Source organism: Pelecanus crispus, chromosome 5 (assembly GCF_030463565.1).
Source record: "Pelecanus crispus isolate bPelCri1 chromosome 5, bPelCri1.pri, whole genome shotgun sequence".
Taxonomy (NCBI): domain Eukaryota; kingdom Metazoa; phylum Chordata; class Aves; order Pelecaniformes; family Pelecanidae; genus Pelecanus; species Pelecanus crispus.
The window spans coordinates 733,032-803,785 of NC_134647.1; the positions used below are offsets into that span (position 1 = coordinate 733,032).

Here is a 70,754-nt window from a genome sequence, read left to right on the forward strand (position 1 = left end):
CATAAGAGCAGAGGTACGTCTTTACTTTGTGGTTATGATGAAGGTTAAATCATTTGAATATTGGCTGTCCTCCAAGATCTTTGCATAATTTGAACCTTTCTCTGTCCAGAAAGAAACATGCAAGTTATTTCAAGTCACTGGGATAGAAGAAAAAGCTCCACCTAAAAGATTGCAAAGAAACTTGGGATATGTTGCCCCTACCTGCGAATTCCCGCGTCGTGCACGTGCAGCACTGGTAAAGGTGCAGCTTGGAGTGTGGCTGGTGGCTTCCGATTTTTCCGATGTGTCATAACTTGGTCTTTCCTCTATGTCTGTTCTCATGGAACCTGCCCCTTGGCTTTCATTGTTGGGTCTGTGCACTTCTTAAAAATGCTTGAACAACTCCTTGGCTTTGCTTTTGCCATCTCTCTTAACCTCACATTAGTTGATTGTCAATTAGGCCTTTACAAATGTGCCAGAAATGCCACGTAGACACTTTTGTGCCTGTTTGTGGACCCAGCATGTTTGCATCAGCCTTTAGTAGAGAATAATCTAAATGAGTAACGTGTTCCAACTTGCCTAAACAATAGGGTGTTTTTTCTGTCTTTGTGTAGGCATTTTACACATTTCTAAGACTCATGTCTGTACCTCTGAAGCAAACTTGTGCATAATTGTTCTGCAAAACCTGTTCTAAAATCTGAAGCTATTTAGACCCTTCCCTCCATACATGTTCCTTATGACACAAATAATATTTTGAAGAGTGAGTGCATCAATATGGCTGTTCCTAAATTATGGAAATAAAAACCTAAGCACCATTAAAATACCATTTTAAAGAAATACGGTATTTCCACGCCTTGTGCAAAAGTGGCATTTTTTTAATGAGTGGAAAAGTCTTTGACTTCATCTTTTTGGTTGGGATATGATCCTGGATGTTGGTTAGACATTCAAATAAAACATTTATTGGACTCTAATGTACAACAACGTCCAGGATTTTGACGGAACTTTATCTTGTTTCTCCATTAGGAAGGCCAAAATGACATGCAGTTATGAGCCACGTTACCTAACTCGCTTTTAGAAGCTGTCAGTTTTCTTATACTGGAGTCTCTGGTGAGAAATCAGTGTTTCTGAGTCTGCAGTGCAGTTTTATGCCTTCCTTAACAAAGAGTCTGCTAGGAGTAAAACTTGCTTTATTCCCAGTTTGGGGGTTTTGTAAAACTTTGACATGGAGACCAATTATAATTATGTTGGTTTAGTTCCCAAAGTGGATGCTCTTTATTCTAAAAGAGGCCCTACTGCATGCAAACAAGAGTATTGAAGGCCCTGAAATGTTAGCATTTGAATGGTTTTGGCTTAGCTTTAAAATAAATATCTGCTGGATATAGAGCTCTGGGGAGTGGACTGAAGCAAATGGAAAAGGTGACTTAACTTGAAGTCGCTCAGCAAGGCTGGGTTAATAGAGCCACAGCTCATCAACGCAGTGGCAGATGAACACAAAAGAAAGGGATTTTGAGAGCTTGTTTATATTTTGAGGCTATTCAGAAGTGAAGTAGATGCAATTCAGAGGCCACTGTTGCCCTGCACAGAGTCCTCTTGTCATTCTTACTCTGCAGCGTCAGTCCTTGTATGGCTGAAGTGAGTTTCCTGCGAGCACCTGTGCTATTCCCTCAAGGAATAGTGAGGAACATTCCTGGCCATTTTCTGATGTAGGGAAGCCTTTAACTTGCAGCTTTTGAAAGACTGTGGTGTTTGTCTCGTGGTACTTGATGGTTCTTTTGAGACCTGGTTGAAGAAATCAACAGGTTCCCTCTTTGAAGAGGGAGATTTACAGTTTTTTCCATCTGTGATGGAAAATTTTGAAAGAGAAGCAAGTGTGCTTCTTCAGGCATGTGTATGCCACAAGATGACCGAAAGCAAAACAGACTGGCAAACCCCCCTTTTTTGGGGAGGGAAGGAGCTTAACTCATAGCTTTTGACTGCCTTCTGGTAGGAATGCTGGGGTTTGATAGTTCAGGGTGAGTGGAGAAGGCTCTTTTTTCTTGATGCTGCCTAGTTAAGAGTAGCACATGGTCCTTTCCATAAAGAGTACTCTCTGTGCTCTTTTTGCTCCTGAAAGATTCGTAACAGCATGGACTTCTTTGTAGGATTATGAGACTGTGGGTCTTCTCCAATTTCCCCAGCTGCTGTGGACTTTGTGGAGAATCTGGGAGAGCAAAGGAGCCTCCTTCAACAAGCTTTGGAGGAGACCTGAGGGAGAGTTAGGCAAAGAGGACCACAGAATTTGGGTGTAGGTAACAGTCTGTAGAAGTGAGACCTGAACCAGCTTGGAACTTGGAGAGCCAAAGTGACCTGCTTTGTGTAGGGTCTTCAGCTTGGAATTGTAATGCCTGCGAACTGGAAATGGCCCTGGCACTTCTGAAGGTTTACAGGGTGAAGAACCCATGTAGCGGGAGTGAAGGTCTTACCTTCTGTCAGGCCTCTGAAGGGAGAGTTCTGGAGAACTGAGATGGACTTTGGCTCTCTTTGCAGGTACAAGTAATTGGTGGAGGTACAGGTGAGAGAGGGACGCTCAGGCAGGCTTCATGGGACTCTTATGTGTCACCGTGAGTGGGGTTAATGGCAAAAAGCCAGGCATGTGGCTGAGTATCCATAACAAAATAAGTTATTGCTTATCGGCTGTTAATTGGTGCTGTTCAGCTTTGAGCGTACACGTAGTGTTTTGTGAGTATGGGTAAAACAGTAGCTGAAGATATTCCATTGAGGTTTCAGGTGGTGTGTCTCGGTGTTCACCCTGCACTTTGTGTCCGAGTTGATGCACTAACTGGTACACCGTAGTACCATGGTAAGGCTCTTGGTGGCAGGTCAGAAGAAATGTGATGGCATTGGATTGCATGTTTGACTCGGGGTTGTCTGACCTGAACGGTTCCGAGTATCACATGTAACGTCTCACAGGGTGAGGACTGTGGTTTTTCACAGCTTTTTGTCAGTGGGAGGTGTGAGGGAACTGCTCTGCACAGTGCGAAGGCTGGAGGCCTTGCAGTCTCCCTTGTGTGGATTGCGCTTGCAGTGACCCTCTGCAGGTTGAACTTCAAGGTCCTTCAGAGGCATGGGCCTTGGTGAGCATCCGCTACATTCCTGTGTGGTGGTGAAGTGTGCATAGAAAAGGTTTCTTTCTAAAATGCTGACCAATGTGAACATGAAGGCAACCCCCCCCCCCCCCCCCAACCCACAAACAGATTTGACTAATTAGCTGTAAAATGAAATCTGTGAGGGTTTGGTGTGCCAATAGTGTAAAAGGGTGTACTTTTTTCCTCAAAGTTCTGAAATACTCTTCCAAAAATGTTAAGGCTTTTTTGACACGATTGATCTTGTTTCAGTCTCACAGGTGTGTTTGGTTGTATGTGAAGTGAGGGATTCTTCTGAAAATGAACACGTTGCAGTTGTAAAAGTTGGTGCATAAACATGCAGTGTACTGAAAATGTGCCTGCATATCCTGAGCTCTTGAAGGTGCTTTGAGAACAGTTCTTCCAGTTTCTCTGTAGCTCATCTTTTGGAGTTACAGCCTTCCTGTAACAAGTGTATAAGTAACAGTTCATCATTTTTTAGTTTAATGTTTGTCTTAGCTTTGTATTGAAGGTTTGTTTGCACTTGTGTTGTGCTCCGGGTGGCTCTGCACAGAGATGTGCAAGTGCCGTCGGGTGGCTTGTGCGCTCTGTCGGCACTGCTGAGCATCCCGGGAGGATGAAGAGTGTCCTAGATTCAGTTTGTAATGGCATATTAATTAAAAAATGAATGTTGGACAAGCCAAAAATGGCTGATTTAACACTCTCAATTTACAAATCGCGGTTGTATGAAAAAGATGCCTGTTAAATGAGTTTATGGACAAGTTGATGCAGCTTATATTTTTTATCCAAATTGTTCTTAGGATTACAGCTGATATGCAATCATCCTTGGTTCTAACAACTGAAGAAAAGCTATGCTGAATATGTTATCTTCTTTTTGGGTAATAGTTACTGGTCAAGAAGGCTACAGTAGCTACTGTGTCAAGAAGCAAACCAACACCAAAGGAAAGAAATTAGGCTTGTATGGCTAACCATGAGTTATAGCTTAGTATTAAGGTGGATTTTCTCACATAATAAGAAAAAAGTACAGTGGGTTTTCTGATACAGCATTCGATCAATTTCTTGAGACGCTGAGGAAATATTTAAGTATCTAAATGTTAAAAGGAGATTCTGTTAATTCTCTGATCTTGAAAGGCCACTTTCCTTACAAACAAACCTACCTGCAAAAACATGTCTTCTCTGTTGCAAGTAATTTAAAATGTTAAAATAAAAGAACATAGTAAAGATTTTCCATGTAAAAAATGCAAAAAAAAAAAAAAATTAGCATTTGATTTTACTTTGAGTTTAAAAACTAGAAAGCTAAAATTTAGACCTCTGTGGAAGAACTTGAAGAAATAATGAGGTAATAATCCATGAGCTGACCCACCCTTGAAGCCATACCAAGGCTGAGGTCCTGAAGAAATAGACTTCACCTTTGCTGTTGTGTGTTTAAAGTATAAAAGTTAAAATTAACCTAAATGGTTAAATTGTTTTGGGTTTAATTTAATTTGTATTTTTGTTTGTGTGTTGTTTTTCATAAAAGAACACAGTAAATTCTAAATGAAGTTTATTAAACGCTCCCCCCAGCTGTGTAATGAGGATGATTTAAAGGTGATTAAACTCCCTCCCAGTCTAAAACATTTCAGAGATTCCCAAGAAGTTCTTCAAATCTTTCCCTTCAAGACGGTGCGCAGGCTGCCGGGCGCTGGCTGCCGAAGGGGGTCGGGGCGGGCAGGCGGCCGAGCGCCCGCAGCCCGGTACGGCGGCAGGCCGGCTGCGCGGTGCTGGTCCCGCTGCCTGTGCTCCGCTGGTCGGTGGATTGGGAGCTGGGAAGTAAGCTGGGACTCCTGAAAGCAGAAGAGGGTGCTTCCATCTGAGCTGTGAACGGAGGAGCAGGGTGCTCTTATTTCCCCCCACACACCCCCAGGTCACCCAGCCAACAAGATCAACTGGCTGCTTTTGGTTAATTTAGTTCAGTAAGTGCAGGTGCGGTGTCCTTGTCTAATGAGCGGGCTTTAATAGCAAAAGGTTTTGATAATTTTTCTTGCATAATTGGCACAGTCAAGCTGTTGTAAGTCTGTCTTCCAATTAAAAGTAGACTTTTGAAGTACACTATTTGTAAGAGTGAATAATCAAAATAAATGTATTGCTTTCTATTACAGTAAAACGTGAACTATAACAACTAGGAACCTGGGTTCCTGGATGTTAAGGTAGAGGCATGGAGCTGCTTTGGCTAAGGCTTGGTGAATGAAATATGCCAAATGCGGTGTAAAGCAGACCTTCCCAAACAGCTGTGACTTACACTGCCCGTCCTTGCGAGCTGCCCTTGGAGTCCCCTCCTTCCCGTGCTGTGTGCTTCCCTCGCAGCGTGCTTGCTCTGCGTGGAGTAATAGCAAGAGAGAGAAACACTCTTTGCATCTCTTTTGCCTGCATTCTTGGTTGGGGTAAGCAAAGATTTGCAGCGGTAACTTTGGGGGCTGTCCCTCCCCGTTACTGCCAGCCAGCACGGCATGCTCTCAGTAACAGTCAAAAGTCATCTTCTTCCCTTCCGTCCCCTGTTAGTCTTAACAAGACTGCCTTTTTCCATGGGAAATGGTCTTTAAAGTCCATACTTAGTTAGTCTTAACACTATGTTCGTTTGTGTTGGACAATAATTAACCTTTCTTTAGAACAGAACAAAAAATAAGTGCAAAATCAGATGTAAAATTGGTTATCTAAATTGTGACTCAGCTTGGTGATTTAAATCACCTTGATCAACTTGGTACTTATTTAAATAAGTACCAAACCCTGAAATGAATATTGCACCTGTGCAAATGTAAAATGCTGTTTTGAAAATTTCAGAAAACGAGGTAAAATTCCAAATGGTGTGGAGTTTTTTTTGTGGGTTTTGTTTGTTTTTTAAACCTTGAATTTTGCTTAGCTTTTCTTTGAATCATTACGCTCACGCAATTACTCAGTAGGGTTTATTTTGCATTTTGTAGCTATTTTGGTTTTTTTTCCTGGTAGTAGTCCAAAGAAACTTCCATCCCGTGCATCCATCCCGAGTACAGAATTCCCTGTTCAAGTAAAGCGGCTGCAGCAGAAAGGGGAGCGTGGCTGTATTCAGGGGTGTTGGATATTCATTCTGTGGATTTATTCAGTGTGAGCTGAGAAGGGTTGGGGGTGTGAAGTGCTTTGAAATAATGTCACTGCCATTTTATGCATTTTGAAAAATAAGGTCTTGAATTTGAGGGAGGAGTCAGGAGGAAGGGGATGGAGTGAAGTCTTAGAGCAGCATGGAAGGTCCAAAGAAACCTGTACCCTTCTATAAGAAAATTTCTCTGATGCGGCAGTGTGGCGTAACACAGCCCCTAGAGCTGTGGTGCAGGGAGCTGGAGCAGTCCAGGCAGGATGGAAATGCTCTCTATAGTGCTAAAATAATTCTGTGCGGTGTTACTTGCCTGAAGCAGCTTGTGCAGACTGGCTGGATTTTCAGGTGGCCAGGGATTGTTTTCTCCTGGGGAGCAGTGCAGACCTGCAAAGATCCCCAGCTTGTACAGCCCTCCCCAGAATTGCTAGTTTGGCAACTCTGCCCCTAGGAAGTTTACCACAAAATTATTTTGAAGCTGTTTGGTTTGGGTGGTTTTTTTTTTCTTTTTTTTTGTCCTGCTTGTGGGAACCTCAGTGTTTTTGGGCTCTGTACCGTGGCTCAGTCTGCCTGCACGGAGCTGGCGTTGCCGCCGGTGCATTGCTGCTGGTGCCTGTTGTAGTGTGATGGCAGCGCAGGCTTTTGCACGGGCGATGACGGAGCTGTTCAGACATCTCTTACCCTTTCCTCCCCAGCTGGTGACAGGCGAGCTAAGGCTGCGTTGATACGGTCAAATACAGACCATTGAGCAGAGCCTTTGCTCAGAATTCATGGTCCCAGCAGTTTGCAGGCAAGAACTGCCTTATGGTTTCTGGTTTGCCTGTGGTACTAATGTGAGATTGTCTACCTCTGGTCATACAGAGATATAACAGTTGCAGGACTTCAAAGAAAGAGAGCAGACTGATGAGTGCAGCAGTGAGGCGTATAGTTTAATCGCTGCTTGAGTAGAACTGGAAGGTACTGTACAGTTGCAGGTCCAGAAATACATGGCCCTCTAAACAGCTGCAGGTAAGAAGTCATCTCTTACAAGGGCTGTTATTTAAAGACCTGTTGTTAGTAGTTACGTTTCTTGCAGCAGCATTTCTGTATCTGTGGATCAATGTTAACTAGTGTCCAGCAACATTTGGCTTCACCCAAACCTGGATGCTGCGTTGTTGAACGTTCGGTGTTGTTGCTGAATATCCCAGCTGACGGTCACCCTGGCTGCACCCTTCAGAACCTGATAGGAAAAAAGGGGACAAAATAGGTGTTGATTGCAGCTAGAAAAAAGTTGTTTGAGATCATGCACTGCATTCAGTTGTAAAAGCTACTGTTTAAAAAAAAAAAAAAAGTGTGAAGGTGGAAGAGGCAGTCAGTCACCTCTCTCTTCTTAGCCTTCTGCTGCTGAGGTGCCCTGAATGAGATCCACCCCACGCGCCACATTCTGCCAGCTACACAGCTGAAGGAGGAAGTATTTCAAGCACCATTCATTATTGCCTCCTATAACTTCTTTCTTTGACATTAGCACAAGTTCAGTCTAATCCTTCCGTAAGCAAGGTGACAATGTTTGAAAATTGTCTACTATGTAGTATATGTGAAGTTCTTCTAGTGCAGGGATAGCTGGAAGAGAAGGTGGCCAAAAGGAGACTGCATGGACTGGAAGGCAGATGTGAAGGATAGGGGATGTTCTAGAAAATGGAGTGAAAATGATCGCTTTGAAGGACTTGGAGTGAGTGAAAATGGGGATGGTGTTAGTAAGGGAACAGAAAAAGAGAAGTCAAAGTGCTTTTCTTAGTTAAAATGATTTATGCCATGTAACTTTTGTAGGTAGCTTAATTTCAGTTTAATGCATTGTCGTGAACTAGGTATTAAGAAAATGCTGCAAAGCTCTTCTAATTCAGGAAAATTCTAGGCAGCAAGAAGTTTTTGTTTGATTGTATAAATGGCTCTTCATGAAAAACAAACCTGACCGACAACTTCATGCAGTAGCTGTTCACTGGTTTGTTATTTTCAAACTGTGCTAGCCCCAGTCTTGATTATCTTTGCTCTGGGAATCCATGAGGAATATTAGATGATCTTTTCTGAAAATTGCAAGCGGGGTGAAAAGGATGTCCCTTCCATCAGGCAACAGTAAGACGGTTCAAGCCCAAAGCTGTAGTACAAACGAATGCAGTCTTACCCATGTCCATGGTGAATATTACACAAACAGAAGGCAAATGACTGTTGCACAAATCGGTAGGGATGACTTTTATTTTTACTTACGATCCCAAATTGTCAAGTAAGTTCATATATTATTCAGTCAATTCTGGGAGTTTTGGAGATGTTTTAGTAATTTCTGTGTTTAATCTGCTTGTTTGCTTGCTGGTGCTTGGCTTTATTTGGAGTGCCAGGCTGCCTGCGATGTGGACTGGAGACCTGCAGTGGTGGGGGGCACTGGGTGATGGCACAGTGCTGCTGTTAGCTTCCCTGCTTGCCCAGCTCTGCCGTGGCGATGTCAGTGCTTCCGAGTACTATTGCTTTTAGTTAAGCCTTCTTTTCAAAAAGAAAATAGCTAATCAGTTAGTAGATGCCTTGGGAATAGGCAACAGCTGGGTATAAAGCAAAAATCTGCTAAAACAGTAGTAATTTCTGCAGTGTTGCGTAGAGGGTTTTTGTATGTGTTCAGTAGCAAATTACCGTTTGAGCGTACGCTGTTGTTGCTTCCCTGAAGTTGGCATGAGACATCTATTTGAAGCTGATCGTCATTGCTACGAGACTTTGTTAAAAGGGTTGTACAATGTAGTGGTTGGCACTCTGTCCTTCCACTTGCAACACAGTGGATTCTCTTCAACAGGAACTATTTTAATTGGTTTCCACTCTGTGTTATGTTAAAACTCTGCTGCTAGATGTAGAAACCCATGGCATATGTTTTGTTTGTTCCTGAAAACATACACTTTATTCTGCTTTGGTCATTCAAATTCATTTTAGGTGATTGTCAGCTGAAAAAGAATACTGCATTTGGCAGCACTTCAGCAGCAAGGCAGCTTCCTGTGGCCCAGACTATAAACTGTATAATTTGTCCGGGGGGGAGCTGTGCGTTACAGAAATGAAAATTCTTTCTCTGACAGCATTCATCGCTTAGCGCGCAGCAGCGTGGCTGTCGGAAGCAGCTGGCACGGTGTGCAGGGGCGGGAGGCAGCGCGGGCTTGACGCACCCGCTGCTGCGAGGAGCCAGGACGGGTGCTGCAGCTGGTGCGCGGCAGCGCGCAGCACCGCGCTCCGGGAGCCCCGGGCTCGGGCGGTGGGCGCCGCTGGTGAGCGGCAGGTGGAAAACGTCTCTGCCACCATCGCCCGGCTCCGCTTTCCCGGAGTGCCTGGTTATGCTGGGCGCCCGCCCGTGGCGGGGAGCTGTGTGTTGGGCTGGAAGCCAGGTCTTGGTCAAGGTTAGGTGTGCTGCCCGTCAGGGGCAGCAGGCAGGCAAACAAGCGGGAGAGTATTTCTTTGGTGGTAAGCCTTAAGTTTGTAATTCTCTTTGGTGTGATAGCTGGTTAGAAAATAACCAGTAGTCATGACTTCTGTTAATTAACTACTAAGAGTTAAATAAATGTTGTTGGAAAAACTAGTCTGTGTTTATTTGGCATGTCTCTCCAGAAAAGGCTGGTGCTAGCTGGTACATGCTCGATTTCTGTGCATGTCTACAGCGTGGTTTTATGTTTTTTCTCTGTATTGATTTTCATGATTCATTGAACATGATCTAAGCAAAAAGCATGCTTAAATGACACTGGAGACAGCTGTCTGTTAAAGTGGGACATCTATGTATGCTGAAATGGCGCCAGGTTTTTTTCCATTACTTTATCAATTAACACACACCAGTAATATTTCTTTGTTTAATTTCCTTTTCTAGGTCACTGGTATGTCACCTTTCTTTTCTTTAAAGAGCTATGGTAAATTCTTACTCTAAACTTTCATTTCAATTCTGTTCCTGTTATTTTTCTGATAATCCTTTTTGAGGTTATTCTGAAGTGGAAAGGGCTTTACATTGTGTTTGTGAGTCTGTCTGAGGGACTCCTTTTTTTTTTTTCCCCTTTTTTCTTTTTTTTTTTTTTTTCCTCCCAGTAGAGCTGTTTTGGAAGGTACATGTGGGAGATTTGGATAAAAGCAGAAATGTATAAAGCTCTGGAAGCTGATGTGTAGCTTTTTCCAGTTTTAATCTGTCTCTCTTCTTTGTATGGCAAGCTGAAGTTCCAGATGTTGTTTTGGCTTGGAGATAGTGAATAGGGGAAAAATAAGCATTCTTAATGTTAACAGAGTCAGACTGGCTGGTTCTCTACTGACAGGAAAATGGAGAGATAAAACCTCCATTAATGGTGCATGCGCTGCCTAAGTAGCCAATAAAACAATGCAGTCTTCACTGGAAATAAGTCCCAGATTGGCAATGATCAGTGCCAACTGTGAGTGGAGACAGCTGCAGAGGCTGAGAAGTATTAAAGTAAAACTAAACATTAACTTACTTGGATAGCAGTGGGGTTTTGTTCGGGTGTGCAAATCTTCCCCCCCTTTTTTCAGTTAAAAGTTAATTCTTAGCCCCCTTTCTTCTCCCCCCCATCTTGGAGTCCTGCTTGCTTACCTGCAGCAGCCGACTGTGGAAGCTGGGTGGGGGTGCAGAGCCGGGGTGGAGGGGTGTCAGTAAAACATGCTTTGGGTCAGATGGCTTTATGGCTCTCGGCCACATCAGGGGTTTGTCTTGGAGCACCAGTGTCTTGGTTTTTTGAAGCTCATCCCCCTGACGAGCTCCGTTTATTGCAAGCTGCAGAGCGGTTTGGGCATGCATGTGCTGGATTCCTTCTGGAGGAAACTGAGCTGCAAGCTCTGTGCCTGGTGTGTACCAAACGTGCTCCATCCCAAAACGTGGATGTAAGGGTCTCAGCCTCTTCTGGACAGCTTTGAGCCACATGTGGTAGCGGCAATCTCCTGTAAAGGGACCAGGCTAAATCCACTCTGAAGTAAAACTGCTGAAATGCTTGTTAGGAGTATATATGGTGGCCAGGAATGCAATTTCCTGTGCTAGTCTGTAGGTTATATGTATAATAGTATCTCCATTTTCCATGTTATATTGTATTAAATACATAAATGCGCTGTGTCCTGTGTCTCTTCCTGACCTGTTCCTCCTGTCAGGCTTATTTCTAAAATGTATGAGCAGTTTATTTTTAAACGATTGCTGCAGTTCTGCTTATTTCTTCCTTAATCTTTTTTCTTTTTTTTTTTTTTTTTTTCTTTTTTCCTCCCCCCGTTGTTGAGACTGGGAAATAGCAGTTTCCGGTCAGTGGCCTGCTTCCCCCATCCCCTGTCCCTTCCAGTGTGGCATAGTTGTCCTTCAGGGTTTTTTGACCTCGCCGAGCAGTTCTTGTAAGAACGCTCAGTTCACTTGCCTTGTTTAATACTATAAAGCTCAAAGTTAATAGTGCTGACACTGACTCATCTAAGTTACAGAGGAGCCGAGCTGTTACAGCTCTTCTGATATCTGAAGTCCTGTCTGTTTGCTGCTGTGAATTGGGATAACTTGTCCACATCACAGTTTGTATAACTTACTGAAACGAGGGTTTGGCTTGGTGTTTTGGGTGGGTGGGAGGGAACTGGTGCGTGTTGGTGCAACGGAGTAAGAGATACTTGGAGCGTGTACGGTCTGAGCCAGTTACACATGCATGTTAACATAGGCTAGGGTTGTAATGATTTAACCCTTTTTGCCTTGTTTGTGCCGCAGAGGTGGGAGTACGTGCCTGGAGCCAGCTGGCTGAGCAGCTGTGGTTGTGTAAGCATTGCCTGACACCCCAGAAACACCATCCTTAGAAATCCTCCAGGACTGGGCTGTAGGAAGAGCTTCAGAATAAATGAGCTGTTGCATATGTTTGCTGGAGGAAGATACAGAAAGAAAATCTGGGTGTAGGAGACTCCTGCTGCCTACCTTTGTGCTGTTCTGCATTCCTTTGCTCGGCTGCCCGGAGGCAGCCGTGAGGTGTCTTGCTCATGTGGTTCATGATTCAAGCCAAGCCCAGATGTTTTCATGCCCAGTCTGGCCTATTTTCTGAGAATAATTTTGCATGCCTCAGTCCATTTTATTGTGGTTTCCTTAGCGTCTAGTCCAGCTGAAGCTAAGATGATTCCTGGCCTAATTGAATGCTCATAAGCAGACATGGCAGCTACTGCTTTATCTGTGCAACCGTGTTCCTCCTAACTTCAGAGCGCTCAGAATTAGATCCACACTGGTGAGAACCTGAGGTTGGTTTTTGTTGCTGTTTTTCTTTGAGTAGAAAGTTTTGCAGCACGAAACTCAGAAGAATCTATCTTGTGGCCAGGAGATAGGTGAAAAGTCAACAGATTGCTGTGGAGGTAGATCTGGCCTTGCTGACCAGTCTGGCTTTCCATTTCCACTGAGCAGCAATAAGGACGTGGAAACCTTTTCATACTGACTGTTGGACTTCATCAGTATTATCACCTGTGCTGACAGGTTGGTGACAATAACTACCCAGGGCACACAAAATTCAGTTCCTTGTGCCTTTGACAATGTTCTCTGTCCTTCGTAGGAAAAATTTCCAAAAAGGTTATTTCTGGGAAGTATATTCACTCCTTTAACTTGTGTATTCTCATCTCAGAGGAAAATGGCTTTACGCCAAATACTTCCTGACATTGAAAAAAAAGCGGTGTGGTCACCTACTCTGTATGTTATAATAAGTGCTGTCTTTTCTTGTATCCTATTAAGAATGGTCTCTTTATCGCTTCCCATTAGCGAGAAGGGCTCTTGACCCAGAGCGTATTTGAGTGCTTTGTTTTTCAGAAGCAGTTATCTTTGACTTCTTGTTTTCGGTCTGTTATATTAACAATCATGGCTGGATCCTCTCTGTGGAGATGTTGAACCTTGGAACCGTTGCCGGTGGACGTATGTCATAAGCTCACTTTAATCAAAAGAGTACGGCTTCGCTTCGACATGGTCATAGATGAGTTGCTCTTAGGTGGTCTTCCATTCAGAGATCCAAAGCTAGGCTTGTCTGTAAAGAGAATTTTAGCTTGCATCTTACTTCACATTTGCAGTTTGCAGCTAGGAGTATGTGCGAGGTCAGCCACAGTAATTTAGCTGTTAAATAGTAATCTGATTGATTGCTTTTGGCATCTGTAGCAGTAATTAAAACAAAAGTCTGGGTAAATATATGGAACAGTTTTCTGTAGATACATAAGTACAGTCAGGTTTGGCAAGGCCATGTGAGATGTGTGAATTTGAAAGTTTACAGCTAAATAGGTGGAAAGGGACTACTCAACAACAGCTCTGGAAAGAAGTGTCAGAATTATATATATTTGGAGTAAATTTGACGTAGGGAGGGGTGACAAGGTGCCCGATTCTTAGACGGAGGGCTGTGTCGTATGGCAATGATGAACGTCAGTTGTGACTATGAAAGGGTAATTCCATTACCAGGAGGGATGCAAGTGTTTGCCTGTGAGATCAAGGTAGACACGGCTAAAACAGCAGCTAAGGAATGCCAGGACAGAGTAATTTGGAAAGAAAGATCTCAAGCTGTTTTAGCATACAGGTTTGAATGTTAGCGGGATTGGTGTTGGTGGGTAAGGCTGCTGCAGGTAAGATGTGAGCGGAAGAGACCTGAGGTGGAGGCTGTGGAGCCTTGTGAAGCCTCAGGTGAGAAAGGAGCAGGGCAGCTTGCGGGATGCACTCGGAGTCAGAGCAGAGCGAGGGGAAAGGATCACGGTGGAGGGTGAGAAGAGAGGGCGAAGCTGTGGCGTGAACAGCAGCACCAGTAACTTCGAGGTTAACGTCGCTGGTGTGGGGGGGACAAATACCACTGGAGAGTTCTAGGGTGGGGGAAAAGCCCCCAGCTGTTCTTTACTGTACTAGCTCCTTAAACTCTGCCTTGAGCTACACTCATATTAAAGTGACGCCTGACCTTCCGATGTTATATTTCTAGATTTAATGAGGTGCTGTACGCCTCTGCACGGTAGTCTCCAGTTTGCATAGTGTCAGTGGAAGAAGAAAGATTGCAGACCACCGTGCCTGTAATACAACTTGGGTTTTTTTCTGTGCTTTGCATTTAAGAACAGAATAATACGGCTCTGGCCTGTCCAAACAGGCAAGGCCAAATTGTAGAACAATATCGTTAAAATTCTGTGGTGGTGTCATATAATCTTTGAAGAGTTTTACTTTCTCGTGCAGCAGGATGTTTCCTTCTTTTCTGGATTGCTAATTGCATTCAGCTTTTCGGACTCCAAAGTAATAGTTAATGAAAGAATCTGATGAGATGAAAGGCTGTTCAGTGACACGTGCCTACGGAGTGTTAGGAACTTCTGTTCTCAGTCCGATTTGTTCTAAAAATATTTTGTTAATTTGTATTTGGCTTCCTTTGGCTTGCTGATGTTTGGGAGCAGTTAAGCTTTAAGCGGCGTGCAAAACGAACACCTGACTCTTTCGTGTCCCTTAACCTTTCCTACTTTGTAGCAACCCATCACTCCTGAAGAATGCTGTTGTAATCCCAGCGTAATCCGTGAGCGATGAGCCGGAGGTGTAAAGCCCGGCTGTCCCCGCGTCCCTCCTCTGCTCCGTGCCCCTCGCCGTGGAGCGGGGCTGCTCCGGCAGCGCTTCAGCCCTGCACCGCAGCTGCCGTGGGTTGTTCCTCTGCACGCCTCCCTCTCCTGTCCTGCTTGTTTTCAGAGGTTTCAGGGCTTTGTTTTAAAGCTTTATTTTTGCTATGTCATGCTGCAGTTACATTATTCTGCCAATGTAATGAAATGGATTAAAATAATTTTTTTAGCTAATTTTTATCAAAATGCCACGAGTTGCACTCTGGTTAGGATGCTTGTGCTAAGAGATATAAGTAGAGTATTCTTGTGGTAAGAACCCTGTGAAGATAATTGTAGAGGTTCAGATTTACCCAGGCAGGCAAAATCCCGCTGGGATTATTGACGTGCAAATGAGGGTCCTCGCTGGTGGTGAAATCCTGGCACAGATAAGGGGTCACCTGCGCAGCCAGGGAGCTCCCAGCAGCTCCTTCAATTCACTGAGTTTGGCTCTGAATGATCCGGCCTGATAACACCAGAGGCTGAAAATAAAAAACATTTGCACCTCTTAAGGAGCCTGCATATGTGAAAACACAAACTCGATGGTAGCGAGACACTGCTTAATACATTTGTAGGAACTAGACTACTCTTTCATCTTTCAGTGGGGCTTGCCAGAGTGAGAGATGGTCCTTAAATGCTGTTCACATCATATAATCAGACCCTAGCTTCTCTGCTAAAAGGGAAAAAATAAAACCCCAAACCCACAGAAAGAATGAAAGGTGAAGAAACGAGTATTTAAAATTTGTGTAAAGAAAAAAGAGGGGAAAACCAGAAAAACATGAACTTTTTTTTGGAAAAAAAATAGAGGACTTTTGTTGGTGAGACTGAAGCTAAAGATTTATTTTCAGAAATGTTTGTTTTGTGTTGGCCGAATGTGTTCTGCAAGAAACTTTTAACAGACAATCTATGTAGTATTTAAAAAGTTCATAAAAAGCATTGAAAAGTCCTGATCTTAGATTAATAGCCACTGATCTTATTTAGACTATAACTTCAACCGTCTCAGTTTTTTCTTTAAGATTACAATGCAGCTCTCTGTAAGAGTTGAAGCGACCTGCAGGACAGGGCCGCGTGGGGCTCTTTGGTATCTCGGTGGTGTACGCAGCCCGCCGCACAGCCTCGGGCTCCTGCGGGGCTTGCAGAGGTGCAGCGCTTTTGGTACCCGGGTTCAGGCCACCGGGATGATGTAGCCTGCGTGAGTGCCTGGTGAAACTGCAGCGCAGAGATCTTCCGCCATCCTGTCTCGCGGGCTGCTTCTGAAACTTTCTCGAGGTTGACTGGGGCGTTTAGGCTTGCAAAAGCAAAGCATTATTTGGGGACTTACCAGCGGTTTCTCTTCAGTGCTGTTGGGAAATGGCGAGGGCCGGCCAGCCAGGGGGCTCTCTGCTGAACCAAGCCTCTATCAGGAGGGGGAGCTGGCCGCTGCTTGATGAAAGGAAAGTGAACGTGAGCAATAAAAATGGGAGTTTACACTAAAAACAAAACAAAAAACTCTAGAGGAATGTTCTGATGAAAACATTTCTTTACCTGGCAGGTTGTTAGGATTTTGCTTTAAAAAGTGTATTTTATTTGGAGAGCTAGGGGGGCGACTGTTAGGACCCTGCTGTCTGTCTTGCTAATTCTCTTGTAGGGACTGAAGGTGTGTTTTCACGGTCATTTTTGTTGTTCTCGCTTGCTTGTTTGCGGTTTTTTGTTTATGTGTTTGGGTTTTTTTTGGTTTTTTTGTTTTTTTTTTTTTAAATCAACCTAAGATTTTGGTGCCACTGAAGGGATGCCCGTCCCCGAGATCCGCTGTGCTCCCAGCACCCCTCCTGTGCTAGCGCTGGCAACGCTGCGCCGCTGGGCTGAGCCTCGCACGTTTAGTCACAGGGAAGACCGACCGGTGTGTGGCCTGATCAGTGGCCTGATCCAGCTTGCCCCATGGCCTGGCGATCACCGCAGCCAAGAGGAGGAGCGAGAGCGCGCTTGGAGTGATGGCAGCGAGCGGAGGACACTGTCGGACAGCCGGTTTTGGCACTGCTCTGTCTTAGATTGGTCCAAACTGGTTGTGAAACCATACCCTTGACTCTGATCCTGCATCAGACTACGCACCCTTTCTCTGCCCATACGAATTAAGCTCAGTGTTTCTGCCCATACTTCTTGTTTTCGTCACCTGTCAGGAGAGACGCGCCCAGGATGTGATATAAGCAGCGTTTGATAGGCCATTTTGAAACTCCTGCGAGCTGCGAAAGCGTGTTCCTCCCTAACTCCTTCGTCACACACCGCACAGATAAAATCTTTAATAAATAAAGTATTGCCAGCTGGATGAAAGCAGGCCAAGTCTCAGAGAGGTAGACTTTGAGTAAGTTAAAAGTAAGTAGCCGTTACTGTGTGCGTTTTGGGTTTGTGTGGAACACAGAAACAGCTTTTACAGGCAATTTCTGGTAACATGTCAGTTGAAAATACTTGTGTTTGGCTCTTACTCACAGCTGGTGGATAAATCCAGTTCTCTGTTTAGATTAGAGGGAGTTTAGATCTTCATTGGCAGTTCTGCACTGAGATCTGACAGCAGATAGCGGCTCCTGAGAGAGAACAATTCTAGGGGGAAAAGTACTGTGTCTGCGGCAGGATTTGAAAGGGTATCTTGCTTGCCTTATGCCCAAGACCCCAGCACAAATTAAGTTGCCAGCTGTTAATGGAAATTGTCTCCACTTTGTGTGGGGACTTGGAATGGCCTTAGGAAAGTGAGTGTCAAGGTTGTCTACAACCCTGAATTGTTTCTAGTAGGGAAATGTCCAAGGAACTTTGTTGTGGCTGTGCAAGGGAGCCTTTCTCATGGCAATTGCAGAATGCAGTGTTCCCCTCTGGTAGGAACTGTTTGTGTGCCGTGTAATAATACCTGTGTAACAATAAAATGTATGCAGTATAATCAAATAACATCTTTGTTTATATGTGAAATATGTGAGAAGCCACAATAATTCATATATATCTAACAGTGTCTTGAACTGATACCTGCTCGATGCCTCAGGCACATATATTGTAAGATGAAGCTACTGCACGCTTGACTGTTCACTTGACTGTCTCATGAAACTGCTTGCAAATTCACATCTGTTAGTTTGCCTGTATAAACAAAACTATGCGTAGTTGGTTCTTTCCACATGTGGAACTGCATACATAACTTTCAAGGTGCTCACAGTGAGGACACAATCGGTGAGCCATACGCAGTAACTTAGCGAACGAGGGCCTTTAAGGGATGTTGCTGTGTGCAAGCTCTGCAGAGGAAAGCGCTTCCATGGTGCAATGTTAATCCTTGATAGCTGCCTCCTGGTGAATTTATTTACCCTGCAAGGCAATAAATCATATGGAAAGATACGCATGTGGCTTCAAAGACACCAGGAAGTTGCAATATATATTGGGGTTTTCAGATCAATTAAAAAACATCTGTGCTTACTTCATCATTTGAGTAAGCCATCCAGCGTCGGGTTGCCTAAGACGCCCGTATTGATGCAATACCTACACACAACCCGAACTTTTACACTTGGGCTTTCTAACGACAAGCCACTTCTGTCTCCACCACACAGAGAAGTCCTGCTGCCCACATAGAAGGCTGTGAGCCCACCTACTCACCAGCTGACCTGCATGGGGAAGCTAGCATTATTTTTGGTCTCTTCTGTGCCTCTTGTGCATCCTGGGCCTCCAGCTGCTCTGCCTGTTCCCTGGGGATTACCCCTGTTCTGGGCACGGCGGAGCCCTGCCTTCCCCTCCGTTAAAGGAGAGGCTGTATGTGCCTGCTTGTGCCTTCCCCATCCCGCTCAGGAGGGGCTGGTGCTGCTTCTGCCTCACTTTGCCTAGGTAAGACACTTTTTTTTTTCTCTTGGGTAAGCGGTTGCGTCGTCCCTCCATGTCACTGTGTCTGTCCCCCCACCCCGACACTGCGGATGTTGCTTATTTGTTGTCCCATGCTGTGCCTTTTCCGCAGTTGGTGTGTCAGCTGGAGCCTTTGGGTGACAGCATAGGCAATAAATGGATTCTTGCATATGCCAGGAGGGAGACTGAACAGGATTTTATTTCTATAAGTGACGCTCGGGCTTTGTTACCGCTTTCTTTTCTTTTGAGAACCCAGGGAGTGGCTCTTTGTGAGCATATTCAGTGCTATATCTTATAAGGAGCAACTTTCACGACATTTTACATTGCAGAGGTTGTTTTACTCCTGGTGGTTTCTATTCTTACTCAGCAGTGTTGTGATTTTGCTTTGTATATGAGGAGTATAGGAGAACCGGTATCTTGCACGCTTCACTCTCTCTGTTTTTGTGGTCATTTGAATCGGATGTTCAGCCTTTCGAGGTGGCAATCTTTTGCAAATTCTCTTGAGCTGAAGTGTGTTGGTGTGTGCCTTATGCACTTGCAGGTGGGTGCCAAATGGAGTTTGTGGCTGGCTTCCATCTTGCTGAATTCTGGCAACAAGGTTTAGACCCTAAGAAAGGCATACCCACGGTTGCCATTCTCTGACATTAGGAATGCCTTTGTGTGTGCTGTTCTGAGCTTGTTAGTTAGTTTGTGTGAGTTTCAATTAAAGAAAAACAAAAAAAGCAAGCTGTGAATTACTGCTTTTGAATGCACATCTTTCCTTCTAAAGACACAGCTGTTGATGAATTTAGCTTGTGTGTGGCTATTGTGGATGGTAGAATTACAATCCAGCATTATGGATGTTTTCTTTTGATACGAATCTGGTGAGGTACATGCAAAATATGTACAGCCCTTGGGCTCTTGGCGGCTTGCCACCGGGACTGTCAGTGATAGTGTGGGTGCTTCTGATCTCATCAGAGAAGTCTGCGCTCCTCTAATGGTTCGTGTTCCCATGTCTGTGTCATATTGAGATGAAACGTAATCTTAAACTTCTTCACTAATTGGACTTGCTCTTTCGTCTGGCGCGGTCCTCGCTCTGTATCAGGGCGGTGGCATCGGACGCTGAACGCAGTTTCCCAACAGCCCGTCCTGGTGTCAGTGTGGTGTTTCGTGTCGTCTTAACTCCTGGTTCTTCTCTCCCCGCGGCTTGCTGCAGCAGCGACCTCGGCAGCCCCAGCCATGGATCCCAGGGCTCCCTCGCCCCCCTCTTGCTGTCAGGCCGTAAAGGGAAGATTTGGCCGGAGACAGGCAGTTTCCTTAGGAAGAAAAGGGAAAGCAATTTATATTTGCTGTGAAAGTGGAAAAGGTATTGGGGTTTTCAGGATAGATTCTTTATAGCGTTGAGACTTTATGAATACAAACAGTAAGAATTCTATCGATTCTTTTATCTAAAACAATTAGTTGTACATCTGTATGTTAAGTTGGGTACCCTAACCAAGTATTATATCTACCGTATGATATGCTTATTATTGTTCATTTAGGCTTCTGAAAACAGTTTAATTGATTCCTTCGGAATCCAAAGCTGGCCTCAGTAGATACTGGCCTGCTCTGAGCTCGGTTCACCGTGCCGTCCGCACTTCACAGCAGATCTGCGTGGGAATCTGTTAACTGCCACTTTAAAAGACACTTCTGCACCGTGACCTATAGCAAGTTTCAGGTTTTCTAATTATATGCTTTTGTATGAAAAGGTTAAAACCAAATGATCTTCTCGCTGTACGTGGATGAAATTTGCAGGCACTGTGCCCTGTCTCCAGCCCTGCCATGCCAGTGCCGTGGCCGGGAGCGCTCGCATCCCGCTGCTCGTGTTCCGAATGCCCTCTCGTGGCTGCTGCGGCTTTCTCCTGTGGGACGCTATAGGAAGAGTTGCAGGCGAATACTAGTAAAGATTGCTATGTTTGGAGTGGAAAATAAATTTCTTGCGCATTATTTGCTGGTTGCTTTCTAGCTCCTCTTTGTCTGGGTTAAATCCCAACCCTCCCCTTTGGAAAAAGTTCTTGTGAATTCAAACACCAGATAGTAACTGGATATGTTATGGATCTCTAGATCCATAGCAAGTTGCTGTGGAGTTGTATTAAAGACTGTTTTGTTCGTTACACTAAAACTTGTATTTTCTTCCTCTTACTGCTTGTTTAGAGAGAAAGAGACGTGCTTGCTTGTGTCACTAGAACCAGATTTTGGTTCTTACGTATGTGTATTATGAATTGATTTAAAAACAAAGTAATTTTTTTTTTTTTAAGCAATGGAAACAGGACTTTTAAACTCGTCCCCTGCTGCGTCTGCAGTTTGCAACTGGGATAACCTGAAAGTGAAATAGAGCAGAAGCCTGGCTGCAGCCTTGTGTGTGGTTTTTGTGCCTTCACCTAAAAGGTACGGTGGGAACACAGGTGACTGTAAGAACCAGAGCGCCATTTCGGAGGCGTGGGATGCCGCAGCTCCATCCCCTGAGCCAGCCTGCGGTGGCTCCGAGCGGGGCCGGTGCCTGGTGGGACCCCTGGAGAGGGGCTTCCCCCCCAGCCCCGCGTCCCGCGGCGGCCTCGCCAGCGGCGTGCTCTCCAGGCTTATTTTTAACTGCTGATTCAACAGGCGCGCGGCAGATACGGCATACCCTGAGCAAAATGGCAACCGGCAGGGGATGGTGACACCTCTTCCGAGGCTGTGGCAGGATTCCAGCTGTCTAATCGGTGCGTCGGCTGGCGCTGGGTAACAGCGTGGGCTGAGAGCAGACCTCGCCTGATCCCACCTGGAATGCTCTCTTGTCTTAGGGCGGGGGTTAAGGGCTTGACATGGTTTTAATACAGTGAAGAGTTTTATTTGTAACTTTTAATTTTTAGAGTGGATGCTCTTGCTCTGAAACAATTTTTGAAGGAAAATCAGTGTTTTGCAAAGGTCGGAGGTTCCCTCCCGACTCCTTCCCTCCTCCGGTCTCCCAAGCCCAGCAGACCCAGTCGAGGTGGTGTAACTGGGCTGTGCCGTGCTGAGGGCTGCGCGGGCGGCTTGCCAAAAGCCCGAGAGCTGTACTGAGTCTGCACATATACGGCACAGGATTTTAATTGGTGATAAGTACACGCAGGGTGGATTTTTTTTAATAGGCTGTTCGTAAGTATGCACAGTGCTTCTCAGCGACAGCAGACAAAATATTCTTCGAGGCTTTTGAGAAAAGAATGTCTACAGGAACAAAGTTTCATAGAAGCAGGGTTTCAGTTCTTAGTATTTGGCTTCTTTGAGAGGACTATGCATGCTGTGAAATGCATGAAGTCTGTTAGTAGTCTGAATTTGGTGGTGTTTGCATTTATAATAGGAAAAGTCTATGCGTAAATGTAACCTTGCCAAAGAGGCTTGCGCAAATAGTCGCTCGCTAACGCAGGGCTGAACGCAGGTCGTTCAGCAGGCCTTTCTGTAGGCACTGGGCGAGCCACTTCTGGCCTGCGGGACCAGGATCCAGGCCGGAGCAGCCTCCGACCCAGCTCCCGCCCGTCCCTGCCGGCGCTTGCCCGCTGAGTCACCGCAGGTGCCTTCGCCCCGGAGTGCGCACCCCTGCCGCAGCTGTGAAGCAGGGGAAGGATGCCAGCCTTTGTTGTGTTAGGCACTTAAATGCATTTAACAAAAAAATTTGGTGTAATTTTGGGTGCGTTACTCAGTGAAGTCATTCTTGGGCTGTGTTGAAGAGGAACCTCGAACAGTGTTTTGGATGAGGGGTCAAGAATGACTGTTATCATGGTGGTGTGCCTTTTTTTTCCTTATTTCATCCCTGTGGTGAGGACTGGTAAAAATCCTCATACTTGTTGGAATTGCTGTCTGTCTCAACCCATGCTAGCTTTGTCCTGAAGCGCAGACGTGGGCTGGGGACATGGGGGCATGTGGAATCAGAGGATGGGGAGCTGATTTAGCACCCTGAGTGTGTTGCAACTCCTCTTCTTGAGATGGGAAGGAGTCACTGCGGGCCAGCTCTCGTGGGAGGTTGGTTGCCTCTTTGGAGGGGTGCAGTTTGGATTTCCTTCCTCTTCCCACTGAGAAATACAGGGCAGGGGCTTGTGTGTGTGTATATATAAAATATATATTTAAAAAACATTTTTAATTGAAATAAACCGTTTGAAAAGAAAACAAATAGGTACATGCAACTTGCAGAGTTTTCCTCGTTCCCATACGGTGGTCTGCCTCCTGTATCTTAAATTTCTTCGCCCTAGCCAGCTCGTGTTTCTTGCGTTCAGCCTCCTTTCCTGGCAGAACTGATCTGACTGCAGATTCCTCTCCTGCTCCCCCTGCTTCAGCCAGGTTTGACAGGAGGAAGGGCTGCAGGGGCCAAGGGTGGGTGGTGCAGGCGGTGGATGGCGGGGAGGAGGGAGGGAGCCCCGCCGAGGGCTGGCCGCAGCGTGTGCGGGTCCCTGAGCTGACCTGCAGCGTTGGAGCCGGCGTGACGTCTCCCCGCCAGCAGAAAGCAACCACTGTCGCTTTTTTAATTGGGCATGGAGGGTGCAACCGTGAATTACAGATCTGCAGAAAACCTGGCACCCGCTCTGCGTGTTGGCAGCGTGCTACTGTTTAATGTCTTAACCCACTCTATACTGTTACATGCATTTTTGTCGCTTGCAAAGCCCTTTCTCCCCGTGCTCGGCGTCCCCGCCGTCCGAGGGGCGCTGGGTGGCCCGGCTGCCTGTCCCTGCCGGGCACACCCCGAGCGCTCCCCTCCGCCCGGCAGCCTCCAGGCCGGCTGGCTCGCCCAGCTCCGCTGCGGCTGCGGGCTGGCATCATTAAAATCAAAGTTTTCTGCCTCTGCTCTTTGAACCATTGGTGTGTTGAAAGAAAGAGGGCACGTCTCATGAGCCACCTTTGTCTAGACTTGCAGAGAGTTACTGGCGTGTAATGCCGAGAAAAACGCTGGTGTAAGCTGTTCAGCCAAGGGAAGCGCACGTGGTGGCGGGTGGCTGAGGAGCACGGTGTCGCTCCCGTGTCCTGCAGCCGCCCCCGCTTTGGAGCGACGGACCCCTTTGAGCTGATCCGGAGCGTTACGCAGCTAACCATTCCCTGGGATAGCTTTCTTCTGCTTTAAACTTCCTATATTGGATTGCTCAATGATCATGCTGTGTATGACTTTATTTCATCGTGTTTCCAGCATAATTGTTGGAGGCTAAATATTGGCGTGTATTAAGAATGCATTGGTGTGTGTCAAGAATGAGGAAGGCAAAGTTACTCGGTGAATGGATGTTTGAGAGTTTCACTCCTGGAAGTTGTGGTGAGCGCTGCCTGATCCTGTCTGTAAGGACAAAAACTCTGAATACTTGGGTTCAGAAATGTTTAATCATCTTAACTGATGATAAAGCAATTACTGAAATGTTTCTCATATTCTGCAAAACAAATCCATGTCAGGAAATCAAACAGAAGTAAATGGCTTGGCTTTCGTCACCAAGCACTTAAGCAGCCTGCTAATGATTTGAAAAGGCAGCAACAGAAGATATCTGAAAGAAAAATGGCAATACCAAATTTGTTTTCAAGTTTTATCTCCTTCACTAGAATTAAATCTGAAAAATGAGGACAAATACTTACATGTAAGAGTGACTCAGTGCCTTGGTCAAGGGGGGTAACGTTGTTTTGCACATACTACTTGCCGTTGCTTTTGACCGAAATTTTACGGCATATGATCAGACCAGGGAGTCTCTGTAGGAACCAGGTAGCACAGGGCAGACGAGCCCTTCCGAGTCATCCAGCCCTGCTTGTTGCGTTAAATCCCCATGAAGACTGATTGTAGTTAATCTCTGTTCCTTGGTAATAGCGATTATTTAAATGTAGAGTTTAAGAAACTGCAGAAGAGTTCCTTTCAGAAGCCTGTTAAATAATTACTTCACAGTAAAAAGTGGAACTTTTATTTTCTTGTAAAGACCAAATATCCTGGAAGAGATTTGAAATACACAATGCACTGCTCTATTTACTGTTTTAGAGCGAGCACGTGCCTCTACTGATACGCTGGAAACAGCCTGAGTTTTCAGACCAGATGTAGTTACCTGTCTTCAACAGCAGGGAAATGAAGCTGGGCCATTGGAAGGAAAACCCTCAGAAAAACAGCTTAAACTAGGAAATTACTCTTCTGAGAGCGGTGCCTCCTCTAAGTACACCTTGCTCTTTTTCTTGCCATCTAGCAGTGGTTTCCACTGGTTAAAGAAAGTTATTCAGAGTTTTCTGGCTGAGATCTTCTCTGTTTCCCCTCAAAGCCCAAATAATACACAGTTTTATGGGCCTTCTTTTCAGTTCACAGTAATGTAACTTTTTAATACCTGGTTGAAAGGGCATATCTTCTATTTTACATGCCTGCTTGGTGCTGAAAGGGTTCATGTTTTCCTACTAGCATGCTTTTAAATATGCACTGTAGTTGCACATGATGTTTCTATGACTCAAAAAAAAAAAAATCAGGTTTAAGAAATTGCAGTAAACTCTGAATTTTATAAATGAAAGAAATGACTTGGGAAACAAGACACAGTAAAAAGGAGACCAACCAACCTTGGTTGTTCTGCGTTTTGTGTAAGGAATTGATGAAAGACGTTCCTAAACAGAGATTTTGGGGTGGTTGCATTTTAAGACAACGGTGAAAGTGCACACAGCTCTCATGTCTCTCCTCTTTCTGCAGCTCTACAATGGTAGATGGAGTTATGATTCTTCCTGTGCTGATCATGATGGCGTTTCCCTCCCCGAGCTGGCAAGGTGAGTGACGTGCGTGGTGGGGCAGTAGCTCTCGGCTGCTGGAGGAGCCGGCTCCCAGCGCCGGCTCGGCTGTTGGAGCCGCTGGCACCGCTCCACGGCACCCTGCTCGCTTCGTGAGCTGACAGCATGGGCACGTTCCTCTCGGCAATGAGGTGTTTGCTTTTCCATTTCAAGTTGCTTCAAAGGATATTTGTTGCCCGCTTATGTGTAAAATCTATAGCATGGGTGTTTGGCATAGATCTTGCCAGGGCCTGGGGAGGGAAATGGGAAACTATTGGAGTGGCAAATTATTGAGCTATGTAACGAGCAGGCCTTTCTAGCCCATGGACTGGGGCGCAGTTGTTGCTTGCATTCTTAAAAGCAAAGATTTTTCTCTGGGAAAGCTCTTTGGAATATTTATTATGGTGTTGGACAACTTTTCCGTGATTGCTCCAGTAAGGTCTTTGGATATGGAAAGTGACCTTTTCATAAATTGTTCGTGCAGTTGTGTGCACATAAAGGTTTTATGACACGCAGCGCATTTAAGATTTGCCTCAGCAAAATCGGAGAAGGGTTTTTCCACTGCTGTGGAGAGGCATGAATTTGAAGGTCTTCTGGATGTTTTGGGAGGTGACCTCCTGAGAGATGCATACTTGCTACTTCGCAAACAACCCTTTAAAAAGGTTGAATAAAGGTCTTCTGTAACTTGGTTTTCTCAGTTTTAAATTTAAGTGACTCAAGAGGTGTATCTAGTGTTTGTTATGGCATATCTATGTTCTTTTGTATTTACCTTGTGAAATCTCTTTCTGAAATCGTCTACTGAAATGCATTTATTTTCACATGTTGATGCAAATAGTGAAAGGCAGAGTATATTAAATGGAATGTTAGAATGGATGGTGGAAGGTGAAGAGTAAAAATGCGCACAGGTCTAGTGGTTGACTTTGTTTCCTATTCATAGACACAACAAGATAAAATTTTAAAAGGGAGGAATGATGGATGAATGTTAGTGGAAATACATTAAACTGCTAATGTTGTTGATACAGTATTATCTTGAAATGTGGTTTGGTAGTAGTTATCACACTGTACCTTCTTATCACTCTTTAAGTGCAGCTATCTGCTTCTCAAAAATGTTTTTTTCAGCTTTCAGAGCTCCTTATATTAAAAAAATCTTAAACCACCTGTCTTTCATATCCTTAACATGAAGAGCAGTAGATGGAGAAGAGAAACACGTGGGGAAGATGCATGTTGAAGTCTGAGGTTCTGGTTAGTTTGTACAGCGTATGGAATTGGACACTTGCACTGCCTGCATCGTGCAACCTCCAGAGCAGTATGATCAACCTGCCCTCCCCTTCCAAAGCTACCTTGCAGGTGTTCAAATCTTGGTTATTTGACCTGACTCCGCTTAAAAAAAGGAAAGCAGCTTCTAGGGCGTAGAACGATATCTTTTTGTTGAAAAGATGCCAATAAGCGATCAGCGAGAGAAGAGTTACTAAATCCATGCCAAGACATTTTCTTCCTTTCCCTGGCTGGCTGTGATGCTAAGACTGGAGGTGCGGGGTTGTGCCTCATGTGGGAGCAAAGGCAGAGCTGGACCAGATGTGCTGCTGGAATGGGCTTTGGACAGAGTTTGTGTGGGGGCAGGAGCATGTGAGCAGAGATGTGCAGATGTTGTGTTCTTGTTGTCTGTCTGTCTGTGCCAACTGGACATCTACAAAGAGCAGACATGGAGCTGCTGTGCTGAGGAAGAGCTTGTCCAATAATAATTTTTAAACAAACTCTGTGTTTGGGCCTGCATTTCTCTCCTGTGGTGGTAGAGCTCCTGTGAAAGACTTTGTAGAAGAGACGTGATAATCGTGCTTTGCTTTTCTTGCCTTATTCCTTCCCTTCTCCTCCTCTCATACTTTCTTCTTCTGTGAGCAACTACTTGTCTATGCACTTAAGTAATACTGTTCTTCCCTCTTTTCATCTTTGCTAGTGGTAATGCTGTTCTGTTTCCTTTGGAAATAGTTTCCTACTTCCAAGCTGGTTGTAGAGGAGTGTTTGGGAAGGCAGAAATGCCTAGTGGACCCCTCAGCCAATTTTCATTTCCATCTCTTCATCTAGGTTTTGGCTGCTTCACCAGCCAGCCACGTGGTAGCAATGGGAGAGCTCACCACGTTGTTCCTCGAGCGTCTAAGTGCTGCTCAGTGCTTACGAGCCAGCGGCCAGTGCTAGGGCTAGGGTGGCAAGACCAGAAGCGCAGACTTGTGTTTGGAGTGTTTTTCAAGGGGGAGTGCACCTTTGGAGGTCCTTTGAGGGAACAGGAGTTGATCCTTCACTGCTTGCTAACGTTCCTGTGTGCTTTTTCTCAATTTTTTTAAAAAGTTGATGTTTTGGGGGAGAACAGTGTTGTGGGGTTTTTTTTCCCCCTTTGCACAAAATAACAACCAAAAAAAAAAGTAGTGCAAAGTCTTCTGATTTTTTTTTTTTTTTCCTCCCCCTGTGTATTTTATCACAGATCAGTCCGTTTCCTTTCACTGGGATTTGGACAAGGTTTGGTTTTTTGCATTTTTGATGAGTGAAAAATGTCCAGGCATATCTTTGGGTAGCATTCACGGGCAGACTGACTATTTCTGCATTGCTACTAGGCTTCAGAAGGTGAGATGAAACATGATTTTTTTTTTTTTTTGAAAAACCCAAGCAACCCCACAATGCAACCCAAAAAATCAAACACTGTGTAGAATTCTAAGTGCAGAAACACATCTCTTCCTCTACTTGAGTGGCCAGAAAATCCTTTTATTCTAAAGGTTTATTACAGCGCTTACTTCTGTGTTATTTTATTAGCCCTGTAAAGTGGGGAAAGAGGCTTTTCTTCGTTTCCCAAGAAGCTAAACCCTGACTAAATAATGTAATGCCTATGCTTGAGAGCGTGAGGTTTTTCACTTCCTAGCGACCGTGCACAAATGCCACTTCCTGATCCCGATGGCAACGTTGGGAGCACGGTGTGTGAAATGCTGCCCATGCTTCTGCCCTCTCTAGTGACGGGGGGAGGCGGCTGGGCCGCGTTCCGGCCGCTCCGGCTGCGGTGGCTTCCCTTCTGAACGCCGCCTCTCCTGGCTGCGAGAGCTGGCGGCCTGGACGGGGCCTTGTGTCGCCCCGTGGCCGGGAAGCGTTGGGAGCTGCTGAAACTCCAGAGACTCCTGTCCGGCCTGCTGGAAGCTGGCTCTGGGAACAGCCGAAGCCCCTCTCCAGCGGCTGGGCTGGGGGCACGCCCCCCTTTTGCGGAGCGGGGGCCCCCTTTTGCGGAGCGGGGGCCCCCTTTTGCGGAGCGGGGGCCCCCTTTTGCGGAGCGGGGGCCCCCTTTTGCGGAGCGGGGGCCCCCTTTTGCGGAGCGGGGGCCCCCTTTTGCGGAGCGGGGGCCCCCTTTTGCGGAGCGGGGCACCTCTGCCCGCCTCGGAGCTGACTGTCAGTGGCCGTGGCAGCTGTGCTTTTTCTATTTTAGGGTTTTTTGTACTAGGGAGAACAGTAGGAAGGCTAAACAGCTGTTTCTTAGTGCTGGAAAAGTCAAAGGCTTTTGTTAAATTAATAAATCCTATATAAAATAAATAATTTTAGGCTGCCCAGGGAAGTGGATGAGTCCCCATCCCTGGAGGTATTTAAAAGACGTGTAGATGTGGTGCTCAGGGACACGGTTTAGTGGTGGGCTTGGCAGTGCTGGGTTTATGGTTGGACTTGATGATCTTAAGGGTCTTTTCCGACCTAAATGATTCTGCAATGATTATTATTATTATTATTATTATGGCTGTTGTATAATGCTTGTTACTGTATGCATTGAGAAAGAGAAAATAAAACTGTCATCTCTACAAGCTTCCTATTTTCTGTTTCCCTGAAGTGGCTAAGAAGCATAAAGGGAACCTAACCACCAAAAAAGGGCTAATGTACAATTAAATGGACTCTAAAGAGATTTTTAATTTTTCCAAGTCTGCTTTCCTTCATCTTCAATTCATTACGATATGAAGCCTTGGCAGATCCCACCTCTTCCCCCAATCCTAGTCATTTAAAAAGAAAAAGAATATTGCTACTTTTAAATATTTTTGCCTTTGGGCATGAAGTCCCTTTCATCCTCCTGGAGATTTCAGCAACTCCATGGCTTCCCAGAACTCTGAAATAAGCTTCGCATGTGATTTGTAACCTTTCTGGTTTGATTTCAAGGCTCTTCTCTTCGAAAAGAGTGATCCCACTCGGAGCTGAGCAGCAAGCCTGCAGAGGGGATAGCAACCGCAGTACGGCCCTGAGTGGTCGTGGGATGGGAAGCCGGAGCCCGGTGGCTCTGCGGGCTGGGCTCGGCCGCGCGTGCCTGGGGTTAGCCGATGACTGCAGTGTCTGTGCATGTTCAGAATGCGCCCGCGGAGGCACGGCGCCTTCCTGCTGCACAGCTGTGGGCTGGGCTGGGCCGAGGAGAGCTCCACACGGATCTTCCCTGCCCTCTCGCTTGTGACCGGAGCCGTCGCTCCTTTTTGCTTTGCCTCGCTCCTCGGTGAAGAGGAATCAATGAGATGGGGTTGTGCCTCTTAAACTTGGGCTGTTACGACGTCGTGTCTTGGTGAGCGAAGGGCTGGTTTGTTGAAGGCTGGTTTACCTCTGTCCATCCTTGGCCACCTGGCTTTATTTTTCCAGGCACATATTAAGAGGCCTTGTGTCACATAGGTTACCCTCTGAACACTTGCTCACGTGCATGTGCTAAATATATATTAGATCTGTGTAATAAGATGTACTATTTATCTCCAAGGTGAAATTTTGAAAGGGAGGATACGCAGTGGTAGTGCCTCACTGAAAGGAAATTATTTGATATTGTTAAAGCCCTTCTTTAAAAGGTACATATAATATGAGTCTGTGTCTTTAGAAAGAAAATTGAGACTCTTACGGTGTATATATCTGTTTACTTTTTTATGCTTTTTAAAATTACTTCAATTTGGTATTTGCTGACCATGTCACATTGTTAACATAAGCATTTTTTCAAGTCAAAGGTAGTTGAAGAAACTGTTACTGTAGTGCCAATAAGAAAAAGTGGCCAAGTGCCTATTGTACTAGCTGTTTTGGTGGAAAATGAATCACTCTTCTAAATGTGAAGAGATCACCTCAAAATTAAGGCGTGTTACCAGAAACCTACATAGTGTATTTCTCCATGGAGGGAACAAGTTTGGTATTTTCCCAAACAGTTAACAATGTTTACAGTCCAGGAATTCAGTATAAAATGAAATAAAACTCTCTAGATTGGTAACTGGTGGCATGAAATAAGCTTCACATGTCCTGTGCTGTCACCGAGAGGGTTAAATGCTGGACCTTCCAGTTTACTGATTAAAACGTGGAGTGTCTTGGTTCTTGCTCTGTTGAAATACCTAGATAATTAGAGTCAGCACTCGTAATTGTTGACTTGCACAAAGTGAATAAGCAAACAAAATAAAGGAGCTTCAATTTTGACACTTTCATAATAATGAACTAATAAACTAGTTAATGAGACGTTAATGCAAATATTTGTATCTTTGTGTGGCAAGTCAGATTTTGGGGGGGGAGGGGGGGTGCACAATATATATGGGCCACAAGTGCAGCAATGAGTCTCTGTATTACGAAACAAAAATATATGCAGTGAACATGTTTAAGTAATAGAAGTACTTTTAAGCTTGGCTTCTTGCCCGCGTGTGTTGCCTGACTGCTACACATGTAGCTGGCCTGACAGCCTTCCATGCCTGGAGCTGTTGTTGAGTAGGTACTTACCTCCGAGTGTGTGTTTGGGGAGCCGAGCTGCTTCAGCCATAACCTCTTGATTGCAGCTGGCCTGCGGCATTTGCTGCTCCCGCCTGTCCCGCAGACTTGCTCGCGCAGCCATGCTCGTGAGAGCTGTGGAGGAGCATCACCCAGTCCAGCTCTGCCTCTGCTGCGGAGCCACCCAATGGCAACAAAACTGTGCTTTGCAGGTGCAGCCGGCTTCACTTTGGGGAAATACGGCGAGAATATCCAGCCCTTCGTAGCTGGCTCTGTGCACAGGGAGAGCGCTTCATGAGTATAGTACCGTGTTTGGCTTGTACGTGTCCGTCTGTCTGTCCTCAGGCTTCTGACCCTCAGCTCTGTCTAGCTGATGGCCTGCGGAGGCAGGAATAGGAGGACACGGTCAGTGCTTTGGCTGGTTCTGCAGCCTGAATAAGCCTTCCTGTCTGGGGGAAGCTCAACCTGTTTTTTTTTAAGTGAGCGTAGCACTGCAGGAGCATTAATGAGGGAAGGGCTGGCTGGTACGTGGTGATATACCATGGAGTTGGAAAACCAGCTAAGTAAAGAAAGGAGCAATTGGGCTGTAAGGAATAGTAACAGTCATGAAGGAGAGTGTCTCCATTTCCAACCCAGGAGTTCTTCACCAGAAATGTTTCATCTTTACAGCAGATAATTGATCTGTACTGGTCTGTGGACACATCAGGATCTGCAGCAGTTCACATGTATGTGGTCAATGTTACTCTGTCTTCATGCTCTATTAAATGGATCCGCAGCCCGTGTGTCAAGTAGATCGCTCACCCTGCCTTCAGACGAGAGCAGTCTTTCCAAAAGACAGGTAGCGTGTTTAGAGTTGCAGTGCCTCCGTTCATCGCTTGTAAGGGATGTCAGGTTCGCTCTGCATGGGCTGATTAATTGCCCGGTGGCTGCGCAGTCACTTCCTGGCCCCTTCTGGGACTGCAGAGCTCCTCCGGGAGGTGGCACGTGAGGGGAGGTGGGATTCTGCCAGAACCGCTCCTCTGGCTTGCGTGAGGTTTGCTCAGTCTTGAAGGGTGCTTGGGTCAAGAAAAGAAGGAAGGAAGCGTTAGGCTGGATCAAGCTGGCTGCAAGCCAGGATGAATTTTCCTTGTGGAGCTGGTGTGGCTCTCGGATGGTAGCTTAGTTGTCCTACTCCATGTAGCAACTATTTCTGCTGGTACCTCGTGGCCGAAACGGCTGCTACTGCAGCCTGCAAACCTCCTCAGCTCTGTCCTCCCCGGCCGGTGCTTGTCAGTGACGGCAGAAATGTCCCGCTCGCTGGGAGGCACTGCCGTCCTCGCTGCTGAAGGGCTGTCTGGGGAGGGCTGTCCTTACCATCTTGTACTCTTTCAGGCGGGTCGTGACCATGCCTTGGAATTCCCTTGTAGGTCTCTGGCTTTGAATGCCTTCGGAATTCCAGCCAGACAGACCACGATTAAGGGCTTGTGTGTTACAGTATCAGTTGTGTTTTACTGCTGCTGTTGTGGAAGGAACAGAAGTTTGACTATAGGAGTGTTTGGTATAATTTTTTTTTTTCTTATTTTAAAAAGTTCCACAAAATTAGCAAAGTTATTACTTCATACCTGTATGACTGGGATGGTGCATACCAGTACTTGAAATCAATGTGACAGATGCAGTCTGATTTCAGGATTCTTTCCCTAATTTAGTTTTTGTTAGTGGTTCAAAAATGGAAAATTATGTTTCTGTATTTGTTCATTGTAGGAGGAGGGGAGGAAGACAAAGCAGAAAACAAACTGAGTTATATTCCCAGTGGGTAGACTCTAATGATAGGCTTGAAAAAGTCCTACACGTGGTATGCTCAGCTGCTCTTTCAGAAGCATCCACTGTATTTGTGGCTGGAAATTTTTCTTGTGTGTTAGAACTGAAAAAGGGAATGTAAATATGAGTTAAGTTGCCATAAACGTGTGTGTGTATGCACGGGATGTGTGTAACAGAGAGCAGCAACTTGTCCTGTCCTTCACAGCCGTGCCTCTTTGCACATGGCTGTTTCCCGCCACGGGCACCTGTATTTTCCAGGAAACTGAAGAGCTTCCAGTGTTCCCGTTAGCAGGTCGTGACCTGAGTGACCCGGAGCTGTGTGTTTAAAGGCACGTGTGTTCCCCAGAGCGGCAGCGTGTGTGGTGCTGCGCGGAGGGAGTGGGTTTTTCCCAGCTAAGGATCTCCAGACTCTGCTGAGGATACTTAGTGGATTAGTGTCCTACTCTATACATTCTCTTAAAAGTTACTCCTTTTACTTAGCCAAAGCGTCTGGAGTTGGAAGGGAGGTGTTGTGCCTGCTGACAGTGTGTGCTGCTTCTCGCTTTACTTTTTATCTCCGTGGTTACTCAGCCTGGCAAGGTACTCCTCAAAGGCTTGTCTTCCTGGGAAAGTCGGTCCAGATTTACTTTTCAAGCAACCTGGTCAATCCTGCTAAATCCTGCATAGCTGTGTCCACTGCAAATTTAAATGGCCTTAATTTGATTTAGTTCAAGTAATTTCCGGAATGCTATTTCCATATAGAAATACGATGTGGTTTAGCAAATTTTAAATTTGCACTGTTTGTTAGGTTTTTTTTCCTCTGCTGAGTGTCCCTGTGTAGGTGACCATTCCATGTTGTATACCTGCAGTAGTGTATGTGCGAGAGGTGACGTAAAATGTCACTGAACTCCTGAAATTTGAGTACTTGGAGTGGGCAGATATGACTGGTATTTCTGTGATGGTGTAAGCTCATATCTTTGTCTTGCTGAAAGGGCTAAATTAGTATCGTTAGCTCCTACTTGGTGGTTCTTCAGTGCGAGCTGCAAGTAATATTTCTTGCTTTAAACAGAAGGTTTTGTCTAATGATTTTGTTAGCTCTGTATAACTGAATCTATTAAGAATACAATGGTGTTTTTTCCTCAACTCTCCCCTTCTACAGATGATGAACGGAAGCTAAGTACGGTCCACTACGAATGTGTGTGTGAAGGCATGTCCTGTGGGAATGGAGATCGTTGTCAAGGCCAGCAATGTTTTGCTTCCCTGAGCATTAATGACGGTGCTAAGGTTTACCAGAAAGGCTGCTTCCAAGTCTACGAACAAGGGAAAATGACGTGCAAAACGCCTCCATCTCCTGACCAAGCTGTTGAGTGCTGCCAAGGATACCTCTGCAACATGAATATCACTGCACAGTTGCCTTCTTCTAAAGGTGAGAAGTTAATAAATAGTGAATTCTGAGAAGGAAGAAAGGTTCAGGTTTCATTTGATGTGATGGGAGTGAGATGGCTTCAGTGCTAGGAAAAGCAAGTGCTTAACCAACACAGTAAGGCCCTCTTATCTTTGTTCCCCACCCTGGGGCCCACTGGCACACATCTGATGTCCACAGGTTGAGTGATCTGTATTTGCTGGATGAATGCTAGGGGTGAACATGCGCAGTCAGGGTCAGGACTGAGTTGCTGCCCGTGAGGGAATTGCAGGGTCACAGGTGGGGTTTGTCCTGGAGGGACAGGGTGGGTACAGCTCTGCAGGGAGTCGCTGCGGTAGCATCCTTCCTGTAAGTGTATCTGGCTGTATTGTGGCCTCTCTTCCAGACTAGGTGGCTACCAAGTTAAGTGTTGGTGTCAGTGCTACTGGTTTTAAAGACTTTCTCTGGGAGTTTGCAAATTTATTTTTTCTCTCTCTCTTTTTTTTTTTTTTTTTTTTTCCTTCTCCCCTCTCTGTTCCAAGGGCAAAGCTTTCAAGGAGAAGCTGCAGGTTACAGCATGGAAACACTAATCATTGTTATACTGGCTCCTGTGATAGTGTTGATAGTTTTTTCTGCAGTAGCTGTGCTGATCATCCGCAGAATACAGAAAAACCATATGGAGAGGCTCAATTCTAGAGATGCAGAATATGGCACAATTGAGGGACTCATTGCATCAAATGTTGGAGACAGCACGTTGGCAGTAAGTAACCTATGTGCATGGAGAAAATCTGTGTGAGCTTTCTTCACTTCCAAGCTCCCCTCGTACCCTCCAGATACGGCCATATCAGTAACAGGACCTTTTTCTGTCAGGGGATGCCATTTAGCATCAGGACTTCTGTGGTGACGTTCCTATGCTCGCAAAGCTGTAGTTTAAATGGAATTTAACCAAAAGATAGCTTTTGCAAGTATAGCTCCTTTGACCTGGAGAATTGCTATAAACTGTAGTCAGACTGTTTATGTTCCTAGAAGCAATGTCTAAACAGCAAAACAGAGTTTGTCTGATTGTTGGGTAGCCTGAAGTGATATGAAAGGTGTAAAAATGTGCTGCACTTTTGATACACGAAAGACAGCCTGAAAGGTTGGTAAAGATGTGATGCTAGGGGAAGAAGAAAATACAGATATATCTAACTTTTAAAAACTTCAAACCTTATTCCCATGGTCTTAGTAGAAGAGCTCTTGGATGACTAGGAAATTAGTGAAATTTTGTTGACAGAAGAACAGTAGGAATTTTAAGAGATGAGAACCACTTCCTCAAAATTAAGTTTTTAAAGTATGTTCTTGTTCACACAGTCTCTGGAAAATAAAATTACATGGGGAGGTGTTTCATTTTTAAAGACTTAATGTATCTTACCCTTTCACTTGATGCCAGGAAAGAAGTGTTCCCAGCAGCTTTCACATGCTTTATTGAAACTGAGCAAGTAAGACTTCAGAGGCAACTTGAGTGTTTCTGAAACCAATGCAAAGAGAGGTTATTTCCTCCTTGCATTTCTAAGATAAAACCTCTTCAACATTAAGATGTTGGAAAACATTTTCCATTTTGGTGCTTTCCTGCCATAATGTGCTTCCACTGCAGAGTTGAAACGTGGCTAAAGAAAAATGGTGCAAAACACCAATATTTTTAATGATACCCTATTAAATATATTGACTGGGTATTTTCTGTGTTTTGGATTGTGTTTCTCTCTGTAGGAGACAGAAACTGAAATGGGTATTTCTTTAAGTGGGGAATAACCTTCGATTATTTTCCTTAGAAAGTGTTGGTTACCACCAACTAGGGAAGCGGTTTTGACTATGTCCGAAAAAATACCCAGAAAGCAGTTGCGCCTTCTCATCTGAAGGCTGACAACCACTTGGAGACCCAGCTATGGGAATTTATTAGAAGAAAGATCCGTGGGACCGCTCAAAAAATGCAGCTGTTTTGGGGAGCTGGAAACTCTTCCTTGCATCTCTTTGTTTTGAGGCAGAGATGCTTCTACAAAATACTGCTGTGAATAAGTGCTGGAAGAGTCACATGGAAAACCCTTGCATTCACAAGACAGTATGTCCTGACAAGTAAGTTTTCAGGGTTTGAGATGGCCAGTAAGGGGCACCATTGGAGCAGGGAAGATTCTTCTTTAAGGAAGAATAGGTTGAAGCTGAGTAATCAGACTCCTGGTCATCTGGATGCCCCAATATGTGTTTTTGAAATGGCCTGTGTGGGGGCATGAGTAAGTAAAGCAGTGCTTCAGCCAGGAAGAAGAGCTGGGTTCTCTTAAGGGGATTTGGGGGTATGATGGAGACACACAGCGTGGCAAGGGGTAAGGAGAGGATGGGTAGGAATCAGTTGTTTGCCTCTTACAGTACAGTAACAGGGGGAGGCATCAAAATTAACAAGTAAGAGCAAGGATAAAAATAAGGAAGGTGCTTCTTAACACAGTGGTAATTGAACCAGTGGAACTCCTTGCCTGACGATTTTTCTAGATGCTACAGGTTTGTATACATTCCAAGAGCAACAGGATGAGAAGACTGTTTGTTGTTAAGCACATAAAAAATTAAAAAAAAAAAAAATCAATCCAGCTAAGGAAGTCCCTGAGCTGAATGTGCTTGGAGGCTGGGAGAACATTAGAGGAAAGTGTCATGTATGTTAAAGTATTCCCGTATTCACTTCTAATTCACTTCACTTCTAGTATCCCAATATTCCAATACCCCAATGCCCCTATATACTTCCATATGTCTAATACTCCTATATGTCTACTACTCCAATTCACTCCACTTGCAATACCCTAATAAATGGCATTGCTTTTGGGTACGGTCAGAGACAAGATACCGATTTAGAGGGACCTGAGGGTGGCCTCTGATAACAGAGTTCTGACTTTTAAATGCTGGCTTCCTTGGTAAGATGGAGCAATGGAAGTTGCCTCCCTCTTAGAGCTTGAAATGTCCGGGCACTTCACGTAACTGCAGGTTCAAGCGTGGCGCGAACTGCAGCAGGTTCTACTACTGCCCTGCTATTTTGCTTCAGCTTGGCCCTATGTAAACTATACTTGGTAATTTTTTTTTTTTTAATACCTTTGGCTCTCTTTAATTAGCTCATAAGGCTTGATTCTGTGTTAGTGTTTTAAAACAGCCAGTTTTGATATGTTCACCATGAACTAGGCATGTGTGCCGCTGGTTATCTGTCTTTAAGCATTGATGTGCAGCTTTTACCAGCTCTTATCTCTGATTATCAGTGCAAGACCATTTCCATTCCATTTGCAAACCTTTTGCACTTCAAGTCATTTAATGTTACTTGGAAACGGTGATAAAACCCGAGAAGAAGAAATCAAAATTCTTTTTAAAAGAAATTGGAGAAGTTGCTAACTGTAAAGGCTTGGTCTGATGGAGCTGTTTTGTTCTCGGCTGTCAGACGCTCTTAGCTGTATGATTGCAGTGCCTCTGGTGTGCCTCTTGAGTGTTGGTGATGTAAAAAAAGAAAAAAAATTGATAGTTCCTTGTTTCTAAATGGTCATCTAAACAGTAAGTATTTTTTAAATTCCACGTTTTTCTTCTCCATTGTGTGTTTTAAATTGCTGGCTTTGTTACACATTAGGTTAGTTTACATTTAGGATTAATCGCTATAGTGTAGCAAATGCTTAAAGCCCTAAGCTTCCTGATGGGGAATGGAAAGAGCTCTGGCCTCTTCAAATCTTGTTTTTACAGTTGCTGCAGATAAGTTTCGGGTTTTTTGCCTCTGATACAAGCAGGAAGGAAAATAGGCTCTCGGTTTGTTTTAAAAAGCAAAATAGCAGTCTCCTGTCATTCTTAGATTATCTTTTTCTTGAGCACTCATTAAAAAACTGTTAGGAGAAATGAGATTTTCTCAGGTCTGGTTAAAGCCCAGTAGTGCAGTTTATTGGAAATATTAGAAAGTTGATTATGCTTATGCTTTTTTTAATCCTGTTTTCCTTTGTAAAGGAAAAAAAAGCCCAGTAATACAGTTGTTAATGCTTTGAACTAGTACAGAAGTCCTAGCCATAAAAGTAGCTGGGTAATAGCATTTTAAAAGGCTAATAGGATTTTAACATTCGGTTAGAATCTCACTCATGGTTTTTTATAAGCTTACAGTTTAAAGTCTGGTTTCCACGCACTAAAAGTACCAGAAACAGATAAAAACTTTTCAGAAAGACTTGTTACGGAAGATTTTCTGCGGTATCTATGATATGTCCTCTATCACCTTGTTTATTTTAAACTTTAAAACTGTTTTTAGTTATAAATAACTGTACCAAACTTGAATAGTTTGGGCCAACACTTCCCATGACTGTTATCTGCCACAGAATGACTTTTTTTGAGAGAGACTCTTCATCTAGCGTGGTTCAGCCACTTTAGGGAAGGAGACTTACAATAAATTATTTTGGTGTTGTCTTTTACAGACGTTCTGATTTGGGGCAGGGACTTGAAATTTAGCAGAGGAAGCCCTGTGGTGCTGGGTGTGCTTGTGGCCGTTCTTCTCAGGGCTCTCTCTTTTGAGCCACTTCGAAAGCTTACGGCTTAAAAGATCTGTCCGTAGACGTGTGAGTCCGTTCCCCCGTGGATGCGTGGTGCCCCACATGGAGACGGGGCTCGTTTCTGCCCCGAGCCAAGGCACCCGTGCGGTGTTTTGGGCCGCAGGGCCGAGGTGGGGAAGAGGAGGGTGCGCAGCTTGGGAGCGGGCAGCGGGGGGGAGGCGGTCGCTGATGTACGGGGCCAAGGGAATCATGATAGCAAGGGCAGAAACAGGAGCTGGGGTGGGAAACGGGCAAGGGGCGTATGGCAAAGGAGCAAGGGAAGGAAGGTTGGGACTAAGGTGGAGGGAAGAGATGAAAAGGTAATGGAGGAAAAGGACTGAAAGCTGGATGGGGGGCAGAATGAGGGATGAGCAAAGAGCCTGTACTGGAGGACTGTTACTCTCAAACTATCTCAATTCTCTGTGTAATGCATGTGAAATAAACTCTAACCAAAGCATGGATCTCTCCCCTTCTCTGCTGAAGGTAATGGGCTTCTGCAGCTAGCCCTCGTTGCCATACTGCAGAGGATGTGTCTACGCATCTTGATCTGGTAGATTACCTGCAAAACAGCAAAATACTGAATGATTTCGTTTCTCTTCACTGTTACTAAATTAATTTTTAGCACTTATTTTTGGGATTTGATTGCTAGAACAGAGCTGTCTGGTGACATTAAGATGGTGTGTGGTTTTTAGGGCATCTGTGCGAATCTGACAAGTATGATACAGGACCTGTTGGATACCTCTTCTCTGGGGTTGTGTCTGCAGGTCAGTGAGACACACTAGGACATCCCAAATAGCCCTGGGTGCTGTTAACCAGCAGTTCAGCAGTGCTTCCTGCGGTGTCAAGCAAGGCGGTGAAGATCGCTGCAGCAGCCTTCCTCCTGCTCTGTTACAGCTGAAGCTCTGCTTTGCAGGGGCATGCAGTTTCATAAATCCATGCTCAGACTCAAAAGTGGGGAGGATGGTGCATGGACGATGGGGTCCTGGGCTGCTGTGCAAACCCACCCGCTGGTTCAGCCCTTCCAGAGGGGTTTGGTTTTGGGGTGCTCGCCTGCCCCACCTGCCAGAGCACGCTTTGCAGCGGGGGCTCAGCAGGACAGCGGAGCAGCGAAGCACGTCTCCAGCCCCGGTGAAATTGGTGGCCTTAAATGTGCAATTAAAAGTTGAAGGAAAACATTTTACAAGCAAGCGATGCTTTTGCCTTACTGACAGATCACACTGCTGCAGCTCCAGACAGCAGAACTTGCTGGTGCAGGACGGCGCGGGTGTCCTTGGCAGCCGTGCCGTCGGGCTGCGCGGAGGCTGGCGGGGCGGGCGCTTGTGCGGGCGAGCAGCGGTGTCAGCTGCCGGCTGGTCCCCGCGGGCGGGTGCCTCCCCCGTCCCGGTACCCCTGAGGCATCCCTGGCCGTGAACCCCGTGCTGAGAGGTGTAGCCTCTCCACTCGGCTCGCATGGGCCCAAAAGACACCCATCGGTAGGGTTTGTGTGGTGGGTTGTTCTTTTTTTTCTTTTTTTTTCTTTTTTTTTTTTTTGCAAAACTGACCCTCCTCTCCATATTGCTTCAGTCAAAATGGTCAGCTGAGCACAAACTGTGTGCTGGCCACTGATTAAAAAGATGCTGAAAAATCCCGTTGGGTCACAGGAATGTGTTGGTTTTATCTGTCTTGCCATTTCAATTAGAAACTGTCAGATGTGGCTGTTTCTAGAGTCTGCTTATATTAATAGAAAAAGTTCAAAGTTCTGAATGTCTCTCTCTAACGCGTGGTTCTTCATAGGGAATTGTAAAACAGATTTTGAGAGTATCTGATACCACAAATTGGTGGGGCTGGGACACGACCTTAGCTCTAATTAGTGAAAATACATTTGTGTTGCTGTGCCCTTCTAGTCATCTTGACTAGGAAGAAACCACAGGTAACTGGAAGAATAGGAAAAGTCTGCGTGAACATTCAGAAGTAAATGCTGTTTTTCTTTTTGCTAAGTGTAAATGGATGAAGGCCTTGGGTATAGGAGGAATCGGAGAAAGTAAGTTTATTCTTATTGGAGTGGCTCAAATCATTGCAAGACAGAAAATTTTGGAGAAAAAAGTTGATATTAACCTCTTTGAAGTAGGTGACACGCAGAATTGAGAGCATAAGCTAAGTAAGAGAACAGCGAAGTGCTGAAAAAGGGTGGAATTTCACTACAGAGGATAGCTCGTAAGCTACAAGTGAGCTTCCAGGTTCACAGGCAGTAAAGTTACTGTCACTTATGTATTAAATGAAATGATTTATTTATTAAACAAAGTGATACTGTAATGCCAAATAAGATAGAGACAGAATAAGAAATCTGAGAATGAAATTATGCTTGATTTGTTTGCTGTTCGTTGTTTTGTGTAAAATTTCCAACAGAAAGTGATTATGCGTAAGTTATGGCTCCCCTACCAGTCTCTTGTGTGCATGGGATGTTCTTTGAAGTGGTAGAATCCTGTGAAGAGCATTCTCGGACCACTGTGTGGTGATGGCAACAGTATGTCTTGATCCTGAGTGACCGAATGGCATCACCAGAGCCACTGAGATACCTATGAGCTTGTGTATTTAAACAGGGAAAAAAATGTATCATAGCGTATAAACTTCTGCTTTTCCTTTTGAACAGGATTTATTGGATCATTCCTGCACGTCTGGAAGTGGGTCTGGACTTCCTTTCTTGGTGCAAAGAACAGTGGCTCGCCAGATCACACTTGTCGAGTGTGTAGGTTAGTATAAGTCTTGTTCCCATCTAGTGCCAAATCTTGGTAACAAATGCATCGAGAAAGCTTTATCTCCCATCCTAATTATCTGGTTTTTCTCAGTTGCTTATATAATATATGAAACTTCTCAGGCTTCAGCTTACAAAACATACTTGATTTTGGAAAGTGAAATGAAAAAATTCCATTCAGATCTATGCAGAAGAAAGGGGCAAGTATCATCTGTGCTTTACGATGGAAAAAATTTAAGCTTTGTTCAGTAAGGTGATGTTAGAAAATACAAACTAGGCTTGTCTGGGTACTACTTTGTAAGTGAAATAAAATATGTTTTCAGAAAAGCAAGCTCAATTTGATGTTTGAAAATGTCAAACTGTGAAACAAACATTTGTTTGTTAAATGGTGTTCGATTAGAAAGCTTCAGAATTACAAAAGGATCATCTGGATTTGAGATCTGGAGTTGAAGCATCAAGCAAAGTGGCTAAAGTGGCATTTAAAAAAAGAAGTGTTATTGTGTGCCATTAGAATGGTAACATGGATGTTTTGTAGCTTACTTGCTCTGCACTGTTGCTTTGGGACTGTGCAGGCAATGACGTCCTGTTGCTGTTCTTTTCCCCCTAAAAGAGAGAATCTCTCTAGTAATTCGTCCCTAAAACTCTCCTGGGTCTTTAGTTTTTTTCCAGGACTTTAGTGTTAATTTATCAATCCATTAAATTTTTCTTCAGCATATATATGTTTTTTTTTTTTTTTTTAAAATTAATTAATTGAATAGTGTTAAATTTGAATTTAGTAATTTTTGGAAGCATTTGGGTCAAAGTTATCCTGAGGCAGAGACACTGAGCCAAGAAGCCATTCTGGCACTAAAGAGGTGAGGAACGCATGATAATGAATTATTCTATTAGGAAAAAGACTGTTTTAAATATGTTTTATGCTGCTGCTTCAGTGACTTGAACTCAGAACAGGTTAGCACCTTCTTGTAAGTCACTAGAAGTTTTAACTCATCAGGGTGTTAAACCAAGCCCCAGACTAAAACAGATGAATCTGTAGGGACTGGGTCTGCATTTTACCAGAGTTTCTTTGCTTCTGGCTTATAGTATGTATTGAGTAGGCACAAACACAGACACTTGCATTAAATCCAAGTGTACATCCTGTAATGCTCTGCAATTTCTCTTCATAGATACTGTAGAATATGATATGCATGATGATTTTGCCTGCAGTATAGACATACCTTTCTGTGCGTGTCTGGAGTTATACCTGCTCCCAAGTTAACTCAGGCTGGCACTGTTTCCAAGACCAGTAGCAGAACCAGATGAAAGTGCTTGTGCAGGAAGTGTCTTCTGGGTGACAGCATTGAGGCATCGGTGTTGGGTATCTCTCTTCATTTGCTTATACCTGCTGCTGATTTATACGTGCCTCTAAAGAACACTGAACTGCAGAGCAACGAAGGGCAGAATTTGGATATTTATAGTTGTTAAATCTGGCACAATTCACTGCACAAAGCCTGAGGCTATTGTATTCAGGCTGTAATGAAAATGGCAATGATCAGAACTTTTCCAGTGTGCCTTGTCCAGGATATTCCTTTGCTGTTGGACACTTGATAATTTCATACATTCTTTTAAGCTATTTGTGTAAAAAGCTTGGCATGCAGATAGTGTGCCCTGATCTCCACAGGACAGGGGTAGGTTTCTTGGGTTTCTTTTCTGTGGGTTTTTCTTTATCCTTTTTTGTTTGTGGGTGGGTTTTGGGGTTTTTTTTTTTTTGGTGTTGGGGTTGTGGTTTTTTTTTTAAATTGTCATTCTGCATTTTGTGTGACTGTCTCTGCCGATTGTTTTTGCCAGGGCTGATGATATAATAGAAATGTAAGCACTGTGTCCCCAGCATTACATATACTGTCCTCCTAACTTCAGAATTCATAGATTTATTTGTATAGTGTACACGGACCTTGTAGTATGTTGCCTAAGTTGCTTAAGCTGCAAAAGTGCTTTCATTGCTGGTAGTTGAATAATTACACCTGCCCAGTACAAGTACTCTGTATACTGTACCGATGTGCAAGGAGGAGAGATCCATACTCTCAGAGCTTGCAGTTGAAACAAACAGGAAAAATTAAGGGACTGTGGAGCACGGTGTGACTGTAGAAGTGGTAAAAAGTGTATGCAGGTGTGATCAAACTACATCAGTGTGGTATTTGGGCCATAACTGTTGAGTTTCCACCCTATTAGCTAATCCTGTCCTTCTGCCCTATGAAGATTGTTAGTTGACAACCATTAGTTTTTTTTTTTTCCCCAACCAGGAAAGGGCCGTTATGGAGAAGTTTGGAGGGGTCAGTGGCAAGGAGAAAATGTTGCTGTGAAGATCTTCTCTTCCAGGGATGAAAAATCCTGGTTCAGGGAAACCGAATTGTACAACACTGTATTGCTGCGGCATGAAAATATTTTAGGTAAGTAGAACAACCATGTTCGTGTTCCTAGTGTAGCTGGCGTAAAGGTGAGTTAACTGAACAGTTCACTTGCAAAGCACTGGAGATTTGCTGGGTATCTTGCAGTCTTTGAGATTAGGCTCTTGTGTTTGTGATAAATACTTGAAGGGGAATTTTAAGGGGAGACTTGCAGGAGGAGACTTGAAGTCTGAGTCTCAACTGGAGAAAGTGTCATAGCGACCATGAATCATTGTCCTCCTGCAGAAATACTCTAGCAAGAAGCAGTCAACCAGATTTAATTAATTGCTGGCAGCACAGTGTGTGGAGAAGAATGGAGGTGCCACTGACCCACATGCTGAGAATTCAGCCTTGCAGCTCATGTTGCAGGGCAGCCAAATGGCAAAAGAGTATCGCACAATATGTTAGGTGGAAAAGTTGTAGTGGATTTAGGTTTTTTTATAACATTGGTTTACCTGGGAGAAATAGAGGGAGAAAAAGTGGGGACGAGTTCATAATGAGATTTAAATATTTGAATACTTTTTCCTTGTGCCTGAATAAACTACAGTATGAATCCGTTATTTGCTTCCGTTGAACTGTTCTGCTTGGGGTCAACCTAAGCTCCTTTGGTGTTTAAACTTCAAGTATAGCTGCCTCTTTATGATGTATCTCACTTCCCTGTAAATATGAAAGTATGATGATTTTGAATTTTTCTGCACCCCTTGTACCTTGTGTGCTCAGTTCTGAGAGCTTAGACAATGGGGTTTTTGTGTTGTGAGCCATGGCTGAAGTTTAAGCAGCCCTTTTGATTCCTAGTAGACATGACCTTATTTCACTCGTGTGCCACCTTTACAAATAAAAGCAGCAGCGTGTTTTCTGTGTGCCAACATTACCTCAACCACAATCTGTCTGTCTTCAATCAGTTTTACTTGGGCTCCTTATTCTTGTTTCCTGTCAGAGAATATTCCTTGGCTCTATAGTTCACCCTGCTAGTCATTTGTCTAATGTTTCCTGAAGCAGTTCCTTTGTTACTACAAAAAGAATTTGGTGGCCTCCTGAAATGTGAATTATTGAACTTTCCTTCCCGAGAGAGCAAGTAACTTGGCAGAAATTACATTACACATTTCCCATGTTCCTCTGTCTGTGTTTAGTCTTTCTTGATAACTGTCAAATTTCTTGGCTATTTTATAGAATTTTTTTAGATGCAATATTAAACAATATCACAGATTACAAAAGTGTCACATTGTGCAGAAATCTGACTTCAGGAGAGAAAGTAGTGGGTGTTCTTTCTGACAAATGTCATATGTGGGCTTTTAATAAACATGATTTGTTCCTCTAACTTGGGAATAAAACTTTTCTTGCTTCCCAGCTAAAGCTGTTGAGGTCAACAGTGTGTTGATACACAATAAATTCAGAGGTAATAGGAAGGGAGCTACTCCTGAATTTTGGGTTCCATTTTAAGACACCACAGTTTTGAAAGCAGTTCTTGAGGTTCATGAGTTTTGAAGAGAAATTTTTCTCTGTTCCTTTGTAGAAAATAATTGTGAAATACAGCTATGATGCATAAAAGTGCTCTGCCTTACTTCACCATGGAAGTTGCACACCAGTTGAACTGTCTAGTATTTAAAGTAGAAGAATTACTGTTGTTTGTTTTTTGGTATGCTCACCTTCTGGTGCTGCCGCACTCTCCTTAGCCACCTGCTGCTTTTTATACCCCGTGGCTCCGTTGCGAGCTGGTGTGCAGTTAAGAAGGTCAGGCATTTGGAGCCTATGGCAGTTTAGAGCAGCCCCATAGGTCTGATAATTTGTCAGGCTGCAGAAATCCCTCTGCAGCCTTTTAAGCAATCAGAGACCATTGGAGAGCAAGTCGTTGTTGCGGTGACATGTGCCTTTTTCAATCTATATTTGGTCAGAAGGGTGTGATGTTTCCTGTGGGGACAGCAAGCTTTTGATATGTCAACTTTCTGATTGTTGAAGTGCTCCAAATAGACTTACCTTGGATGTAAATGTGAAGCTGGCACAACATACAGTGTCTGTTTATCGGGATGTGGTACATATGTGAAACACTGCCTGCTTGTTGTCCTTAAAAATGGAACTGATTACTTACGACTTCTCTATTTGAGGTATTACTTCCCTCCAGTGTAATCCTGTTGAGTGAACAGCAGCAGATGTGCTACAACCTGGTGGTCTTTTTGTTTAACTGGAAACTTCCTCACACTCAAATCCTTCAAAAAGAAGGAAAGAACGTAAAAATAAAAATAACTTATTTTTTTAAGTATGTGGTCGTAACAAGTAGTTACGTTTGGTGTGACTGACAAAATAAATATGTTCTTGTGAATAGACTTGAGTTAGAGTTCCAGAATATGTTAGTTCTTTCTTCATCATGGTAATACCTGCAGTCTGTTTTCAGTGCAGTACAATTGTGCAAAAGTTTTAATTAAACAGAGTTTTAAATTGTAAGGGGGGCCTAGCAGTGTTGATTCTTTTCTTGGGGGAGTCTTGCAGCTCTGTCACTTTATTTTGTTGTTTCTCCTTTTTTCTTCCTTTCTAGGTTTTATTGCATCTGATATGACTTCCAGAAACTCTAGTACCCAGTTGTGGTTAATTACCCACTACCATGAGATGGGGTCTCTGTATGACTATCTACAGCTCACTACCCTGGACACTGTCAGCTGCCTACGCATAGTACTGTCCATAGCTAGTGGTCTTGCGCATTTGCACATAGAGATATTTGGAACCCAGGGGAAGCCTGCCATTTCTCATCGGGACTTGAAGAGCAAAAACATCCTCGTTAAGAAAAATGGACAGTGCTGCATAGCCGATTTAGGTGAGTTCGTTTTGATGCTAACATACTCAGTGCGTCCCTGCAGAAATCAAATATATTGGGTAACTCCAACCGTAAAAATCTTACAGTAACCTTAAAATAACCTTACCGTGGTCTGGTATTACCCTGCAGGTTTGTGACTGCCACTAGGTGGCACTTACAACTCAAAAATGTGCTCCGCTGCGGAGGAGGCCGCGCGTGGCCTCTGCGGTCAGGGGCAGATCTCGCATTTTGGACTTTCTTGCGTTTTCCTTGTTCAGTTCCATTCATGGATCCCAGAAGGCAGCAGTTATTAGGCTCATTTCTGAACTAATAAATGTCCTTCCACTTACAGTCCAAGAACTATGTGCTCACTGTCCAAGCGCCGTAGGACCATCCATCTTGAGTCTTTTGCCAGATAATTCACTGAGCCCAAAACTGGGTTCTTCGTGACCAACTGCTTTTAGACTTTAAGCTGGTAGGATGCTGAGAAACAGTTGCAGCAGTGTGGCTCGTTCACACCTCAGGGGTATGTCCGACATTATCTTTTTTTCTTTTCTTCAAAGACAAGGAGAAAATAGCGGTAGAACAATAGTATTGGGGAGTCATTGGCTAGACAAAAAGTGTATTGTGAGATGGGATTTTTTCAGTTAGAATTCTACTGCATAGTTCCCATCACTTTTGCCTGAGGGACATGAGATACACGCAGGGAATACATGAAAGCCACACACCTGGGCCTGTCTAAATTTGAAGAGGGAATAGTAAGTAAAAAATGGAGCAGTAAGTTGAAAATACAAAACTTCAGAGACTGGCTTTTAAATAAATTTGTAGCTCACGCTGAGGAGGGGGCAGCATATACTGGCATTGATTGACATCACACTAATAAAGTGAAATCTAATACATTATTTATCTAGAGACTTCAGATATTCGAGAGAATTTCTGAGAGAGCACAGCAATAAATATTTCCCAGTTAGTTTTTATGGTGGTAAAATAGCTACTTTTTTAAACGTTAAATCCTCAGGCATGTATCTGACACATTCTTTGTTCCTTATCTGTAAAGGAGAGTTTACCAAAGAGTTTGTTGCTTCTGCCATATATTTATGCCCTTTTCTTCTGTATAGCTTTGTGTCTTGTTTTCCTTCTCTGTTTCAACCCATGCACCATACAAGAAAAATGGCACTTAGAGACTGGTAAGTATGAGCAGATGGAAAGATTCGCTACAGCTGCCCAGAGCTACGCTGGACTTTGGTTCTGTCGGTCGCACCAGGTTCTGGACTTGCAGTGTACCTGTTAAGGATAGGTGTCAGCTGTAAAAACATGGAGGAATCCTGTAATTGTCTGTTTTGCCAGTAGCCTGGGTGCCGCATGCCTGAACTGCAGCGTAGCCTGGTGTTTGTTGCCATTCAGTCCTAGTCCTTCTGGCTGGCACAAGTGCAAGAGCTTTGTGAATTGGCTGCTTGTCCTTCAGCAAGTGCTATCTTGAACAGCAACCCAAGTATCCAGAGTTGCGGTTACAAAACTGGCTGCTCCAAATATGTTCTAGCTAAGCAGAAACTGTGTGGTAAAGTCCAAGGATGGATGTCAGTCTCACTTCAATCTGTCAGCACAGTGGAAAAGTTCTGCCCTTCTAAAGCAATTCATGTGCGTGGTAATAGGTCTTAGTTGAGCAACTTTATAGAACAGCAGAAGAATGCTGATACAAAAAGGAGAAAAAGCCCAACCCTCCTCTTACTCCCTCCTTCCCCTTACCCATGCGTATAGAGCAGTGCATGTCCCTTTGAAACAAACACTGGTGTTTGTAAGGAAGGTGCAAAGAATGCTAACAAAACGTATTTGCTCAACTTTTGTTTCCAGCAGATACTCCAGAATACTAAAGAGGATTTTTTGGCATTTTGAAAACCAGTGTGTTTTATCAATTTGTATTCCTGTCAAGCTTTTTATTTTTTCCCTTTTTTTTTGTTTAAAGAATTAGTATCTTACGGTAAGAGCTCTTCTGACAAGCACTTACGCGCCCTTAAGTTAGATGTGCATCGAGATCTCCTGAGGTAAAAAGAAACTGAAGCAGTGCAATATCTGCTTCCTAACTCTCATAAACAGCACAGATGCCACCATGATGAGAACCTGATTACAACATCGTTGTCCCCTGACCTTATTGCAACACTTTCTTAGTTTGTAGTGTGCAGGATGCTGACTTGCATCCCTCAGCCTTAAACCTTTGACCTGTCAATCTATTGAATCTGGTTTTGCCCAATTTGAATGGAGTATTATGATTTTTATCAAAGCGTTCCCCAAAGTCTTGATGTCTTCAGAGTTTGCCAGGAAATTTGTTTTCTAACCTTTGTTTCCAGTGTGTGAGTTTGTTTTTTTTTAAATATTATAATCCATACATATTGTATAATATAAAAATAGACATAGGTGTATGTATATATGACAAAACAATATTTTTATCTGGAGAGCAGGCTTTCCAGATTACCTTCTCAGCAGTCATGGGGTTAGTAGATGCTATCTTTCTAGAGGTGCCATAAGCATTTTCTTAGCAGCTTGAAATTACTTGAAGTGCATTTAAATTTTAGGAAAGTGTTTTCCAAATTTTTGGTATGGTGAAGTACAGACTGGTTTTTTGGAAAGAAAAAAAAATGATCTGGTGATAGGTTAATTTTTTGTGGGACCGAGTTAAAAGCTTTTTAAGTTTCATCTAAAATAAATGTAAATAGTATATGTTATTCTTACAAGAGTTGTTGAGGAAATTAGGGAGAGTTTGTGTTGTCTTTTGTATTGCTTAGTTATGTCATGCACCTGTTGCTGTTCAATTTGCAGTGCTCTCTGTTTACCATGGCAAAATGAGTACTCTGTGTGTTTCCAAATTTACGGTAATTTAGTCCCTCACATAATGTTCTTTGCTTAAATGTTGAGTAATTAGTAGAAACCAGGTAGAGTGGTTTTGACTGACTCATTTTAGATCAGCTTGAGGATGTTTATTTTTCAAGCTACTGCAAATACGGTGGTTTTTATTTTCCAGCTTTATTTCTTAACTTGTGTATATCCATCATGCAGTGTTTTTCTTCTCTCTTCCCCACAGTTCAGATATATCCACCTACCCAAAAGTTCTATAAATAAATTCGAATGCTGTGTAAAATTGTTTTCTTCTAACTAACAGATGCTTGGCCTTCTGTGTATACGTGCCTAGAGCGCTGGTGACATCCAGTGGCTGCAAAACACTTAATGACAACATTTTGCAACAGTGCAATAACATGCTTAATGGTAATCCCTGAGGAGATAATTGGTCGAAGTCTACGGACACAGTGGCTGTTTTTGATAGCTAGTTTGGAGCTGACCCAGTTGGTCTTTGGACAGTTGGACTCTCAGCTCCTTCTTTTTAAGAAACTGTCTGATGGGTGTCACAGCTCACATGTAATTTTAAATGTATGCTGCTATGTTTTAAAGGGGACGTAACAGTGATTTTTGTTTTTTTTTTTTTTCTCCCTGTCCTTCAGGCCTTGCGGTAATGCACTCCCAAAGCACGAATCAGTTGGATGTGGGGAACAATCCCCGTGTGGGTACCAAACGCTACATGGCTCCAGAAGTCTTGGACGAAACTATCCAGGCAGACTGCTTTGACTCGTATAAAAGAGTCGATATCTGGGCTTTTGGGCTGGTCCTTTGGGAAGTAGCTAGACGCATGGTTAGCAACGGTAAGCATTTGGGACCCCTTTACTTGTTTTTAGAAGGGGTTAAGCAAATAGTAATTCACAGCAAAGCACCTGCCACCAAAATGCATAGGATGCACAGTAAAATACTGGACCTCCAGAGTATCTTGATTCCTGACACTTTGCTGCCTGTGTTGAAGTTGTTGGTATGTTGGATACAATGGCTGAGTGGTGTTGTCATTTCTGTTAAGGTAGAGAAGAAGGAGGGTCCCTTGATACATCCTAAATCGTGGTGAGAAGTAATTCATACCAAATAGTTAAGTTAAAATTTTAGATAATAAAGTCTGTAAACTTTTTTCATGTGTAATGAAACCATAGTGAATACTTCTAGGTGGCTGTTTCTTGTGACAAAACCTAAGGGACAGGTGAAGGTAGGAGGTGAAGTGATTGGAATTCGGGGATGCTCTTGCTTTTCCAAATTAAATGCACTCACAAAGCAGGACTTGGTCAAAGTACAGTTCTTCTTGGGAAAAGTGCCGCTGCAGCCCTGTTTTGTAGTGTGCAGTGTTGCTTCGTGTTATCTTTGCAAGGGAGTTTGAATTTAAGAACCTTTAAGCTCAGTATCTGCTGGTGTGATTTCTTGTGCTTGTCAATTCAGGAGTTCTCTCTGACTTCTGGACCTCAGGTTGTGCTCTCCGGACCCAAGCGGACAGGAGAATGCAGAAGGTGCCCTTCAGGCATGTCTGCAGACACTGGCAGTGGTGGATTGTTAACGGTGACGCGTTTAAATCTGAGGAAATTCTGAATTGTCACGTGCCTTTATTTGCTCTGTGTCTGATCTATTCCCACTAAATCCAAATCTGGGCTTCTGTAACTGACATCAGACAACGGGTTTATCTTCAGGAAAAGGTGACTTGGTTGCTTGCTTGCTGCAGTACCTCTGAGCGCTGATGGTAGGCTGGAACCTCACAGGACAGGTAGGGCTGGTGCCAGCCGGGGTGCCTGCCAGCTTAGGATCCAAGTATGAGCTGCTTTGATGGAGGCATGGTCAGAATGATAGGCAGTAGCCAGAGTGGCTCAAACTGAAGAATTGAGGGCTTTTTTTTTTGGTGGGAACTATTGAAAGTCAGAATTTGAGGGAAGATTTTGGAGGAAAGGGTTAAGATAGCTTTAGAGATGTTCTCAAAAGCAGCTGTTGAGAGCCAAGGGAGGGAGTATGAGTGGTTTTGTGGAGAGAGGAGCAGTGAGTGGACAGAGGTAGGCTGCAATAAGGTATGACGGTGAAGGCTTGTGGTAGCTAGTACAGAGTAACAAAGCCTGGCTCACATTCTGGTGGAAGTTAAGGTACTTGCCTCGTGCTGTTTCTCATGTGTTATCTCCCCTCCGCTCCCTGACCCCAGTGGAAATCCTGCCCAAATGGTGTTACACTGGGCTAGGGGCAGGGGGGAGAGAGGACAGGCGAATGTGCAGCAGCTCTAGAAGCGAGCTGTTGTTATTCTATTAAAGTACAGGACTTCTTCTGAATATGAACCTTTCAATTCATCTGTTTTCTGTTGGTGGCCAAAATAATTTAACTGGGGGGGGTGAAGGGAGGGGGGAAAATATTGCTCCCTTGTTCAGGGTAATTCTCAGCACAGCAGCTGCAGGCCGATAGTTGTCTCCAGAAACACTGCAGTGAGGCTTGTTATGAGAAGGCTGCTGGACGGTGGCACTTCTGAGAAGATTTGCAGACCTTCCAAGCTTACTGTGAGATTTCCTGGGGCCCGGAGCACTGTCCAAAGGCCCTGTCTTCTCCAGGATACTTACAGGGTGCTTAAACAAAGCTGATTTGGAGGTAGCAAAATGCATCTGGTAGGCTCAGGTGGCCGATTTAAGTCTCCTTGGAAGCCTGAGAGCTTGCTTTGATAGCTCTGAAGAGAACCAAAATGGGCATTTCTCTGTGATAAAGGGAGCAGGGTAATGTGTGCGGGTGGGCAGCTGTCTTGGCGCAATTTAATTTGCAGGGTTCATAGTGAGCAGCTCTTGTCTTGCTGGAAGCCGACGGCAGTCATGGGACGGCCTGCAGGAGCAGAAGGGAACTTCCATTGGCTTTCTGTGGGGTGGCCAGAGCCGAGCGCACGACCTCACCTTCCTTCTCCCTTCGCTGTCAGAGGAGCTACTTGGAGGCATGCAGCAAAAGGGATAGGTCTTGTTCTGATACAAGAACATGTCACCTGAATCACAAAGTGTGGTGATGATCTCAGGCGAAGGTATATGTGGTTAATTAGAGAAAGGAGGAAAGTCTTGTGAATGCATGGTGTTAATTTTTCTTATGATGTACTCTGTTTATTGGCAAATGAATGCCGTAGGCAGTTACGAAGACTTGCTCATTGCATTTCCCAATATTTGGAGACCTCTGGGTTGCAGTTCATGTCAGGGTGAGTGCCTTGAGAATTTAAGCTGTAACTTCATTGTTTTCAGTGCAGTTTTATATTCTGCACTTTGTCTGTCTCAGCAATCTGTGAGCACTGTAGTTTCCCAGTTGCCATAATATGATGGGCTTGCTGGGCAGGGGTTGATAATTCACTGTGCAATAGGTGATGCTTGCTGCGATGGGAAGGGAAGCCAGGGCGTGAGAGGAGGCAGTCGGTCTTCCTCCATGGAGGGACCGTGATCGTAGCTGTGGCTGGCGGGACCAGCAGCGCTTCCAGGGGTGCGTGCTTACACATAGGCACCGTGTCGAGTATTGTCTGTCTGAACATAGCAGTTGACCTACCTGATGACAGAACTTCACGTGTAAACTTTTGCTAAGTTTGTTTTTATTGCCGGTCTTGAATTTTGAGTAGTTCATCTGGAATCTGTCTTGCCACGGTGCTGTTTTGGAGGCTGGTAATCTTTTGTAGAATATTAGATGTCTTGCTCTCTTTGTATATGAATATACGTTTATACTTATATATGTGTGTGTATACTGTGCATAATACATATAAAAATACACAGTCTTACCTACTTACCTCTTGCAATGAAAATTCCATGAAATGGTACCTATTATTTAAATATTCCCATGCTGAAGTTTTGATACATATGGATCGCTGCAGTAACTGCAGTTTGCAAACGACTTACCTGAGCTACTTTTAAACTAGTGAGCGTAGATTGTGCTGGCAGCTTCACCAAGATGGTGTGGGCTCAGCATGGACTGCAGAGCTGCTGAAGATGATAGGTAGATGCTTCAGTAATTCGATTCAGGCTGAGCTCTCTGCCACCGTGGAAGCACTTTTCGCAGTAATACAGACACGTCATGATATTGGTCACGTCAGTAAAGTCTTAAGTTTAAGGCAACGGCGATACTAATTCCAGTACTTATTTCCAGTTGCTCAGTGTTTCTGGCTGTTGCCATAAGTAATTCCATTTCCTTGCACTGGTTTGAAACAGAGTAAACATTCTCTCTCAAACCCAAGTGTTTAGCTATGTGGAAATCATTACTTCATCAGGTGGTCACCCAGATAACCCTGTTTGATTTGTAGTAAGGCTCTGGCACTGGGAGCGAGCGTGCTGAGGTCAAGGTAGCGTGCTCGTGTGAACTGGGCGGTGGTGCGTCTTAGGTGGGCTAGGGGCACTTGTCAGTTATGTGTGCTAGAAATTTTTGCTGCTATCCCATGCTGATAGTCACTCGCCATCTCTCATTTACGGGGTGGAAATGCAGAGTCTATTCCAATGAGTCAGCCTGGTTTAGTACTTCAGTTTGTGGAGACTCCAAAGTTGTTGTAATCGGACTAATAAGTCTGATATTTTTTAAAATTTAAATTTAAAATTTATGTTTATTTTTACATTTTAAATTTTTTTTTTTTTTAAACTTATCTAATGGTCCTCAAGGTGACACAGTGATTCTCTGTACTTTTCTGTTGTGGCTTAGTATAAGGAGAAGAATGTGGTAGGAAACTCCTTCACCACAACCAGGAGTACTTGTGTATTGTCTTTGTGCTGTAGCAGGAGCCACTCAGCATTTCTCTCTGTACCTGAAAAATGCTGTATAAGCCCCCGAATCAGTATTTTACTCTAAATAGTCCAGTTCTTGTTCCTTGTAGAGTGGTTGTTCGCCGCTTTTGAATGTGCTCCCTTCCTAGTGCACAGTGCCTTGCATCCTTCCTTACCTGATACCTGGCACTTAGGGTTCTGTTCCTTGTGAATCTTCCCTATAATTCCCAGTATTGTGATCTTGTTCAATTTTAACAATAGCGCCAGAAGCTGAAAGATGGTTACTGCTCAAAGGCACTCCTGGTGCGTGATCATCGTTATCTCTGCAAGGCTGTGTCTGGTGCTCATGTAGATCTTGCTTTGCTCCAACAGTTGGATTCGTGCATGCGTAGGACAAGCTGATGTTAAAGCAATGAGGAATAAAGGTGAAGAAAACGCTACTCTGCGTGTGAGTTCTAGTTGATCGAGTAGCAAAAAGCCAGCAACCCCAGGGGAAAAAAGTACAATATACTGTAAATTACAGAAGTAATCTTAAAGCTGCCCAGAAGGCGGCACGCTATAGGTCGTGCTGAGTGACGCTCGGGTCTGCCCCGTAGCGAGTGGCCGGCTCGCTTTCCCGGGGCAGTGGGCGAGGGAAGTGTGTCGCAGGTCAGTGACGGTTTTGCGAGCAGCGCGGTGTGGGCTAGAGGTTGCAGTGGCTCGCTGGCAGCGCTGACGGGCTGCTGCGGAGCCAGCGGTGGTCCCGTGGGAGCTGTGACGTCTGGCTGTGGTAGATCAGAGTACTCCGGAATCGCTCTATTGGAGTAAAGGCTAGACCCGCTTCATTTCATATTTATTACTGTGTCTTATCTGAAATAACCAGCTATATGCCCTATACTTTGGAAAGACCACATGAAAATAGTAAATTAGAGCCAGACTCTCTCTTCTAGTGATAAAGTTCATCTGTAATAGCCTGATGACCCTGGAAACGTTTTCAGAACTATAGGACATAGCTCTGAAGTTCTGCATTTGACTCGTATAAAGCCACTACTTTATCTGAAACGGAAGCATAGACGTTGTGGGTACACGAGGTTTTTTGTGTTCTTGAGTTCTCACAATAAACTTTATTCTGTGTTCTGGGAAGAAGCAGGAGGAGTGTAAAAACAAGAGTTCAGCCCTGTAGGTGATGTCTGGTATACGCATTATGAATTGCTCGAAGGAGGAGGGCGGGTGGTGCTTTTTTACGCAGCATGTAATATAGCCTGTCCTTCTGCCCCCATGCCAGAATACCATAGGGCAAACCCTGCAGTCTGCTGGTTACTTTATTGTGGTAATTCACTTGGGTAGCCAGATCTTTTGAACTGTCTTACTATTTTCTAAGGGAGCTGTAATTTCCTGAAGACCACTTCCCTGTTCAACTAGTCATCACAGATAGGGATTTACAGATTTTTACAGAGGATCTGTGGGATTTTGATCTGCATCTCTAATAGAACAAGAAAACTTAAGTCCCAACCACTGTAGCAAAGTTTGAGAACCTCTTTTCAACATCAGCATATCCAAAGCAACAGAAATTCCCCTGGATTTCATGTACGTCTGACTCTGGGACGGCCACCAGTTTGCTAAAAAGCAGTTTTAAGATTGTTCTGCCCATGTTTCTACTGTACATAGAGGGCCTCATTTGCTTGGTGTTTTTCCAAGCTGCGGACCCAAATGCTTATCTTTGAACACCAGTTTTTAAATTGGATTCCTAAGAAAGTTGGGCTCCCTATAGATCATTTGTGAGCTTAATCCACTGATGAAACAGCAGTGCTGCACACATGCCTTAGAGAGCAGGCACAAGGCTTTCTAGCCTGCCGGTTTTACGGTGACAAGTTGTGAGAGCACACACAAAAACTTGTTTTTCAACGCAGAATCCTAGAAAATGCATTCAGACAGTGGGTGCCGCAGGCTCTCAGGTGTTTGGCTTTGTGATGGCATGTGGTGCCAATTACCCTAGGTATTTTACTGTTTTAATAAGAAGAAATAAAATTATTCAAAGCATCGGTGTGAGGGTCTGTAGATGCTGACATGCTTATTGGACTCTTTCTGGAATCATAAAACCAGGTAAAGGGTGTGGTAAGCCTATTAAAAACCACAATGCAGACCTTAAATTTTTTACATTTGCTAGTAGAAATCCCAGTTGTGTGGTAGTCGGTAAACCTCCATGCATTATAAAAGATGGCCTTCTGGCAAGTGAATTTATTTCTTGCTATTTCAGCTCAAGCATCTGCAAAATGGATATAGTTCTTACTTTGTGGAATTGTAATATGAGCCAATTAACATTTTGGGTAGAAAAAACTGTTCCTGTGATAGTAAGTGCTGTTCTCTTGTTTAATGGCTGCTTGACACTGTGGTGTTAACTTAAAAGATTTTTGTGCTTCTTAGAGGGCTAGGTCATCGGTTCTCTCTTTCTGTGTAGGAATGCTGTTTCATTGACGCAGTTACTGAATAACGCCTCTCTTGTTTGTGTCTCACTAGGTATTGTGGAAGACTATAAACCACCATTTTATGACTTGGTTCCAAACGATCCCAGTTTTGAAGACATGAGAAAAGTGGTCTGTGTAGATCAGCAAAGGCCGAACATTCCCAACAGATGGTTCTCAGACCCTGTAAGTGGGTGTTGCCTGTAGGTGGTTTGCAGAAGACACGAGCTGACCTTTCTTCTTTTGAAATAGTCATGGAAGTTATTTTCAGTTATCCCTTGAAATTGAAATGATCTCAGTGCTACTTGTCAGGAGCATTACCTGTACAGATTTCAGAAGCGTGCTAGTGTGGACCTTTATCTTGGAGCAGGAAGAAAACGCAATGAGCAAACCTATGACTAAGTCTGAGCTATTCACAGATTAGCCTATTAGTAGTGTGATTTAACAATAACTATTTTAAAGCTGCTTTTCCTACGTTGTTGTTCTCTCTCCAAGGGAAAGTTTCTTTAAGGGCAAGGTAGCTGCTGTACGCCTTTCTGTGGCTTATAAGCAACGCAGATTTAGAACAGAATTTTGGTGTCTCTCCTGCCTGCAGGATAAGGGACTGTTGTTCTTTTTGAAAGGCTAGTGCTGAAGTTTATTTTTCTTCATCAGAATCTGTCTGGACTCTTCAGGTTGACCAGCTGTTTTATTCCTTATTACTGAAGCTGTGGAGGCTGGTTTGAATCTGTATGGCTGGCTAGGGCCAGCAAGGACAAGAGGTCCCATCTGTAAGCTTCTGGTTGTAGAGTTGTGATCTGTGCTGCCGCACCAGCTAGCTGGGAAACCTGGCCATTTAAAGCTGCGCTGGACACGATGATCTTGCAGGAGTCAGTTTAATTGAAAAGAGATTCTGTAGAGTGTTTTCTTAATTAGAAAAAAACCACCCCAAACTCCACTGTTTAAAATTACACTACTTTGTCACTCCAGTCGGGCAATTGTCTAGTTACTCTCTTGGTTTAACCAATTTATCAAACTTGGGGTGGGTTGGTTTTTTTTTTTTCCCCCAACACGTGAAAGGTGCATATTTGACAGATAACAGTAAACTCTGTAGACTCTGAAAATTGAGTATTAATAAGACAATAAAACCTCATTGTGTTAGTGCTTAACCCAGTCTAGTGCTTTCTTGCCTTGTCATTTGTGCACTTACATGTGTTTTGGTTTTTATTCTTTTCCCAGACATTAACATCTCTTGCCAAGTTGATGAAAGAATGCTGGTATCAAAACCCATCAGCGAGACTAACAGCCCTGCGAATCAAAAAGACTTTGACCAAAATTGATAATTCCTTAGATAAACTGAAAGCTGACTGTTGACCTTCTTCTCGTGGTGCTCTCCTGATAGGAAGGCATTTGTCTGGTTCAGAAGTAGTCTGGCCAGACAGTTTATACGATTGGTCCCCATGTGGCTGCTTAGAAGCAGAAGTTCTTACCAAGCCCATCATGTTTGGGAGACATCGGAACCATACGGACTTTGCTCAGTGACTACAATGGGCATTTCACAAATGGTCAAGCTATAAGGACTCAACGCTGGATGTACTGTTGCAAAGGTAGTGGCCTGAAGGAAGACAGAGAAATCCTAAGACAAGATCAGGGCATTAAATAATGGCTTTGAACAGCTTTTTTTTCTTTTTTTTTTCTTTTTTTTTTTTTAAATTCTCCTAATCACTCCCAGGGTGAACACATGGAAGTGGTAAATTTTAATCAGCAATATTGCCTGTGCTTCTCTTCTTTATTGCACTAGGAATTCTTTGCATTCCTTACTTGCACTGTCACTGTTAATTTTAATGACATGACTTGCCAAAAATATGATTGGCTGTATACTACATTGATCTATGCCTGAATAATAGGAGATTAATTTGGTAAACTGAAAATGTAACTGTCAGATTTTAGCTGCATTTTACATGTGTACTGATGTTTACAATAATGCTGAACACTAGGAATTTCTCGTTTATACAAAACTTGCAAATTATTTATTACTAGTGCACTTGCCAGTTTTTTAAACTGTAAAATAAGTGCATAAAGTTAAAGCTTATTTTTATGTGGCCTCTTTCATGATTTCTTACACAGATGTTTTTGTAACACAATATAACCTGAAACATAAATTGTTTTCTGTATTGTCATATTACAACTCGATAGTCACATTTTAAGTGCTTCACATTTGTAGGTGTGTGGTCTGTAACATATTTTCAGTTCAAATACGGAACATATATATAGCCATTACCCACATGACATTGTGTCCAGTATCTTACTGATCTAGAAAAGGAAAGCAATGGAGGAATTAACTAGAATTTTAGGTCATGAATGCTGTGGGAAAATGCATTTTATTTCTTCTAAGCTATATAATATGCATTTAAACTCTGCCAGAAAAATAACTATTTTGTTTTAATCTACTTTTTCTATTTAGTAGTTATTTGTATAAATTAAATAGAATGTTTTCAAGTCAAACAAAAGAGTGGTTTAGTTCTCTTACTGCCTGTCAGTAACAAAGGTATACTAATGCAGCAGTGGGTATCTCCATTGTACGCTCGCAGGTGAATAGAGCTGGTCCAGGTCAATACCGGGTGGAACACCAAGGTGCTGAGGCTGTCGACAGTTGTTTGTCTGGTTGTGTTTTTCCTGTTCTGAACTGGATCCCAAAATAGTACAGTAGGGATCTGGTGTACTCTCTTTGGACGTGACATCAGCCACGTCCGTGCAAACCTAGAGCGTGTCTTGCAGAAGGAGGTATGTTATCCCCAGCCTAGTTACGGGGAAGAAGTCAGCTCTGTACCCAGAGAACTGTTTTCTCTGCCTGTACCTCTTGATATTCTCATCTTATTTGTTATGCCAAGCGGAAGAGTAGGAAGTGACAGTGCCCTTTCATCCTTGGAAAAGAACTCCTTTCTTCATGGGCTTCAAGTCCTCCAGGTCGTCTAAGGACCTGGATAGTAATTAGCCATTCGGACGTTTCCTCTCTGGGTTAAAAAATTTCTCTGAGGTTCCCTTCTGTGCTTTAAGTTTGCCAGATTCTGCTCTCCTGTTTCTCTGCAATTTTTCCTTCTCAGCCCCAGCCTTCCTTGTCCTACTCCGGCCAAGTGGCATGCCTTTCTTTTTCTACATTTCTAGTGTAGAAATAACAGCCAAGTTTGCAGGGTAGGGACAGCATGGGGCTAAGAGACTGCATGGTACAATAGCTCTGCAGAGCAGACTGAATGGATACCAGTTGCTAGGTCCCTTAATTATACTTGATGAAAATCTGAGCAGATCCAGCGCTGAAAAAAAACCATAGGAAAAGCGGGATCTGATTAGTTGTTATTGTTAGTTTTTAATAGGAAGTCAAAGGCTCAGTTGCCTGAATGCATTCTGGTTTGCTTTAAACTGGTTTGTGTATGTGATGCATGCTGGGCTAACTGTTAAATAACTGCAGCCCAGGAGGGACAGTATTTCAGCAGTGACTTGAGTGGATCAGTCTGTCGGACTGAAGCTGCTATGTGGATGGAAGTAAGTAGTGACAGTTGAAACTGCAAAATGAGTAGCTGTGTTAGCAATAATTTTCTGATACAGAGTATTGCCCGAAGTTCTTTAGTTCTAGGTGCCTGGTGCGCACACACGTGTATTTTTCACATATATTTATGTGCTGGAACAGGCATCAGTATGTAAAACAAACGGGAAGTGAGGCAGCCTGCTGGCGGAGGTCCCAGGCTGCGGCAGGGCTTGGAGGTGAGGACTGCCGGGGATGCTGGGCAGCGGCGGGCGAGAGGGGAGGTAGCCCTGCAGACGGATGGGGACAGAGCCAGAGGTGGAAGTTCAGCGTGCAATGTGAGTTTAAAGCGGCTGGTTAGGTTTTTTTTACTTTGAGTTTTCACATCTCCAGCATTTTCCAGTACAGGTGTTGGAGGAGAGAGACAATCTGTCGTGCTGATGATTAATAACAATTCTGGCCATGTTGGCTGAATTTGCGGTGCCTTTCTCGAACGCTAACATACTGAGTCACAACATCTTACTAGCTATTAGGGAAGGTGGTCATGTTAAATACTTGATCTATCTCTTTGCTACAGCATCTTCTGAAAAGTACGGTGTACGTAGAAGAACGACATGACTTAAGGTTGGAACAGCTTCGTATAGCGGTTTACTCTGCTGTCTCTGGAGATCTGAATTTTCTAACCGCAGCATTGGGTACCGGTCTGCTAGCTGTGCTAGGACGAGCTGGGATCCCGCAGGATGCGGGGCCTGTGGCAAGGAAGGGCACGGTTCTCCAGGGGCCTCTTCCAGGGCTGGGCTCTGGGAACCACTAGCCTCTTCCGAGTTTGGGTACAGACTTGACCGAGGAGCTTCAGCATGAATTAAAACCAGAGTCTTGGCTCTCCCTGTCTATAAAGCAGCGGTAACCAACTAAAGGATAAAAACACAAACCATAAAAACACCCCAGTAATATCCCGTTTATCCTGTGTTAGGTAAAGAAGATTATCCAAGCAAGCTGCTGGCAGGGTAAAAAAATCTGTCCAATGCTAGGACTCCTGGGCGCTCATCAGTGTGCTAGACAAGGTCATTTTAATTGGTGCTGCTGCTAGCAGCTTCCTGTTGCATATCAAAACATCCAGGGATTATTTTAAACAAAATTCACATTCATGCCCTGCTAATGAAGTATTTTTGGTCCGGGCTTTGACTGAACTATTGAAATGTTAACTGATATTTTTTTTTTTTAAATTAGGTGATTATTTGGCAAACTTGAATCAAGAAAACTGAGTGGAAAATAATAATAAGAAGTAATTTCTTAGCAATTTCTTATCCCTTGACTGAGGGATTAGTCGTTCAGCACTGTGCTTTTCTAATGTGTAATTGCTACTGAGGATAGTCAGGGTCCATGCTTTCAAAAAATATGAGAAATAGCAGTGTTCTGAACAGTCCTCTTGGGAACTGGAGGGTGGTGCACCTGGGAGCAGAGAAGGAAAAAATCAGTGATAGCCAGTGAAGGATTATTTGTGGTCGGTGTTGTTTAACCTCACTTTCAAGTGTCTGGACAGTCATAGGAGAAAACTTGTGGCTGCTTTTCCCCTCAAGGTGTCCAGGCTTGGGCAGTGGAGGAGTTTCCAAGTGATGCACGGGAAGAAAACGTGCTGCTATTTTTCCAGCACGCTTATTAATCAATGTTCCTCTAGTACCCCCATAAAATCTAATCTTCTAAAGAGATTTGGAATGCTTATATATAATCTGCTGCATTAAGGGCATCACTGCGTTTATTACTATGGAGATGGCACAAGCAATTCCATAGTTGGAAGTTGAATTATTCATGTCTGGTGGATTTGCACCATACAGCCAGTATGGATCTGGGGTGTTGTCATTCAAACAGTGCCTGGCTATATATCAGAGTCCCGGTAAGAGGAGGCCCTGCATGTGAAAAATAAATAAAAATTACATAGCAGCGCACGAGTAGCACTGTCTGACTCAGCTGTCCTGTTGATAGGTAGGACCACCTGCTAGTTATGGGAGGAAGGCTAGGCAAAAAATTGAGGTATTTTAGATTTGGGCAGGGGAGAGGTTGTTGCTTTTTGTTTGAATTTCTCTTTTTTCCTGTGCAGAAGGCTTGTTCGTTACCGGTTAGGAATATGTTGCACTTCGACAGGCGTCCTGGGGCCAGCTGCCTAAAGTAGCCCATGGCCAGGGACTCCTGTTAGCGTTGCTGTAGTGCAGCCACTGAAGGCTTCCTCCCGCGTGTCTGTAACTTTCCTCGTGGGCCTTCTGTGTTGGAATTTTCCATGAAAAATCCATATCAAGCCTTCCAGAATTTTTTGTTTGCCTGGATTAAACTATTTTGATAGGGAGGGACAAGGAGGAATTATCTTCCCTGCAGGGTGGAATAGCTGCTGTGCAAAGAGACCAGCCTTGGCGTCATGGTAGGCATTGGAGAAGGGAAACAAGGATGTTATAGGTGCTGTTCCGTTTATATAGAGGGAAGTTGAATCCTTCTCAAGCACAGAATACACTTTTACATTTTAAAGCTAAGATTTGTGGGGGGGAAAAGTAAGCATTTTATCACATGTAGAGTTAATGATGTACTGTGACAGCTGCTCTCACCTGGGAATAGCACATTTGCTTTAACCCCAGTTGGAAGGAAAAAAAACCCACCGCACTTCTAGTGCCTGAACCGAGAAACCATGCCAAGACACAAGCCAAAGCATGCCAGGAAAAGCAAAGCGCAGCTGTACATGGTTTACGTCAGTCTCGGCCTTTATGGTGGGAGAGAGGCGGCAGGAGGGACCTCTGCTCATGGAGGAGAAGCTGGGACCTGCTCTGCGAGAAGCGCAGTTTCTTCTTGATGATGGACTTGGTTCACTGCCTCCGCTGCGTGGTGGAGAGCTGTGTGAAGGCTGCAGAAGGGATCTTCCAAGGGGTCTGGGACATGTGCTGGCTGGGTCAACCTGTTCTGTACCAGCCAGGCTGCTTAGAGGTCTGGGAACATGGTCCTCCTGGGGACGGTGGCCTGACGCAGGGTACACCAAAGTGCCTGACGGATGTCAGACTTCACAGACGTAGTTTTCGGTGGTGCTCTTTCTTGGGTTTTTGGTTTGTGGGTTGTTTTTGTTTGGTTGGTTTGGTTTTTTTTTTTTATAAAAAAAAGGTGTTCCTTTTTTCCACCACAGTCACTGCTGTGTGTTGTTCTGTGTGTAATGGAATTTGTCCCAGCAACGTGTCTGACGCTGGGGGCGTAGCCCTGGCAGAGCAGCACGAGGGCTGGTGTACACGGCCTGTCCCCCCGTCTGGTGCAGACTCTGTCCTTACGGATCTAGTAAATATCTTTGCTTGTTCTTGACCGAAACGTTCCTACCTTATATCCGTGACGGGTGGGCAGAGCTGTGCAGCCCCCACGGGCTGTGCTCTCCCCCCGCCCTGGCGCGAGGCAGGGGTGCACCAGACGGGGGGGCAGAAGGAAGCCCCTGCTCTGCTGGAGGGGCCGCGGGGTGCGGGATGAGCGGTGCCCCGGACGGAGAGCGGGGAAGCGTCCTGCGGTGAAGGAACCGCTCCGTCCTCCTCCCTGCCGGGCGCTCGCCTGTTGGCAGGGCTTCGGCGCATGCTTCGAGGCACGCTGAGGGTTTTGTGCTGGGGCTTTTCATCTTTGTGAGCTGTGAGAGTGATGGAGCAGATGATGTGAAGTGGATTTTAAAAATTATTCAGTAATTACTAACTTGTCTTTCCAACACTGGCCACCACTTCTAGTGCAACAGCTGAGGGTTTCGCTGTCACAGAAGCCCTGAACTCCTGAAATCAACAACATTGATACTAGCATCAGCTTTAGCAACTCCATGTGATTGTAACTATGCTAAAATCTGTTCCTTTCAAAAAATGAAAAGCTAATGTTGTGTCCAGCTTCAACACCTGTGTTTTTCTTCTTCCTGTAGGCATCTTGGAAAGCTTAAAAACACTTTTTTTTTTTTTTTTGGTGGCTTTTACAGCATATAGGAGCCAACACACTCTGACCTGATTAACTGTGGTGAAGCAGTACTTTAGGAAGGAGAGGAAGAGGCAAAGAGTGCACTGGTTACAGTGCCGCACTGCTGTCAGGTCGGTTCCTAAGTTAATGCTGCTCTTTCAATCAGTAGAAAGAAGCAACCATAAAGGTATCGGAGTGCCTTAGTAGAGTAAGGCTGCAATTTTCATCTGTTGTCAGTCTAGAAATGAAAAGTCAAGATCTAACCTGGGAGTTGCTTGAGGATTTTACCCGGTTTCCGTGTTTTTCTGACTGCTTACCTCCAGCAAGAGCTTTTAAACACGCTGTGACGACTCACCAGGGTGTGTGACAGCTGCGCTGCTGTCGGGCTCGGTGTGCCAACGTGCCTTCGGTCCGAGTGTTTGCGTACACAATGCCGGGAGCTTCACTGCTGTTGTTGAAGTGGGATGAATGTCACAGGTTACGGGTTTCTTGATGGAAGCGATTATACGGGTGCCTCTGCAGCACTGGGAAGTCTCGCTGAGCGCTCCGCTTGTTCATACCCATAGCAACCAGCCGGAGTGGTCTCGCCAGGCGTTGCACTACTTACTGAAGCGAGCCGGGTGATGTCCTGGAGCTCTGAGCTCCGGCCGGGCCCTGGAGAGGTCTGTGGGGTTGGGCACCGGGGCGCGTGGCTGCGGCTGGAAGTGCCGCTGCTGAAGTGCGCCCGCTCCTTCCCCGCTCCAGCGGATTCGCTGGGACACGTGCGCGGCAGCCGAGGGCTGTGACACTTCTGTGGGTGAACTGCTGGGGTGGGTGCCTCGCACCCTGCGCAGAGCTGCGCAAGTGTCCGTCCTGCCCCGCTCCCCTCGGCAGCCCCTTCCCAGCCCGGTCCACCCCTCCTCTGGGCCGGCCCTGGGCGTGCTGGAGCCCCATCCGCTGCCATTGCAATTTCCTCGTTCCCAAACTCCCCCTCTGTGTCCATTCCTCCCTCACTTGTCAGGGACTTGTCCCTGTGGGGGGGACAACTGCTTCTCAAGGGCAGTGCCTCTGGCCGTGCCCACCTTCCTCTCATCTCCCTGAACCGCTCGTCTTCCCTTCAGGCGCAGAGAAAAGCTCTGCGCCAGCTATGCAGGGCTGTGCCAGAAGGAAATCAGACGTAGCTAGGCCAGGGGCTTTTTTGTTAGAAGGCATGAAAACCTGCAGTCAGCTTGTTCTTTTGATCTTGAAAGATCGTGACACACTTGACTGAAGCTTGATGGCTGTTGCCAACTAGATTTAAGGACTCTCTATCACACCAATCTCTTCCCGCATAGGTCTCTGCAACAGTCTTCTGCATTTTTCACCACCCGAGAAAACCCTGAATATCATAAATATTTCAGATTCATGGCATAGATCTCTTTTCGTTCTTGGAACATTCTCCTGGAAAACCTGGAGCCTTAAAATACGATACCTACCAAAGGTGGTGAGGGGATAGTCAACTGTTGGATACTAGCCAGGAATTTTATTCTAAAAATTTGCAAAAATAGCTATCACATTACATTGTCTACCTCCAATAAAGAGAACATCTCTTTAACATAAGTGCTAAAAAGGAGGAAATTGAAAGGTCTAAAAGGCAGTTTGTAAGAATAGCGGAATTGCTAGCAAAGAAAAGCTTACCATAACTCAGTGTACAAAGAAGTTGCAAAATACGGAGGGAAAAATAATGCCTTTTGTCTGCCCATTTATCCTTGTTTGATTATTTACTGTGTGTGGATCTTGCAGTCTTTAATGCATGGAGTTAAAAATAGCCTAGTATTTGTCATACACTTGAGCTGTTTAAGTAATGTGGAACACAAGCAATAGTGTTCTCTGACAGGAGTTCAAGCACTGAACAGATGCGTTAGACAATGTCATGCCTAAACTGTATAGGAATCGATCGATGCCGTGGCTAGAGTTCAAATGATTGTATTTCAACCTACATTGAAAACAAGCTGAAAACTGTGACAAATTTACTATGTCAAGCCTCTTGTAATGAGATTCTGTGTGAATTTAAAATACATGAATACCCGCCTTCATTAGGAGAAAGAACATTGATAACAGTAAAAAAAAAAAAAAAAAGTATTTTACTGTTTCTAATTGCTTACTGAAATGAGATGATCTTAAATTGTGTTTTCTCTGCAAGCACCTTTTTAAAAAAAAATTGCCTGAGAAATATTCTTAGTGTCGTCTTCTCTGTTTTATATGGATCTCAAATCACAATGGAAGCCTTTGGGGAAAGGGCTCTGGCCCTTTCCTCTACTCCTACCCTTTGCTTCTTTGGCCATTTCTAGCGGATGGTTCAGTTTTCCTTTTGCCATTCCTGGCGTATCACCTCTCATATCGCTCCCCCGGTAGATGGTTCTGAGATGAGCCAGCAGGAACTTCCCATGGGAAATACGCTGCCCTGACGCCCAGTGCACCCTGACCTGATCCAAAGGCCGGGGTTATTGTTACGAAAGGATGGGAAGACCGAAGCGGTGCGTTCTTGTCCACACCAGTGCAGAAATGACTGGCGAGGACACCATTTCAGGAGGATGTCTAGCAACTGCCCTCCTCTGAGCAGTGGTCTCTCTGCTTGTGCTCTTCACTGGTAATTAATGGGCGGAAGGTCAAGTCCCTACTGCGTTAGGTCAGGCACGAAGCAGAGCACAAGCTAAAAAGCTGGCCTGGGCTTAGTTTGTGCTTCACACTTAACGCTGCAGAAGGCAACAGAGGAGCCAGGACCAAGCACCTGAGTCGGCAGCTTCGTCCTGCTCGGGCTCTGCCGCTGTCTCCCATGCAGCGACCGCTGTCTCGGCGTTGGCAGCGTTGCGAGGAGGAGGAAAGCGAGAGCGGGTGAGGAGGAGGTGGCACCATCGGCGCTGGGATGGCGAGAGAGGGGGACATTGCCAGCCATCCTGAGAACAGAGGTAAGGAGCAGAGGGGCAGTGCCATTAGAGAAATAACTTTTTAATTGCACTAATGCTCACTCTTTGGACACTTCTTATATCTGAGTGACCCTAAAATGTTCTGACACGTTCCATTATTGCCCTCCTCATCACTCAAAAAGGCACCCATGAACTTTTCAGTAGATTTATGGGCTACTGTTGAATAGATTTCAGAGCTATAGAAAGCGGCGTTGTGGGGAGTGACTAAAGAACTGTAAAGTGGTTCTTGGAACAGTTTGGGAATTTTTTGACTCTTTTTCTAATTGTCGTGGTCAACAATTTAATGTTTTTGCAGTAATGTATCATTCTGATGGTAATTTTTGGAAGGTTTCATAGCATTTCTGGATGAACAGAGTGGGGGACAGACAGACTGCAAGACAGCTCTGTAGTTAGGACACTGAACTGGGATGTAGAGAACCAAGGTAAGCGGTAACTACTGACCTGCTGGCCATTCTGGGTTGTCTACGTATTCTGTTTTGTTTTGCTTGCACAAATTTTCTGTAGGTCTTAGTTTTGTCCTGATGTGGAGCAAAACAAATTACAAAACAAAATTCTTGTTTTCCAGCCAACCCTAGAAGTACTTCCAGTTGGCAAACGTTTTTATGGTGTTGCCCATTTCCAAAGACTCTTAAATCCCCAGGATACGCTATTTCTGTCCTACTATGAACCATGCCATGCAAACATCTAACTTGGGAGCACATTTGCCTCACAATAGCCTCAAAGTGTGGTGGATTTCTTCTGCCATCCCTTGTTTTGTTGCTCTTTTGTTTTTCACTGGCACTTGGTGTGTCAAAGGCCTGATGAAGATTAGAGACAAAGGCTGAAAGATCAGCGATCATGGATAACTGGGGGCCCAAACCTGCACATCACTGAATGCTCTGGAGACACAGTAAGATGCGAGTAACACAGTAAGATGCGAGTAACTGGCTCTCCTCCCCATCTCTGCCCTTAAGTGAGCTTTTTAGTGGTTCCTGAAGTGCTGGGCAGTTTCAGCCCATGGCCTGTTAATACAGACTTCTGCCTCAGCTCGGATGTTTTCAGCAGGAGCTGCTTCTAGCACCTGCACTGGCGAACCCCGACCGGTGGCGTTGGGCACTCGCTGCTTTTCATTCTTATTCTGTACTAATAAATACGAACATAGAGAATATGCTTTTAAATTACAGAAGTTCAATTTAAATTCCGGTTATTGTATTTTCTAGTCCTGTTGCATCTCAAACAGTTCACCAATTTCATAGCTGTAGAGTTAAGCAACGTTGGTAATCTTTGAAAAACAAGAAGGCCGATGTTTAGAGCATGAGCTTTGTGAAAAGACATTTAAGCATATATGTTGTTGCTTTGGCAATGGGCTTTATTACATATTGTAGTAACCTTAGGTACTTAGTTAGGTTAATGGTTGGACTGGATGATCTTAAAGGTCTTTTCCAACCTAAAGATTCTATGATTCTACTTCCTAAACAGTGGCTGAGGTTGAGGGCTGGAGGCAAACCAATACAGAGGACGAAGTGGAGAGAAGGGTTGACAGAATACGAACGGGTTCTGGGGTTTGGGGTGGGTTTTTTGGTTTTAAACTCAGTTTCAAAACAACTTTAAAATGTAAGCAGCTTGTAATTCTGTAGCAAAAAAAAGCTTGCAAGAACTGAAATCCCGTATGTAATCCAAAATGATGAGGAGACACCGAGTTGCATATTTATATATAGGGCTTGTGTCTCCAACTGGTAATCAGTTGGTGTTTAAGCTTGTCTCTTACTGATGAAACATTTGTTCAAAACCATAGAACAAATGTTGTCCAGAACAGCGGGGCAGGCTCATGCCTGTCGCCAGCTTTGGAGAGGACTTTTCCACCTCTCTGTTCTCCTCGATGTTGTATCTGCCAGAGGATTAGGTCTCCTGTCCCAGACAAGATACCCGACTTGGGCCAAAAGTACCAGTCATTTTCCAGTTATTGGATGTCTGGCATCTTTTCCTGAGCTCAGCAAATCTCTTCTAAAATGAAGCCATCTCTGCTTCGGTCCCTAAACACTGACTGGGTGCATCCAGCCTTTGACAATGTAGTGGTCGCTCTTCACCGAATGGTTTGAAGTCCCTTAGGGTGAGCTGCACAGGTGTACCAATTTTGTCATGACATTTATTCACTCCCAAAGTTAGTGATATGAGTAAAGTAAGGGTTTTTTTTAAACTATATATCTCTCTCTAAATTGTGTAAAATAATGTGTATAACAATGTAATCTCTTGGTGGGGGTTGGATAGATGCAACGTATGTTCCTACTTGTTCAAACTGGTGGATGCTACATTCAGATGGATAAATTGTCTTCAATTCTGCTTTAGTGGAGCAAGATCTTAAGTGTAGGTATTTCACTGAAACTTTCTTGCCTTAATGCATTGTCAGTCAACTAGCATAACTCCAACAAAAAAAAAAAGACTGGTTGGTTTGTTGTCATCCCTGCCTCCACCCCACCCTCCCCCCCCCCAAAAAAAAAAAAAATCTGTGTAATGTTTTAGTAAGTTTTTGTACCTAATTTCTGTCAGCAGTGTACTTACAGGAAATTTACTGCCTCTTGTATGGTGTTCCATGACACTGATGTTAGAGATGTTACCTTGGAACAAAGTTGGTATCATGATAGAAGAGGAAACAGAATTTCTAGTGAACAGTTTTCCTTGCTGAAATTTTAAACTTTTTGCATTCTTGATTGTAGTTAGCAATAACCCCCACTATGTGAGCTCTCTGAGCTCTGAGGCATATGGAAAGAAAAATATAGTGCTCACTTAACATTCAGCAGGTTCTGAGCAAGGAGAAATACTGCTGGGGGCAAGGGGCAGAGGAGGGGGCCGGGGAAGGGGCTGCTCCTCGAACGGTGGCACCTCCAACGCTCTTCCACAAAACCTGCTGCAGAGCAGCGTGTAGCGGATGGCATCGTGGGATGCATTTCTGTCCTTTGAGGTATGTTGATGGGGTGTGTCTGGGCTATTAAAGTGTTTGGTTTTTTTTAAAAAAAATATTGTTTGCAGGCCAGAAAGTTACAATTTTACTGTAAATAGGATTTCTTATGCAAGCCCTTCCTTTTCAAAATTATTTCGGTTTTAGTTATCATCCACTTGTGTCTGCTGCTCCAGATGCAAATCTGCGCATCCAGGTCTCATCAAGAAATGAAGATAAAAATGTGCTGAAATGGAGCACATTCAGGTAAGAGATAATTTTCCATGAATCTCCTCACCCTAAAAATGTTATGTTGAACTGGGGATAGGAGATTGCTGGGGAAAAGGAAAAAAAGTTGAGATGAGAACTGTCATAGAAAATAGGAAGCCTGGAGGTGGTAAGGGTTCAATTCATCGTCTTCAATTTTGGGCAAGCTTGTGTGGCTCAAGAATTGTGTCCTATGTTCACTCTTCCATGAAATAACAGGGAGGATAGGATTATCCTGGTTAGGGATAGGATTTCTGAAGTCAGAACAACTGCACTTGCATGCATTTACAGTTTTTCCTTCAGCTCTGCTCTTTAGTTGTCTCCTTGCATCATCATCATCAGCTGCTGTTCCTGTGGTGACAGACCGCGTACCAATCTGATTTCCTTTGCGGGGTGCAAAC

General features: G+C 44.3%; 1 protein-coding gene across 5 annotated transcripts; it reads left to right on the plus strand.

Moving 5' to 3' along the window:
* The first annotated feature begins 205 nt into the window (after window positions 1-205).
* ACVR1 (activin A receptor type 1) lies at window positions 206-58,404 on the plus strand. Of its 5 annotated transcripts, none has more exons than XM_075711586.1 (10): window positions 206-235; window positions 25,277-25,350; window positions 34,007-34,273; window positions 34,792-35,009; window positions 41,438-41,537; window positions 43,816-43,962; window positions 46,490-46,765; window positions 50,236-50,433; window positions 56,836-56,966; window positions 57,999-58,404. In XM_075711586.1, the coding sequence occupies exons 2-10, from the start codon at window positions 25,284-25,286 to the stop codon at window positions 58,131-58,133; spliced, it is 1,539 nt and encodes a 512-aa protein (XP_075567701.1). In that variant the 5' UTR covers window positions 206-235; window positions 25,277-25,283; the 3' UTR covers window positions 58,134-58,404. The 5 variants fall into 5 exon arrangements, with proteins under 5 accessions (XP_075567701.1, XP_075567700.1, XP_075567699.1 ...); XM_075711585.1 differs by lacking the exon at window positions 206-235 and adding an exon at window positions 34,542-34,549 and having other exon boundaries at window positions 25,284-25,350; window positions 34,007-34,256; XM_075711584.1 differs by lacking the exon at window positions 206-235 and having other exon boundaries at window positions 25,284-25,350; window positions 34,807-35,009.
* Window positions 58,405-70,754: the final 12,350 nt, after the last annotated feature.

Coding starts and splice junctions, on each gene's coding strand:
- ACVR1 (XM_075711586.1), top strand. CDS start 25,284: ATGGTAGATGGAGTTATGATTCTTCCTGTGCTGATCATGATGGCGTTT. Junction 34,274..34,791: donor ACAGTTGCCTTCTTCTAAAG/GTGAGAAGTTAA, acceptor CTCTGTTCCAAG/GGCAAAGCTTTCAAGGAGAA. Junction 35,010..41,437: donor TTGGAGACAGCACGTTGGCA/GTAAGTAACCTA, acceptor CCTTTTGAACAG/GATTTATTGGATCATTCCTG.